The 72,089-nt window shown below is 38.0% G+C and overlaps 2 protein-coding genes and 1 pseudogene across 6 annotated transcripts; all 3 read right to left on the reverse strand.

Annotated features, from left to right (window-relative positions):
- Positions 1–30,058: 30,058 nt before the first annotated feature.
- On the reverse strand, positions 30,059–40,968 carry LOC113758082 (annotated as a pseudogene).
- LOC113758081 (putative pentatricopeptide repeat-containing protein At5g37570) lies at positions 37,049–44,373 on the reverse strand. 5 transcript variants are annotated; one of them, XM_027301111.1, is made up of 4 exons: positions 44,301–44,373; positions 40,547–42,963; positions 40,323–40,459; positions 37,049–37,134 (listed from the first exon to the last, which is right to left on the reverse strand). In XM_027301111.1, exon 2 carries the CDS (start codon positions 42,912–42,914, stop codon positions 41,196–41,198), a length of 1,719 nt encoding a protein of 572 aa, XP_027156912.1. In that variant the 5' UTR covers positions 42,915–42,963; positions 44,301–44,373; the 3' UTR covers positions 37,049–37,134; positions 40,323–40,459; positions 40,547–41,195. The 5 variants fall into 5 exon arrangements, with proteins under 5 accessions (XP_027156912.1, XP_027156910.1, XP_027156911.1 ...); XM_027301109.1 differs by having other exon boundaries at positions 40,323–42,963; XM_027301110.1 differs by having other exon boundaries at positions 40,323–43,061; positions 44,301–44,367.
- Positions 44,374–45,332: 959 nt separating this feature from the next.
- Positions 45,333–47,777, reverse strand: LOC113758078 (zinc finger MYM-type protein 1-like). The gene has a single exon (XM_027301107.1). It carries the CDS (start codon positions 47,775–47,777, stop codon positions 45,333–45,335), a length of 2,445 nt encoding a protein of 814 aa, XP_027156908.1.
- Positions 47,778–72,089: the final 24,312 nt, after the last annotated feature.

Consider the following 72,089-nt stretch of genomic DNA (forward strand, 5'->3'; position numbering starts at 1 on the left):
CTTGGTAAGTGAAGCTTGAAACACCCTACTACCTTTAATGATGGTTATATGATGCTTAGAAGTGGCATGAGTGTGTGAAAATGTGATTTATTTCTTGATTTGAAGAGTTATGGTGAAGTTTTTATTTTATTGGGATTTTTTCTGGTTTAATATGATCTTGATGTTGGGGGCTTGTATGATGAATTGTAATGGTTGGAAATGACTCTAGTGAGTGTGAATTATGGTTAAATGCAATCAATTTTGGATTTGGTGTGAAATTTGAAAAGTTAGGGTTCTTGAAGCCCCAATTCTGTCCGGTTTTAGATCACTGTATTAGAGGCCGAATTTGACTTTGCTCAAAACATGAAAGTTGTAGGTATTGATGAGGTTGATGTGCCTGTAAAATTTCAGGTCATTTGGATTAATGTAGAATGAGTTATGACGAAATTACTGTAGCTGTTCTGCTTTGAGCAGAATGCGAAAACGGCGATAGTAATTGGCCATTTTGACTGGAATTGGTTTGGATTTTGGAGTTGGTGTCTTCTGATAAAATGTATCTGAGTGTCTTAGCTAACATATGCCTTTGGAATTTCGGCATTTGGACTTGTAAGGACTGAGATACACTGATTACAGTTTTTTGTGTTTTGCGAACCTGTTTTAGGAATTCTGGGTTAGTATTTGGCATTTTCGACCTAGTTAAGCTAGGAACTGGATTGAGTGGTCTTCTACATTATTGTAGCCCTGTTCCATAGCTTCGAAACGGTGGGTCTTACACCCCCAACCGATATTTGTAGTGAGAGTTGTACCATTACCGCATAATGAGTGTAAAACAGTTTTCTATTTGGGGCCAAGACTAAGGCCATTGTCTAATTTCTGGTTTGCTATTATGCTCATTTATGCATATGAAACCCTATTGGGGTTGTGTTTAGCATTGCTATATGACTCGATATCGAGTCTCATTGTATGTGTTATATGTTCTAGGGCTTGAAGGTAGTGCACGACGGCTTGGTGATCATGGTACATGAAATACAACTTACTTGCTTTGTGAGTATACCACTCACTTACTTGTTATAATGTGGCTTTGTGCTATGTGTATTTGATGCCTTGAAGGCTTATTTGGTTATTGGAAATGATTGAGGTGAGGGTGTCCTTGATCGCCCTCACCCCTCATGACTTTATTCGTGGCTATTGATTGTTTTACTGAAATACTGCACTGGATATATGAAATACTGCATTCCATTCATGGAAACTGATTTGGTGTCGTTGGACGAGTATCCAATGGCTTTACTGCATTTATGAGCTCAACCCCGTATGGTAGTTAATTGGATCGAGCCGGCGAGGGCTTGGTCGTGAAAATTATCATGCCACGGGGACTGTACTGGGGAACCTTGTGGTAATGAGACCCTTGGTTCCGGTAAACTCGAGTATTACCAAAAATATTACTGAATGGAGTGCGGGCCCGGTTGGGGTATGATAGGTGGAAGGAATGGAAGTAAAGAGTTGTCTACGGTTTGGTATTTTAACATTGACGGAGAGTCAATGAGGTTGGTTCAAGATTGCAAGCGTGGAAATGGGCTCTTGAGAGCCGACCGTATCCTTTTACCGTTTTGCTTCATTGCTTATTTGTGCACTTTAAATGAATGTTCATTCTTATATGACTTTGATTGCTTATTGGGTGGTATACCACTGGGCTTTGGCTCATTCCGTGTTATTTGTTTTCCTTACAGGGATATAATTGCTTTTGAAAATGGACTGGATAGTCAATTGCCATACTGAGCTTGTAAATGTCTTTTGTATAGCTCTTGAAGTGAAACCCTAATGTATAACGGGTTCATTTCCTTTTGATAGGCAAATCGAATGTGTACTCCTTAATGGATAGTTTTGGCATGCCATTATGGTTGTAAATGTTATTTTCCGTTGTACATATATGCTTGGCTATGGTTTAGATAAATTTCGGCTTCGGTTTTCGTTTTATTTTATTTTATTTTATTTTGTGTTTTGACTTGTTTGCGCGCGATGTTATGTTCCGGAACGTTTTAGATTGACGTAAACCGTACCGTTAGTCCTGGCGAGAGCTGGGCAGGCAGTCCGCTAACCCCTTTGGTTCGCCTTAGGGGAAGGTGGGGCTGTCACAGGTGGTATCAGAGCCTAGGTTTGAATTAGCCTGGGTGTAATAGAAGTGCTCGACTTGGGGATGCTATTGTTATGCCTATTAAGTTTATTCATGTGATTTTCCTTTGTTATAGGATGGATGCGAGTGGTGATCCGAGTGACCGCCCGGCAGGAGATCGTCCTCGTAGCTCGCTGCCGCCAATTAAGTATCAACTTAGGCAAAAGGGGGCCGTGGTGCGTTGGAGCCCGGCCAGCCGCGTTCGACAGTGTGGGTGTCGTAGCAACTTTGCCTACCCAAATACACTAGTTTTGTCGGTGGCAAAGGAACGCGAGGAGTTTGCTAAGGAAAATACTAAGCTTGAAGCTGTGGTTGCTGCGTTGGAAGCTGAGGTGACTCAGGCTAAGGCGACCAATGAGAAGCAAGCCTCGCGTATTAAAGAGCTAGAATATGACGTGCAAGAGGTCGAGGAAAGAGTTGATGATCTATGTGATCAGTTGAGAGATGCACGCGAGCGCGAGACTAAGCGAGCTCGTAAGGTCAGGGGTCGTGCTGAGGCGATCCTTAACCTATGCGACGACGGACTCGAGGAGTCTAGTGACGAGGCCTCGTATGCTGGGGCCGAGGCTGGGGAGGAGTCTACCCCATCGCCTGGGTCTCAGACCCCGGCGACTGATTAGGCCTTGATCTTAGAGGCTTCTTTTGGCTAGTGGTGGCTCTTGTATGTATATAGGGATAGGGATAGTGCCTTAGCTAATCGTTTTGGATGTAGGGTTAGCTACGTGTAAATCTCTTTTGATAGGCCTATCCTCAGGTGGATCTTTTGTGTACGTACGTGCTTTGGCCGTACCTGACTGACTGCTTGTATATATGTGTTTGGCATGTATATATGTGTGATTGTGTTTATGCTTGGACTGTATAAATGTGTTTTTGTGCAAAACTTAAGTGTTACTTATATGCTTTGTTATTGCTTTGGTTTAGTACTTTTGCCTAGACCAAGTATACCCTATGGAAGGAACACGAAGTGGTCGGGGACGTGGGCGTGGTAGGCAACCCACACCGGTTAGGGAAACTGGGGAAGCTTCTACTGGCCCAATTCCTGAACCCCAAATAGACCCCAATGCTCAAATAGCTGCTGCTATGCAGCAAATGACCAACCTACTTGCACAAGTAGTGCAACAACAGGGCCAGAACCCAAACCCTAACCCTGGAAACCCCGGAAACCCTGGCCATCATAATGAGAGCGAAGATAGAGCTCTAGAACGTTTCCAAAAGTTTTCCCCGCCAAAGTTTATTGGGGGACCCGACCCTGACGTCGCCGAGAAGTGGCTTGAGAAAATGGTTGATATCTTCGCGGCCCTACACTACCCAGAGGAACGGCAGGTGATATTTGCCGTGTTTCAACTTGAGGGAGCTGCCCGTTCCTGGTGGAACGTCATTAGGCAGAAATGGGAGCGGGAGCAGACACCGAGGACTTGGGTGAACTTCATCCGAGAATTTAATGCCAAGTTCTTCCCTCCTCTTGTCCAGGAGAGGAAGGAGGACGAGTTTATCCGGCTCCGGCAAGGGGCTCAGACTGTGGCGGAGTACGAGAGTCAATTTACCCGCTTGTCCAAATTCGCGCCTGAGCTAATCATAACTGAGCAACGACGGGTTAGGCGCTTCATTCAGGGTTTGAATGTCGAGATCCAGAAAGACCTCGCGGCGGCTCAAATCACTACTTTTAGTGAGGCAATGGAAAAAGCCCAACGGGTTGAGAGTGCACGGCTGCAGGTCCGAAACTTCCAGGCTAAGAAGCGTGGTTTTCCTGGGAGTACGTCCGGACAAGGTGAGAAGAGCACTCCCTCGAAGTTTGGACGAGGATCGGGTGGTGGTCGACAATCTGGATCAGGCAGAGGGACTCCGTTCAGGGGTGGCCAAGCTGGGCGAGGACAGAGGGCAAATGCTCAGAGTAGCGCGGCTTTGGCACCTCGTGGTCCCTGTGGGCACTGTGGAAAGACAAACCACACCGAGGACAATTGCTGGAGGAAATTGGGGAAATGTCTGCGGTGTGGAAGTGCGGACCATCAGCTGGCTACATGTCCGGTCCTGAAACAAGACGGAAAGGGAAGTCAACTACCGCCGAGGACTAATACTGGACCAGCCAAGGGAGACGGATCCAAGCCTAAAGTTCCAGCTAGGGTTTATTCCTTAGAGCCCCATCAGGTCCCAGAGTCTTCCGAGGTGGTGGAAGGTACGATCCCTATTTTCCACCGCTTTGCTAAAGTGTTAATTGATCCTGGTGCCACTCATTCGTTTGTTAACCCTGATTTCATGTGTGGCATCGATATAAAACCTGCTAGCTTACCATATGACTTAGAGGTGAGTACACCTACGGGGAATCAACGTTTGGTGACTAGTATGGTCTATAGGGATTGCGACGTATGGGTAGGTGAAAGGAGGTTTTTAGGGGACTTGATTAGCTTATCCATTACGGGGTACGATGTGATTTTAGGTATGGACTGGCTAGCCAAATATAACGCCCAACTGGATTGTAAAACGAAGATAGTGGAATTTCGCATTCCTGGTGAGGCAACCTTAAGGTTGGATATAAGGGGTAGGTTAGCCTCATCTGCTCTCATTTCGGGCATTCGAGCTAGGAAACTGATAAGTAGAGGGGCGCAAGGATTTTTGGCCTTCTTAATTAACACCCCTACGGATAAGTTAAAAGTGGAAGACGTGGCCATAGTGAGGGAATTTCCGGATGTATTTCCTGATGAATTAGTGGCCTTGCCTCCGGAAAGAGAGATAGAATTCCGAATAGATCTTTTACCTGGAACCGCACCTATCTCGAAAACCCCTTACCGAATGGCGCCTGCAGAACTTAAAGAGCTTAAGTTGCAACTGCAAGATCTGTTGGAGCGGGGATTCATTCACGAGAGTGAGTCTCCTTGGGGAGCTCCGGTCTTATTTGTGAAGAATAAGGACGGCACGTTGAGGATGTGTATTGACTATAGGGGGCTGAATAACGTTACGATCAAGAATAAGTATCCACTGCCCCACATCGACGAGTTGTTTGACCATCTGCAAGGAGCAGTGGTCTTCTCAAAGTTAGACCTTCGACAGGGATACTATCAGTTGTTGATTAGGAAGGAGGACATTCCGAAAACTGCTTTCAACTCGAGATACGGGCATTACGAGTTTGCCGTTATGCCCTTTGGACTGACTAATGCTCCCGCCGCCTTCATGGACCTAATGCATAGGGTTTTCAAACCCTATCTAGACCGATTTGTTGTTGTGTTTATCGATGACATTTTGGTCTACTCTAAGACACGTGAGGAGCATGAGAAGCATTTGAGAATGGTATTGCAGACATTGCGGGAACATCAGCTGTATGCCAAGTTTAGTAAATGCGAGTTCTGGTTGGAGAGAGTAGCGTTTCTAGGGCACGTGATCTCCCACGAAGGTATTTCGGTGGACCCGGCGAAGGTCGAGGCCGTGATGAATTGGAAGAGGCCAGAAACTCCCACAGAAATTCGTAGCTTTCTAGGGCTAGCTGGGTACTACCGACGGTTTATTAAAGATTTTTCCAAACTGGCAGGACCTTTAACTGACTTGACAAAGAAGCATGGTCAGTTTATCTGGAACGGCTGATGCGAAACAAGTTTTCAGGAATTAAAGAAAAGACTGACCATGGCTCCAGTACTGGTCTTGCCAAATGGAGTGGACGGGTTTGTAGTATATTCGGATGCGTCGCGAGAAGGACTGGGGTGTGTTTTGATGCAGAACCGGAATGTGATTGCTTTCGCCTCTAGAAAATTGAAGCTTCACGAGCAGAACTACCCGACTCATGATCTAGAATTAGCCGCAGTGGTGTTTGCTCTGAAAAAGTGGAGGCATTACCTATACGGGGTAACTTTCGAAGTGTTTTCGGATCACAAAAGTCTTAGATACCTCTTTTCCCAGAAGGAACTCAACATGAGGCAACGAAGGTGGATGGAATTTCTGGAAGATTACGACTGTACAATCAATTACCATCCGGGAAAGGCAAATGTGGTAGCAGATGCCTTAAGTCGTAAGGTGCAAATAGCAGGGCTAATGATTAAGGAGTGGGGTTTGCTAGAATCCGTGTGCGAGTGGAAACCCTGTCTAGGGAGCCATAAGGTGATATTTGGCAATGTTAGGGTTACCTCCACTCTACTGGAACGTATTAAAGAGGCACAAAAAGAAGATTTGATGGTACAGAAATGGAAAGAGAAAGTGGATAAGGGAGAAACTACGGACTTTAATTTGAGTCCTGAGGGTATTTTGAAGTATCGGAACCGAATAGTGGTACCGAAAGTGGAGTCGATGAAAATGGAGATTCTGGAGGAAGCTCATCGGTCCAAGTATACAATCCATCCGGGCAGCAGCAAGATGTATCAAGACCTAAAAGGAACCTATTGGTGGGACAATATGAAGAAGGAAATTGCTCAATACGTACAGAAATGTCTCATTTGCCAGCAAGTGAAGGCAGAGCATCAAAAACCATCGGGTCTGTTACAACCCTTGGAGATACCCGAGTGGAAGTGGGAAAACATCACCATGGACTTCGTTTCCGGTTTACCGAGGACACAAAGAGGACACGATGCCGTTTGGGTGATCGTTGATCGATTAACCAAGTCGGCCCATTTCTTGCCGGTGAACATGAAGTACTCAATGGACAAATTGACCCGATTGTACATGGATGAAGTAGTAAGATTACACGGCGTGCCTGTGAGCATTGTCTCTGATCGGGATCCACGGTTTGTATCACGATTTTGGCAGAAGTTCCAAGAAACCCTGGGGACGAAACTTAATTTAAGCACTACTTATCACCCTCAGACGGATGGCCAGTCGGAACGGACGATTCAAACTCTTGAGGACATGCTACGAACGTGCATTCTGGACTTTGGAGGCAGTTGGGGTCAGCACATGACCCTGGTAGAGTTCGCGTACAACAATAGCTTTCATTCGTCAATTCAAATGGCTCCGTACGAAGCTCTCTACGGACGCAAGTGCCGCTCACCGATTTACTGGGATGAGGTTGGTGAAAAGAAGGCACTGGACCCGACAACTATTCCATGGATGGAAGAGGCTCACGAGAAGGTCAAGTTGATAAAGCAACGGCTTCAAACCGCCCAGAGTCGCCAAAAGAGCTACGCGGATAACCGAAGGAAGGATTTGGAATTTGAAGTTGGAGATCAAGTATTTCTGAAGATCACACCCTTACGAAGTCTTACAACGGGGAAAGGAAAGAAGCTTCAACCGCGGTACGTCGGACCCTACAAGATCCTTCAAAGGGTTGGAGCGGTCGCGTATCGATTGGAACTGCCATCCAGTCTATCTCGAATCCACGATGTCTTTCACGTCTCGATGCTAAAGAAGTATCATCCAGACCCATCTCATGTGTTGCAACCGGAGGATATCGAAGTGGATGAATCACTGGCTTATGAAGAGAAACCAGTCCAAGTACTCGATCGAAAAGTCAAAGAGCTCAGAAACAAGAAGATTCCGCTAGTGAAAGTGTTATGGAGAAACCACGGAGTGGAGGAAGCTACTTGGGAAATGGAAGAGGAAATGCGAAAGAAATACCCAAACCTTTTCGGGAATTAAGGTGAGAAATTTCGAGGACGAAATTCTTTTAAGGGGGGGAGAGTGTGAGAACCCGTAAAAATCCTAATATTTTCCTAGGGTTTATTTCCCCTTTAATTGCGTAATTTTTTTTTTTTTTTGCATTTTCTGGCTTAAAAATATTTTCTTAGTGAATTTTATGAGCAATTATAGTTTTAAGATGATTTGTCTAGCATTGGAGAAATTTTAGAAAATTAAGAGTAAATAGTGGACGTGGGACCCACTAGTGCGAAAAGTTCGGAAAAATTCGGCCAATAAGGTTAAGTTTCGGATACTGTGTAAAATTTATCGGGTGTTAAGTGATAAGTAGTGTGTGTGAAGTGATTGATGTGAGAGAGAAAAGAATGATAAGATTGCATTTAATAGAGTGACACATGTCACTTTCTTATTGGATACCTTTTATGAATCACTATTCACCTTTTGACATTTTTTTTGACTTTTGACCCAACTAAGTAAATATCCAAAAATTCACCAAAAATCATCATTTTTCTTCTCTTGTTGGCCGGCTCTCCTTAGCTCAAGAAGGAAGGGAACTTCTCCATTTTTCAAGCTTCCACTTGGTCCAATCTACCACAAACCAAAGCCTAGAGTTGATTTCACTCCATAAAAACTTTCCTTCTAGTGTTAGTAAGTAGTTTGGTGAGATTTGTTTGAAGGCCTAAGGTGCTCCACATCATCCTCTCTCTTGTTTCTTGGTAAGTGAAGCTTGAAACACCCTACTACCTTTAATGATGGTTATATGATGCTTAGAAGTGGCATGAGTGTGTGAAAATGTGATTTATTTCTTGATTTGAAGAGTTATGGTGAAGTTTTTATTTTATTGGGATTTTTTCTGGTTTAATATGATCTTGATGTTGGGGGCTTGTATGATGAATTGTAATGGTTGGAAATGACTCTAGTGAGTGTGAATTATGGTTAAATGCAACTAATTTTGGATTTTGGGCGTGAAATTTGCAAAGTTAGGGTTCTTGAGCAGCCCCAATTCTGTCCGGTTTTAGATGCAACTGTATTAGAGGCCGAATTTGACGTGTTGCTCACAAACATGAAAGTTGTAGGTATTGATGAGGTTTGATGTCGCCTGTAAAATTTTCAGTTCATTGGATTAATGTAGAATGAAGTTATGACGAAATTACTGTAGCTGTTCTGCTTTGAGCAGAATGCGAAAACGGCGATAGTATTGCGCCATTTTGAACTGAGGAATTGGTTTGGATTTTGGAGTTGGTGTCTTCTTGATAAAATGTATCTGAGTGTCTTAGCTAAAATTATGCCTTTGGGAATTTCGGCATTTGGACTGTAGAGGACTGAGATACACTTGATTACAGTTTTTTGGTTTTGCGAACCTGTTTTAGGAATTTCTGGGTTAGTATTTGGCATTTTCGAACCTAGTTAAGCTAGGAAAACTGATTGAGTGGTTTCTACATTATTGTAGCCCCTGTTCCATAGCGCTTCGAAACGGTGGGGTCTACACCCCAATCGATATTCGTAGTGAGAGTTGTGCCATTACCGCATAATAAGTGTAAAACAGTTTTTCCTAATCGGGGCCAAGACTATTGCTAATTTTAATTTCTGGTTTGCTATCGTGTTCATTTATGCATATGAAACCCTATTGGGGTTGTGTTTAGCATTGTTTGGTGACTCGTTCTCGAGTCTCATTGTATGTGTTACATGTTCTAGGGCTTGAAGGTAGTGCTCGACGGCTTGGTGATCGTGGTACATGAAAAACCACTTACTTGCTTGGTGAGTATACCACTCACTAAATTGTTACTATGTGGCTTTGTTAAATGTTATGTGATGCCTTGATGACTTACTTGCATATTGGAATTGATTAAGGTGAGGGTGTACTTGACCGCCCTCACCTCTTTTGATATTGTCATTGATTGGCTACTGTTTTACTGCAACTGGATATATTTGGTTGGTGGAATTCCATTTCATGGAAACTGAATTGATGTCGTTTGGACGATGTCCAACGGCCTTACTGCATTACTGAGCTCAACCCCGTTTGGTAGTCAATTGGATCGAGCCGGCGAGGGCTTGGTCGTGAACATTGAATTGCCACGGGGACTGTATTGGGGAACCTTGTGGTAATGAGACCCTTGGTTCCGGTAAACTCGAGTATTACCAAAAGCTACTGAAATGGAGTGCGGGCCCGGTTGGGGTATGTTGGGTGGAAGGAATGGAAGTAAAGAGTTGTCTACGGTTTGGTATTTTAACATTGACGGAGAGTCAATGAGGTTGGTTCAAGATTGCAAGCGTGGAAATGGGCTCTTGAGAGCCGACCGTATCCTTTTACCGGTTTGCTTCATTGCTTATTTGTGCACTTTAAATGAAGGTTCATTCTTATATGACTTTGATTGCTTATTGGGTAGTATACCACTGGGCTTTGGCTCATTCCATGTTATTTGTTTTCCTTACAGGGATATAATTGCTTTTGAAAATGGACTGGATAGTCAATTGCCATACTGAGCTTGTAAATGTCTTTTGTATAGCTCTTGAAGTGAAACCCTAATGTATAACGGGTTCATTTCCTTTTGATAGGCAAATCGAATGTGTACTCCTTAATGGATAGTTTTGGCATGCCATTATGGTTGTAAATGTTATTTTCCGTTGTACATATATGCTTGGCTATGGTTTAGATAAATTTCGGCTTCGGTTTTCGTTTTATTTTATTTTATTTTATTTTGTGTTTTGACTTGTTTGCGCGCGATGTTATGTTCCGGAACGTTTTAGATTGACGTAAACCGTACCGTTAGTCCTGGCGAGAGCTGGGCAGGCAGTCCGCTAACCCCTTTGGTTCGCCTTAGGGGAAGGTGGGGCTGTCACAGGTGGTATCAGAGCCTAGGTTTGAATTAGCCTGGGTGTAATAGAAGTGCTCGATTTGAGGATTTTATTGTTTATGCCTCTTAAGTGTAATCATGTTATTTCTTCTTTTGCTATAGGATGGATGCGAGTGGTGATCCGAGTGACCGTCCGGCAGGAGATCGTCCTCGTAGTCCGCTGCCGCTAATTAAGTATCAACTTAGGCAGAAGGGGGCCGTGGTGCGTTGGAGCCCGGCCAGCCGTGTTCGACAGTGCAAGTGTCGTAGCAACTACGCCTATCCAAACACTCTAGTGTTGGCGGTGGCAAAGGAACGTGAGGAGTTTGCTAAGGATAATACTAAGCTTGAAGCTGTGGTTGCTGCGTTGGAAGCTGAGGTGACTCAGGCTAGGGCAACCAATGAGAAGCAAGCCGCACGTATCATGGAGTTAGAGTACGACGTGAATGAGGCGGAGGACCGAGTTAATGACCTATGTGATCAACTGAGGGATGGTCGCGAGCGTGAGGTTAAGCGCGCTCGCAAGGTCAGGGGTCGTGCGGAGGCGATCCTTAACTTGTGCGACGACGGACTCGAGGAGTCTAGTGATGAGGCCTCGTGCGCTGGGGCCGAGGCTGGGGAGGAGTCTACCCCGTCGCCTGGGTCCCAGACCCCAGCGACTGATTAGGCCTTGATCTTAGAGGCTTCTTTTGGCTAGTGGTGGCTCTTGTATGTATATAGGGATAGGGATAGTGCCTTAGCTAACCGTTTTGGATGTAGAGTTAGCTATGTGTAAATCTCTTTTGATAGGCCTATCCTCAGGTGGATCTTTTGTGTACGTACGTGCTTTGGCCGTACCTGACTGACTGCTTGTATATATGTGTTTGGCATGTATATATGTGTTTGGCATGTATGCTTGGACTGTATAAATGTGTTTTTGTGAAAAACTTAAGTGTTACTTATATGCTTTGTTATTGCTTTGGTTTAGTACTTTTGCCTAGACCAAGTATACCTAATGGAAGGAACACGGAGAGGACGGGGACGTGGGCGTGGTAGGCAACCCACACCGGTTAGGGAAACTGGGGAAGCTTCTACTGGCCCAATTCCTGAACCCCAAATAGACCCCAATGCTCAAATAGCTGCTGCTATGCAGCAAATGACAAACCTACTCGCACAAGTAGTGCAACAACAGGGCCAAAACCCAAACCCTAACCCTGGAAACCCCGGAAACCCTGGCCATCATAATGAGAGCGAAGATAGAGCTCTAGAACGGTTCCAAAAGTTTTCCCCGCCAAAGTTTATTGGGGGACCCGACCCTGATGTTGCTGAGAAATGGCTGGAGAAGATGGTAGACATATTCGCGGCCTTACACTATCCGGACGAACGGCAGGTGACTTTTGCCGTGTTCCAACTCGAGGGGGCTGCCCGTTCCTGGTGGAACGTAATTAGGCAGAAATGGGAGCGGGAGCAGACACAGAGGACTTGGGTGAACTTCATCCGAGAATTTAATGCTAAGTTTTTCCCTCCTTTAGTCCAGGAAAGGAAGGAGGACGAGTTTATCCGGCTCCGGCAAGGGGCTCAGACTGTGGCGGAGTACGAGAGCCAGTTTACCCGCCTGTCCAAATTCGCGCCTGAACTAATTATGACCGAACAACGACGCGTGAGGCGCTTTATTCAGGGCTTGAACGTGGAGATCCAGAAAGATCTCGCAGCGGCTCAAATCACTACTTTTAGCGAGGCAATGGAAAAAGCTCAACGGGTCGAGAGTGCACGGCTTCAGGTCCGAAACTTCCAGGCTAAGAAGCGTGGTTTTCCTGGGAGTACATCTGGGCAAGGTGAGAAGAGCACTCCCTCCAAGTTTGGACGAGGAACTGGGGGTGGACGACAATCTGGAACAGGCAGAGGGACTCCGTTCAGGGGCGGCCAAGTTGGGCGAGGACAGAGGGGGAACACCCAGAGTGGCTCGGCATCGGCACCTCGTGGTCCCTGTGGGCACTGTGGAAAGACAAACCACACCGAGGACAATTGCTGGAGGAAACTGGGGAAATGTCTGCGGTGTGGAAGTGCGGACCATCAGCTGGCTACATGTCCGGTCCTGAAACAAGATGGAAAGGGGAGTCAGCTACCGCCGAGGACTAACACTGGACCAGCCAAGGGAGACGGATCCAAACCTAAGGTGCCATCTAGGGTTTATTCCTTAGAGCCCCATCAGGTCCCAGATTCTTCCGAGGTGGTGGAAGGTACGATCCCTATTTTCCACCGCTTTGCCAAAGTTTTAATTGATCCCGGTGCCACTCATTCGTTTGTTAACCCTGATTTCATGTGTGGCATCGATATAAAACCTGCTAGCTTACCATATGACTTAGAGGTTAGTACACCTACGGGGAATCAACGTTTGGTGACTAGTATGGTCTATAGGGATTGCGACGTATGGGTAGGTGAAAGGAGGTTTTTAGGGGACTTGATTAGCTTATCCATTAAGGGGTACGATGTGATTTTGGGTATGGACTGGTTAGCCAAATATAACGCCCAACTGGATTGTAAAACGAAAATAGTTGAATTTCGCATTCCTGGCGAGGCAACCTTAAGGTTAGATATAAGGGGTAGGTTAGCCTCATCTGCTCTCATTTCGGGCATTCGAGCTAGGAAATTGATAAGTAGAGGGGCACAAGGATTTTTGGCCTTCTTAATTAACACCCCTACGGATAAGTTAAAGGTAGAAGATGTAGCCATAGTGAGGGACTTTCCGGATGTTTTCCCTGATGAGTTAGTGGCTTTACCTCCGGAAAGAGAGATAGAATTCCGAATAGATCTTTTACCTGGAACCGCACCTATCTCGAAAACCCCTTACCGAATGGCGCCTGCAGAACTTAAAGAGCTTAAGTTGCAACTGCAAGACCTTTTGGAGCGGGGATTCATTCACGAGAGTGAGTCTCCTTGGGGAGCTCCGGTCCTATTTGTGAAGAAAAAGGACGGAACGTTGAGGATGTGTATTGATTATAGGGGGTTGAACAACGTGACCATCAAGAATAAGTATCCACTGCCTCACATAGACGAGTTGTTTGACCAGCTGCAAGGAGCAGTGGTCTTCTCGAAGTTGGACCTCCGACAGGGGTACTACCAGTTGTTGATTAGGAAGGAGGACATTCCGAAGACTGCTTTCAACTCGAGATACGGGCATTACGAGTTTGCCGTTATGCCCTTTGGATTGACTAATGCTCCCGCCGCCTTCATGGACTTAATGCATAGGGTTTTTAAACCCTACCTGGACCGATTTGTCGTGGTGTTTATTGACGACATTTTGGTCTACTCTAAGTCACGCGAGGAGCATGAGAAGCATTTGAGAATGGTATTGCAGACATTGAGAGAACATCAGCTGTATGCCAAGTTTAGTAAATGCGAGTTCTGGTTGGAGAGAGTAGCGTTTCTAGGGCACGTGATCTCCCACGAAGGTATTTCGGTGGATCCGGCGAAGGTTGAGGCCGTGACAAATTGGAAAAGGCCAGAAACTCCCACGGAGATTCGCAGCTTTCTAGGGCTAGCTGGGTACTACCGACGGTTTATTAAAGATTTTTCCAAACTGGCAGGACCTTTAACTGACTTGACAAAGAAGCATGGCCAGTTTATCTGGAACGGCCGATGCGAAACAAGTTTTCAAGAATTAAAGAAAAGATTGACCATGGCTCCAGTACTGGTCTTGCCCAATGGAATGGACGGGTTTGTAGTATATGCGGATGCGTCGCGAGAAGGACTGGGATGCGTTTTGATGCAGAACCGGAATGTGATTGCTTTCGCCTCTAGAAAATTGAAGCTTCACGAGCAGAACTACCCGACTCATGATCTAGAATTAGCCGCAGTGGTGTTTGCTCTGAAAAAGTGGAGGCATTACCTATACGGGGTGACCTTCGAAGTGTTTTCGGATCACAAAAGTCTTAGATACCTTTTCTCCCAGAAGGAATTAAACATGAGGCAACGAAGGTGGATGGAATTTCTGGAAGATTACGACTGTACGATCAATTACCATCCGGGAAAGGCAAATGTGGTAGCAGATGCCTTGAGTCATAAGGTGCAAGTAGCAGGGCTAATGATTAAGGAGTGGGGTTTGCTAGAATCCGTGTGCGAGTGGAAACCCTGTCTAGGGAGCCATAAGGTGATATTTGGCAATGTTAGGGTTACCTCCACTCTACTGGAACGTATTAAAGAGGCACAAAAAGAAGATTTGATGGTACAGAAATGGAAAGAGAAAGTGGATAAGGGAGAAACTACGGACTTCAATTTGAGTCCTGAGGGTATTTTAAAGTACCGAAACCGAGTGGTGGTACCAAAGGATGAGGCATTGAAAGCAGAAATTCTGGAGGAAGCTCATAGGTCTAAGTATACAATCCATCCGGGTAGCAGTAAGATGTATCAGGACCTGAAAGGGACCTATTGGTGGGATAATATGAAGAGGGAAATAGCTCAATACGTGCAGAAATGTCTTATTTGCCAGCAAGTGAAGGCAGAGCATCAAAAACCATCGGGTCTGTTACAACCCTTGGAGATACCCGAGTGGAAGTGGGAAAACATCACCATGGACTTCGTTTCCGGTTTACCGAGGACACAAAGAGGACACGATGCCGTTTGGGTGATCGTTGATCGATTAACCAAGTCGGCCCATTTCTTGCCGGTGAACATGAAGTACTCAATGGACAAATTGGCTCGACTGTACGTGGATGAGGTTGTAAGACTACACGGTGTTCCTGTGAGCATCGTCTCTGATCGGGATCCACGATTTGTGTCTCGGTTTTGGCAGAAGTTTCAAGAAACCCTGGGGACGAAACTCAATTTGAGCACTACCTACCACCCGCAGACGGATGGCCAGTCAGAACGGACAATTCAGACGCTCGAGGACATGTTACGAACGTGCATTCTGGACTTTGGAGGCAATTGGGGTCAGCACATGACCTTAGTCGAATTTGCATATAACAATAGCTTCCATTCGTCGATACAAATGGCTCCGTATGAAGCCTTATACGGACGCAAATGCCGCTCGCCGATTTACTGGGATGAAGTTGGTGAGAAGAAGGCACTAGACCCGGCAACCATTCCATGGATGGAAGAGGCTCAAGAGAAGGTCAAATTGATAAGGCAACGAATCCAAACCGCTCAAAGTCGCCAAAAGAGCTACGCGGATAATCGAAGAAAAGACTTGGAGTTTGAAGTTGGAGACCACGTATTTCTTAAGATCACACCTTTACGAAGTCTCACAGCAGGTAAAGGAAAGAAACTTCAACCGCGGTACGTCGGACCCTACAAGATCCTGCAGAGGGTTGGAGCGGTCGCGTATCGATTGGAACTACCGTCTAGTCTATCTCGAATCCACGATGTCTTTCACGTCTCGATGCTAAAGAAGTATCATCCAGACCCATCTCATGTGTTGCAACCGGAGGATATCGAAGTAGATGAATCACTGGCCTATGAAGAGAAACCGGTTCAAGTACTTGATCGAAAAGTCAAAGAGCTCAGAAACAAGAAGATTCCACTAGTGAAAGTACTATGGAGAAACCACGGAGTGGAGGAAGCTACTTGGGAAATGGAAGAGGAAATGCGAAAGAAATACCCAAACCTTTTCGGGAATTAAGGTGAGAAATTTCGAGGACGAAATTCTTTTAAGGGGGGAAGAGTGTGAGAGCCCGTAAAAACCCTAATATTTTTCCTAGGGTTATTTCCCCTTTAATTGCATAATTTTGCATTTTCTGGCTTAGAAATATTTTCTGAGAGGATTTTATGAGCAATTATAGTTTTAAGATGATTTGTCTAGCATTGGAGAAATTTTAGAAAATTAAGAGTAAATAGTGGACGTGGGACCCACTAGTGCGAAAAGTTCGGAAAAATTCGGCCAATAAGGTTAAGTTTCGGATACTGTGTAAAATTTATCGGGTGTTAAGAGATAAGTGGAGTGTGTGGAGTGATTGATGTGAGAGAGAAAAGAATGATAAGATTGCATTTAATAGAGTGACACATGTCACTTTCTTATTGGATACCTTTTATGAATCACTATTCACCTTTTGACATTTTTTTTGACTTTTGACCCAACTAAGTAAATATCCAAAAATTCACCAAAAATCATCATTTTTCTTCTCTTGTTGGCCGGCTCTCCTTAGCTCAAGAAGGAAGGGAACTTCTCCATTTTCAAGCTTCCACTTGGTCCAATCTACCACAAACCAAAGCCTAGAGTTGATTTCACTCCATAAAAACTTTCCTTCTAGTGTTAGTAAGTAGTTTGGTGAGATTTGTTTGAAGGCCTAAGGTGCTCCACATCATCCTCTCTCTTGTTTCTTGGTAAGTGAAGCTTGAAACACCCTACTACCTTTAATGATGGTTATATGATGCTTAGAAGTGGCATGAGTGTGTGAAAATGTGATTTATTTCTTGATTTGAAGAGTTATGGTGAAGTTTTTATTTTATTGGGATTTTTTCTGGTTTAATATGATCTTGATGTTGGGGGCTTGTATGATGAATTGTAATGGTTGGAAATGACTCTAGTGAGTGTGAATTATGGTTAAATGCAACTAATTTTGGATTTGGTGTGAAATTGAAAAGTTAGGGTTCTTAATTCCCCAATTCTGTCCGGTTTTTGATCACTGGGTTAGAGGCCGAATTTGACTTTGCTCAAAACATGAAAGTTGTAGGTATTGATGAGGTTGATGTGCCTGTAAAATTTCAGGTCATTTGGATTAATGTAGAATGAGTTATGACGAAATTACTGTAGCTGTTCTGCTTTGAGCAGAATGCGAAAACTGCGATAGTAATTGGCCATTTTGACTGGAATTGGTTTGGATTTTGGAGTTGGTGTCTTCTGATGAAATGTAGCTGAGTGTCTTAGCTAACATATTCCTTTGGAATTTCGGCATTTGGACTTGTAAGGACTGAGATACATTGATTACAGTTTTTTGTGTTTTGCGAACCTGTTTTAGGAATTCTGGGTTAGTATTTGGCATTTTCGACCTAGTTAAGCTAGGAACTGGATTGAGTGGTCTTCTACATTGTTGTAGCCCTGTTTCATAGCTTCGAAACGGTGGGTCTTACACCCCCAATCGATATTCGTAGTGAGAATTGTGCCATTACCGCATAATAAGTGTAAAACAGTTTTTCCTAATCGGGGCCAAGACTATTGCTAATTTTAATTTCTGGTTTGCTATCGTGTTCATTTATGCATATGAAACCCTATTGGGGTTGTGTTTAGCATTGTTTGGTGACTCGTTCTCGAGTCTCATTGTATGTGTTACATGTTCTAGGGCTTGAAGGTAGTGCTCGACGGCTTGGTGATCGTGGTACATGAAAAACCACTTACTTGCTTGGTGAGTATACCACTCACTAAATTGTTACTATGTGGCTTTGTTAAATGTTATGTGATGCCTTGATGGCTTACTTGCATATTGGAATTGATTAAGGTGAGGGTGTACTTGACCGCCCTCACCTCTTTTGATATTGTCATTGATTGGCTACCGTTTTATTGCATTACTGAACTTGATATATTGGTTGGTGAATTCCATTTCATGGAAACTGAATTGATGTCGTTTGGACGATGTCCAACGGCCTTACTGCATTACTGAGCTCAACCCCGTTTGGTAGTCAATTGGATCGAGCCGGCGAGGGCTTGGTCGTGAACATTGAATTGCCACGGGGACTGTATTGGGGAACCTTGTGGTAATGAGACCCTTGGTTCCGGTAAACTCGAGTATTACCAAAAGCTACTGAAATGGAGTGCGGGCCCGGTTGGGGTATGTTGGGTGGAAGGAATGGAAGTAAAGAGTTGTCTACGGTTTGGTATTTTAACATTGACGGAGAGTCAATGAGGTTGGTTCAAGATTGCAAGCGTGGAAAGGGGCTCTTGAGAGCCGACCGTATCCTTTTACCGGTTTGCTTCATTGCTTATTTGTGCACTTTAAATGAAGGTTCATTCTTATATGACTTTGATTGCTTATTGGGTAGTATACCACTGGGCTTTGGCTCATTCCATGTTATTTGTTTTCCTTACAGGGATATAATTGCTTTTGAAAATGGACTGGATAGTCAATTGCCATACTGAGCTTGTAAATGTCTTTTGTATAGCTCTTGAAGTGAAACCCTAATGTATAACGGGTTCATTTCCTTTTGATAGGCAAATCGAAGGTGTACTCCTTAATGGATAGTTTTGGCATGCCATTATGGTTGTAAATGTTGATTTCCGTTGTACATATATGCTTGGCTATGGTTTAGATAAATTTCGGCTTCGGTTTTCGTTTTATTTTATTTTATTTTATTTTGTGTTTTGACTTGTTTGCGCGCGATGTTATGTTCCGGAACGTTTTAGATTGACGTAAACCGTACCGTTAGTCCTGGCGAGAGCTGGGCAGGCAGTCCGCTAACCCCTTTGGTTCGCCTTAGGGGAAGGTGGGGCTGTCACAAAGTGTATGGAAGGTGGCGGACAGATTTGGAAAGCGCCGCTAGTGTGAAAAGGGAAATGTACAAAAACCCTAGTTTCCTAATTTGGAACGACTTATGCAAGTGGGATTAGGAGAGTTATCCAAGCTGTCCACTTAGTTTCCTAATGAATTTGGAAACAAGTTAATTTTTGAAAACCTTTAGAAAACCCTTTTCTTCTTGAAACAACTTTTAGGAACTTCCAAATTCTATTCCAATAAGGAGTTCATAAATCAGATTTTGTTTCTTTTCCCAAAACACTTCACTCAAGTCGGTTGGAATGTTGGCTATTAAAGCCCCTCCTACGCGAGCCTTCACTTGCAAACGCACAAGACCAAGCTCGGATTTTCTGGTCAAGTACCCAAGGCAGTTTCTGTTTTCGCTCAAGACAATGGAATCTCAACAAGGTGGTGCACACAACCCTCCTTAGGCTCCCCCTCAATGGGTTACCCAAGATGTTCCCAAGAAGGAAGCAAGAACGCCAAGACAACCCTTCACCAATGCTCGGGAATACAAGAAGATGTTCACTAGGCGGAAGAGACAAGTTTCCAAGAATCAAGATGTTCAAGAGCTCCAAGAAGTAGTAGATCAAAACTTTTGGATCTCTTTTCTTTGTTTTTATTCTCTTTTGGCTTGGAAACAAGATGTAACCGCGACTGATTTGGGCAATAAACTTCAAGTTTTCTTTTCTTTCTTTTCTTTTCATTTCTATTTTTTTTTTTTTGACTTATACGAACAACACAACACAAACTTGACCGAATGCATTAATTTCTAGGTTTGGTTCGGCCAATCATGCACACAAGAACCTACCAAGAACTTCAAAATCTTTCAAAAACTTTCAAGGAAGTTATCAAGAACTTCAAAAATTTCAAGATTGTGATCAAGAAATTCAAGAACCTCAAGATTCTCGTAAGTTCTCTCAAGATTCACAAATACCAACAAGGTTCACCAAAATTCAGTTTTGAAAACCAAGTATACAAGTCAGATAACTCAAGAACAAGGGTGGACAGATTTGAGACGCGACAATAAGCAACTTCGGACAGAAATTGAATGCCAAAAAGGATGGAACACTACATGATGCACTTGGACAGACTTGTAACAACGAGGAAGTGATTAACGACGCAATGCACAACAACACACAACGAACAAAATTTCTGGATAGATTGCGACTCAAGAACAAAGCAGCGTTAGACGAGACAAAGAGAATAAGAACCCTAGTTGCCACCACCAATTTTTTTGTTTTTCTTGCTGGACACGACACGGCCAGCCAACACACAAAGCGGTGAATTCTAAAACAGAATTTCAGACACAAACACCATGACAAATCTGGGCAGAAACTTCGAACGACGAGGCACCACACCCGACCAGAATTTACTACTATGAAGAAACAAGGCTTCGGACAGAATTTTTTTTTTTTTGAACAATGCAGCGGAAAATAGAAACCCTGTATGACAAAACAAAGACAAAAGCAATGGATATAACGGATTGATACCTCAACCTAGACTCTGAAGCCAACTGATACGCTCCTCGGTCAACTCGTTCCGAGACACGTAGCACCTCAACCTAGGCTCTGAAGCCAACTAATACGCTCCTCGGTCAACTCGTTCTGAGACACGTAGCATGTTTGCCCGAGGATCTAGATGGTTGTTCAATTCACTTTGTTTGCGGAACCTAGCACCAAGAGGGACAACACGACTTGATTCCAGGCAATAGAACGGCTACTCCAATTGAGGTGGTTACTCAAATAGATAGACCGGATGAACAATCAAGGAAAATACGTGAGATTGTTCAAAGAACCCTTGCCAAGCAAGTAAGGAAGTAACTCTTGAAATTGCAAGAGAAACAATGTAAAGTTTATTGTCAAAATTTGTAACCCTTCATTTGTACAAAGCGAGCCTTTTTATAGGCTAGTGATCCTAGGGTAAATCCGTTTGGACTAAGGCCTCAAAGGCCGCTACTCTTCCTAATCTAGGACAAGCATTCGGCCACACTTATACAAGAGGGCCGTCTTATTTAGCAAACCAAGACTACTAAACGGAAAAAAAATAAACTAAGTAACTCCTAATCAACTAGGACCAACTATCAAGTCAACGTGAGGGTCCTACGGCCTTGCGGATCCATCACTTGAGTCTTCATGGGCTCGGATCATTGTGTAGACCACTTGGTTAGCAACTTCCAAGCCTTTAATGTTCTTATGGACCCTTTGTTGGTCTTGCACATTTCGAACAAGGGCTTGAAGAGACCCCTTGAAGCGCTTGGCCCGTGCACGTGTAACTGGGTCCAATGGAACTTGCACTTGTTCATCTCCATCTCTATTCGTGCACACATCACCCAAACTCTCTCCACCTAGTTTTCTGTCAACTGCTACCTTCAGCAGGACGCCTACTCTCTTCCCTCAGTTTTGTTTTGTGCTGCTAATTCAAAATTTTAACTTGATTTTCAAAATTTCAACTCTTCCGTTTGGCCATCTGATCCCGTTTAGGCTAAACATTTTTTTTAATAGCGTCATTTTTTACCCCTGCTTAAGGCTTCCTAACAGGGATCATTTCTCGCCTCACATTTGTGCTTGTGAGTAGACCGTTTAGGAGCGGTCGGTCTGATGACCGCTTCTACCCTGTATCCCTTTAGTAGATATCACTGACATTTCAAAGATAGTTCAAAAATTATTTGAATTGTTAGATGGTATTATGGAAATAATTGGAGAGGATAATGTTGTGTAGGTCATCACTAATAATCCTTCCAATTATAAGGTAGTTGAAAAAATGTTGTTGAAAAAGAGAAAAAGAATGTTTTGGACCCCTTGTGCTGCTCATTGCATTAACCTCATGTTAGAAGATTTTCAAAAATTTGATTCTCTCAATAAAGCTGTGGCGAGCCCACTTCCCCCTAAGGCGAACCAAAGGGTTGGCGGGCCGTCTGCCCAACTCTTGCCAGGACTCACGCAAGCATACTAACCCAAATCCTTTCGAATAATAACCTAATCTATTACAAAACAAATTTTCCCGAATAATATCATCCCTAAAACCACATTAACTTCAGAGATAGCAGTGATATAAATAGCCAATTGAGGCTCTTAACGTTCCACGTGCTACGTACCAAGGTATAAAGTCGTACCAATCCGGATAGATAATTACATACATCATTAATACAAACTTACAAGCCAAACAATCAAATTAGGGTTTACACATTTTCCAGCTTCAAGTGGCAATCCATAAGGAAAGTACATTATCCCAATTAACGCCTTACAGCCCACAAATAAGTCATAGTATTCGAATACACTCCAAAAGGAAAACATAAGTAAGTATCCAAGCTTTCAATTTCCAGAACCTGTTAAGGAAAACAATAAACGTGGGGTGAGCTAAAGCTCAGTGGTGCCCCAAAACATGCAATCACATAATATCAAACAGCGGTTAATAACTTAGCAAAATTTAAACAGTTAGGAAAGAGTATAACAACACAAGGTAGGATACAGGGCTCTCAGGAGCCATTTTCCTCGCTTGATCACCATTTATCGTAGTTGACCCTCCGTCAACTCTCACTACTTATAATCCATGTAGAGCGTCTCATTTTGATACCTAACCCGTCACCATTCATACCCCTGTCCCGGGCCCGCTCACCGACTAAGGACGCAGTATATTCGAGATATACCCGTAGATGATTGGTCGAGGGATTCACCCAACGACATTATTGTAGTTAGATTCATGCGTCGAGGGATTCACCCAACGACGTAACTACGTTTAGATTCATGGTAGTTGGATTCAGAAGTCAAGGGATTCACCCAACGACGCAACTACATTTAGATTCAAGGATTCAGGAGAAAAATGATTCACGCAAGTCACCACTCGAACGGCTAGTGTGATAAAGTACACACCGCTCACTTCGATGGATCAAAAACTAGTTTTGCAAATTATCACTTATCGAGTCTAGAAAGCACTTAATTCAGGTAGGAAAAGGACAAGCAGGGACACTCACCAAGAGTGGAGTTCAGATATCAAGTTGGGAATCGAATTCCGCGTCCTCGCAATATCCTAAAAACCAAATTTTGAAACTATAAGTTTCTATTCAGTTTTTAAGCTTATACACATCGAGATATACCTAATATACTACTAGTTTACTTCTCTTAGAAAAATTAAGAATCCACTTAGGATGAAACTTGACAAAAGTAGTAAAAATGTTTCTTATAGTTTTCCTTGAGATACTTTTCCTTATAAAAGGGTAACTAGAATTATTTTCTTGAAATAAGTCGACAAACCTCTTAATATCAAAGCTAGAAAGATATATTTGAAAATTTCTTTAAAGCTATGGTTCTTGCAAAAATTATCACTAAAAACTATTTTACCTAAAATAAGGTTTCTTGCCGAGCAAGTTTCTATGCTTTTTAACTAAAATTATTAAAATTCTTATTTCGGAACTTTTCCTACCGACAACTATCCAAGTGCAAAAACTTAATGAAAGAAAAGGAATTAAAATAAGACTTAGGGTTTTCAGAAGCTAGAGAATTTCTTTACTATAGCTACCAAGCCTAGTTTGAGCTAAAGGAAATATCGGGTTGGAAAAATTTAGGCAAAACACTAGATACTAAGTTTTATAATCTAATACTAGCTGGAAAATATTTTTGATTAATTTGATCACAGTTACTCGAGTTCGCAAGGTAGAAACGACTTCCACAGCTCCGATTCCGTTTCGAAATCATATTATGGATCAAATATGGCAAAATCACATAGCAAATCACTAGGGTTTCGTCAATCATTAGCCCTAGATTTCAACAATTGCATTTCTGATAAAAATAAAATGAATGACCAAGGCTTCATCAATCATTAGCACTTGGTTTCAGCAAGCTCAGCTTAAACAAATAAAAATAAAAGCAAGGCCTCCAAGAAATTCTAGCAATTAAATTTCATCACCCAGTAATACTTATAAAATCATTCAAATGGCCAAGGGCTTCATCAATCATTAGCCCTTGACAACACCAATTACTTCCAACCACAATTCAATCAAGAATTTAAACCACAAGTAAGCTAAAATCTCAATCCAAATCCAAATTCAGTTTCACGAAGAAACAGGACATTCATACAAAACAGTCTACTTTGAGGATTCACAGACAGCAGTACCCATGGAGGAAAAATACGAAATTTCTACAGAACAAAGGCCTATGATTCTAGTTTCAAATGCCACTAACGGCACCTTAAACGGATTTTTCTACACCAAGATATAAGCATTTTACTGAAACTGGTCAGGGACATCCAAAAATCTGAAATTTCATTTTTCACTTGTGAAAAACTCCTTTTTCTCTTTTAACACCAAAATGTTTTTATTCAACCATCCATACATTTCTTATAGAACTCCAAAACAACACATTCCAGGCATTTCCATCCATCATGATTCAACGAAAAATTACAAACCAAGCTAAGATTCCAACTCAACCTTTGACTATCACATAAGAAATTCCAGCAACTAATATACTTTAGATCAAATTTTCCTTTGATTTAAACATGGTGTTAGGTATTCAAATTCAGCATTTAACACTTAGCTAGCTAGTAAAAATTTCCACTTCAAAACCAGATTCATACAGCAACTAAAATTATCCAGAAAAAAAAATTCTAGAAATTTGTCCATCAGCCACGGATGAACATGCATGAAGAGACGTTCTGTTTTTTTTTTGTTTTCTGGGTTTAAACATGCTTTTAAACTCTCAACTCCCTCATGCAATTACTTAGCTAGAAAATAAACATTTCCAGTTCAGAAATCGAGTTCAAACAACAACCATTAACATCAAAATTTTCTAAAAATTTTCCTGCTTGGCTCGGATGAACATGCATAAGCAGATTGCATTTTTATTTTATTGTTCTGGTTTAACTAACTTATTAACTACATGCAGAGCCTAAATAACTTGTTATTAGCTATCTAATTATGGTTATAAGCTCAAACAACAAAATTAAACCAACACAGGCTGCAAAAATCAAGCTAATCTCTCGGCAGCTCCAAAGCTTGCACATAACCGAAATTTCTTTTCCTAAAACTCTCATCCGGCTGCCTATCATCCACATGCATGTTATTAGATGACTTAAACTTCTTGTTTTTGATTAGTTAAACACTTAATCAAAATTCAGATTGTCGCCGGAAGTCAGAAATAAAACTACAATTCCAAGCCAGCTCCTCGGCAGAAACTTTTAACCAAAACAGAAATTTTTCTCTGCTTTAACCACATCATCCGACTGCACAAATCAACATGCATGGTCTTAATCTTCAAGTTTTCACTCAGCTAATGACACTTAGGTGTTCAGATTGCCACGGAAAAACAAAAATGGAGCTGCATTCTCTCATCAGTTTCTCGGCAGCAACATTCATCAAAACAGAAATTTTTCTAAAGGCTTGATTTCAACAACCGACTGAGCAATCCATACATGCAAGCTCAGATATAGCTTCCTCTACTAGTAATCAACCTAATAAGTCCAGAAATTACCTCAGATAACAGCTAATCTCACACACGAAAATTTCAGAATTTTCTTCCCTTGCTCACGGCTTCAAGTGCAGTCGGTTGGTCCTGGTTCCTAAGTTGCGGCTGGAATTGGTTGCAGCTGGTGGGGATGAAGGTGCAGAATGGTGAAGCTTCACTGAAAATGTCTCCCTGGTTTCACTCCAGCTCACGGCAGAACCAGAAAATTTTTGGCAGCTCACGTTCCCTCCTCCCTTGCTCTCGGATGCAGCTCACCAGGTAACCCTCTCTCTCGGATACTCTCGGTCTAAGGCAGAGGAAGAGGTGAGGTGTGGTTATGGAGAGGAAGAGTAGAGGCTGCTGTGAAATTTTGCAGAGAAAATGGAATTGGTGAAGAGGCGGTATCCTGGTATTAAGAATGAAAGGAAATGGTTTTTACGGTAAGTGATATGAGAAAGGATTGAGTGGTATTAAGAAGTATTGTGTTGCCGTGGTTTAAGATGTGAAATAGAGAGAATGGTATTGTGGTGCCGTGGTTTAAGAGAAAGGATTGCGTGTGTACGAATAGGTTGCGTATCGAATTGGATAAAATGTGATTGGCCGATGGTTGCAGTGATTAAATTTGTTGTCAGAGGTTTCGTTTGGTTTGCATGGAAATGTAAGGGCATTTTAGTCTTTTCACTTTACTCCCTAACCTCAACTTAATTTCTCAATTCTAACTTAATTCTAAAAAATTATCCCCAAGTGTGATTTGAACGCCTAATCATACCCTAATATACCTAAACCATTATTATCGAATATTTATCGATTAAACATTAATATTAAGGTTCCTAGTAATTCCTACCTTATATAGCGATTAAATTAGTTATTAGAATTTCCAATTATTATTTCTCAAGAAATAGAGTTAGTCTAATTCGAAGTTTATTGATTTAGTAATATAAAATCAAGTGAAATAATAATTTAATCCAAGGGTGCCAATTTGCATATAAAAATTATTTTTACACACTTATTGTGAAAACAAAGAGAGATAAGGATATATTTATCGAAATTTTCACGCCTTAAGTATGTTTAGTATATTAGTATCATATTTATCTAAAATTCATTGGTTTTTATCTTAACGCGGAAATTCTTATTAACATTTAACATTAGCAACTAATTGGAATTAATCATAGGGATTTAAACAATTTATTTTAAGATAGTAAGTCTATCGACTCAAGTACCATTAATTTAGCATAAAGGAATTAAGTATTCTAACATTTTATATTAAGGCGAAAAAATTAATCTAACCCTAAAGATATTAATTTAGTCTAATAAGACCAAGAAATTTCATAATGTAAGAAATATATATTATTTTCCACATAAACCTATTTTTACGTACTCAAATGCGAACAAGTAAAAGTAATGCTAGAATTTATTAAGGAATAAAAGAAATGCAAATGAAATATGCACTAGCTTATATTTCCATTTTCAGGGTTCTCACAAAAGCCACTATAGAAAAAGCGAAATCAGTGGTTACATATATTTACTTATGGAGTACATTTATTGACTGGATGAAACAATTCACAAATGGTTAGAAGTTGATTAGACTTGGAGTTACTTGCTTTGCTATTTCATACTTGACCATGAGACATCCAAGTTAGTTGAAAGGTAGCTCATTTATATTTTTTCTCTTCGGATTAGTGGAAGGCAAGTGTGTATATGCTAGGAGAAAAAATGGGGAAAATTGAAAGCATCACTATTTATAATCAACAATTCTAGCCAAATGTTGAGCTATGTTTAAAGATAGTTTCACCTCTCATCAAAGTATTGAGGATGGTGGATTCTAATGGAAAACCTACCATGTGCTTTCCCTATAAAGCAATTGATCAGGTAAAAGAAGAATTCAAAGAAAATGTGAACAATGTTCGAAAGAGGTAAATTTTAAATAAGCTGCCGTATTAATTATGCATTCATTTATATTTTCTACGCTGGATATTAGAATGATTTTCTTTTAGTTTTTCTCATACTAAACTCATGTTTATATGGTAGATATAAACTAGCTGTAGACACTAAATTTTTGTCATTTTTTTATATTTTCTTAAAATTTTATCTATTTATGGGTCATTAATTTTCATGTATTCTATCATGCATTTTTCTTATTTTTGCAGGTTTATCTAAAAAAAGTGAAAAAGAAAGAAAAAATAAAAAAAGACGAGAAAATCAAGAAAAAAAAAATTCACTCTTCAATCCTTTTTTTCCCACCTAATATACTATTACCCCACTACTACACTCCACCCCCATTACCCTCTTTTTCTTTTGGTACCAAAAAAAAAATTTCAATGGTCACAATCACTCCAACAACTCCACCAATTCCCCTCTCCCTCGACTCTATCTCAATTTCATCATCACACACTCACACACACAAGCCCTCTCTCTTGGATAAAAAAAAAATTCTCACACAATACACCCACACACAAGAACAAGCACAACTTTCTTTCCTCCTCTTAGACTCTACACTTGCACACAAACACAAACACACACATCACTCCATTCTTTCCTTCTCTCTAGGTTCACACATTGAACAAAAAAAAAAAGGACCCAAGGGAGTAGAGGAAGAAAGTTGTTGCTACAGGAGCCATTGCCACCATTGAGCTCATCCAACTCACCAAGAAAGGATTGTAAAATTTTCAACTCTCTCTTTTCAATTTCTAATATAAATGGCATGCATCATGTAGTTTTCTTTTCACTTGATACTTATGCATATTTGGATGAAGCTTGAAGCCTGATAAATGAGTGTCTGGGTTGTTTTCTTTGATTCATGTCTCATGATGTTAAGGGTGAGGTTTGGTGGGATCATCAGCCATACAAGAGTGATTTGGGGAAGAATCAGAGAAAAAAAAGAGAGAGAGAAAATTCTCTGGAAAAATAAGAGAAAACAGGGCTGATGAACCAGCCCTATTCAAGCCTGAATATCTCTTTCATGACTCATCATTTTAGGGAGATTCTTTTGCTACACTTTCACAAGTCATCGAAGAGTAACTTTTCTGTTGAAGGTTTCTAAGGAAAACCACTCTAAAGCTTTTCAAATTCTTGTTCAAATCACCCATTTCTCAGCTCTTGAAATTCGAAGTTCTTCATCCCAACAGAGAGGAATTCCACGAATCTTGAAATTCGGCAATCCACCACTATCTAGTTCAACTTAAAACTCTTAGAGGAGTTGTAGATAACCTTGACTGATCAACTCTTTTCATTTTATATCATAGTTGACTAATTTCTTAGAATTTTCTCCCATTCTTGGTTGACAATAGTGATTTTTTTGGGGGGATGTTTTACCCTGAAATTTTACATGAGTCTTGTCATTTTAAGCTTGTAAAGATGTAGAACAAGAGTTTTCTGCAATTTGTTTGTTGAGTTATGTGAAGTAGTAGGAGGTTGAAATATGGGTTGTTCTTAAACTATTTCTTGTTTTGTGCAAGATATGATGATTTCGGGTTACTTTTGATGTTATAAGCATTTATAGAATGATGACATGAGTTGATTTATGTAAAGAGTTGGGCTGTGAGGCCACAAGAAAAATTAACAAAGGATAGCAAAGAATTTGGAATCAACAAAAAAATTGGGGTAGAAAAAAAGAAACTGCAAAGTTCAGGGACTAAGAGTGCGTTTGATAAAACTGAAGTCTAAAAATTGAAGTTTGAAACCTGAAATCTGAAATATGAATCCATTAAATTATTGAATTGTTAATTATTAAATCTAATATATTTGAATGTATATCACATTCAGTGATAAAGAGAATAGTTTATTACTTAATTTTAAGAGCAAGTTTTGTCTAGAAAATTTAATACCACTTAATTAATTCAGATATTTAATTTTAGATTGTCAAATAGTCGAATATATTAAAATTTGAATCCATTAAGTTTAAATGGTAGATTGAATTATTAAACAGGACCTAAGTATTAACAAATTTGTTATCTTTGCTTTCTTCTCAATCTTTACACTTCGGGTTTGCGTGTATTAATCTTTTTTTTTTTGATATGATAGATTATCCTACATTAGGAGGAGGGAGAGAACCTTAAAAGGTCCAAAAATAACTTGGAAGGAACTAAACCACCACCAAACCAGATGATCGCTGCTTCAATTTTCGCTCTTTTTTCTTTGATGATGGCACCAACTGTGGTGGCTAACATCAATTTTCTGCGATTAACACGAACTAGAGGATCCTTAATTCACACTACCACAAAATAAAATGAACTTTTATCCATAGCTAGTATTCTACATGAGTTCTATTCTGGGCAAAGCTAATATACTAAATTTCCCATCGTAGAGAACACTAGTGCCAGATTAACTAGCGGATTGTGATACATTTAACAGTACAATATTATCAATTATTTCCTGACTTTCATTGTTTAAGATTCATGAGAAATTTACCTCCAGTTTAATCCTTTTCCAATTTACCCAACTATCCAGAGTTAACAGATTCAGAAGTAGAACTCAGCCACCAAAAATAAAAAATAAATTAAAGAAAGCCATTCATGTCCAATTAACAAATGGCATCAAGGGTGGAATCGCATTGATTTTAGGTGGACTGCCTAAAAGCAATTCGTACCAAAAAATTCTGTTCATAACAATTCCATACATAATTTATAAAGTCGTTACCCTGATATCACAAGGAATGCTGCTCCTTGATTTTATAAATTCTCGTCCAACATATAATTACGCACTAAAATCTACTCATCATTCCTTGAATTTGCAGCAGGAAACACAAAAGGATATTTCCTGTTCAAATTTTCAGTATAGCAAAAAAGACGAGTACTTTATTGTTTCATATGTAGATTCTAAATCTCTGTGGATGCATGTAACGCCAGTCAGAGAGGCTTGGTACATATAGGGGTTTGGAAAACATATTTTCAATAGGCACTGCTACCAACTCTCGATGTTCCTCATCATGTTTCGGGCGATATTCAAAGTGCAGCAGAAGAGTCCAAAAAGTTCTTCTCCTTCAAGCTTTCAACTGTTTCCTTGATGCTTTGCTCAAGGGGAATGAATTCAAGACCTAAGCTTTTTGCCTTCTCCTTGGAAACATGGTACGTCGGCACAAATGGCTTGTCATCAGCGCACCTACAAAGGTTATTCACCAAAAAACATCAAAGGCTTGATAAAAATAATAAATAGTGTTGAATTGGGGCAATAGTCAAGTAAAAGTTCGCTCATAGAAGTGATGTTTTTTACTTCCTCATCAGTCTTTGATGAGCCAAATTAAATGAACAGCAGGTGATGGACAGGAAAATTCATTGCCATTAGTACAGAATATGTACTGCTGTAAGCATAATGCTTGAATAAAGGTTAACGATACTCACACACCCTTTTTAGCTTGCACACCCCTTCTACATTCTCTAGGCTATATTGAAAGGCATAGTAGCCAAAATACATAGTAGGGGATGCACAAGATGTTAAAAAAGGTGCGTGAATCTCATTAACCTTAAAGGAATTACTACAAGGCATGACATCTTCATGTACAAATCATATGAAGAATGTTTATCCACTCAATGCAACATCAAATAAAGCACTAAAGGAATAAAATGCAGTAAAATTTTGCTCAACTTCACATATTATGTATATATCTCACCATTTAGACATGATTCCAAGTAAGGTACGGTCACAAGGGTAAAAAATCTGATTGCAATGAAGAAAGGTCAAAACTTGCACATCAACAATTTAAACTGACCATCCATCATGTCTTTTGCCACCTCAAAAATTTCCCTGATGTTCAATAACACATCTATCTGCTATCCTACCAAATCAGGTCGCCAGGCATAGACGCTTTTCTTGGTTCAACAATTAGTAGAAAACCAGTATACTAGCTTAGTGCATATGCAGATTGGTGTTCAAGGAATTCTGAATATTTGTGAATAACTAATGCATGCTCTTACCACGAGTGGGCAAAAACTATAATGATGTCATGGTAGTCATGTACACATTATCAATTCACAGGACTTCTAGTAAGAATCTATCTAGACTAGAAGTCTTCATGAAAGGCAAAGTATTGAGCTGATTTCATCGTATTGATTTGGGAATGAATATGCACATTTAAGACAGAAAAGCCACAAGTTTGGGGAGAAGATCGCGCCAATAAAGAACAGGTCTCAGGAGTTAAGCAAGAGGAAATTTTAGAATGCAACCTACATCAGAGTAGGTTATCAAACAGCCAATTGCAAGCTAAATGAAAATTCCAACATGATCATGTGACCTGATATGCTCAATCCAAAAGATTTTCTAATATCTGAAAGACATATCCGTAGAGCGAAGGTTCCAAGAACTAAACCAGAAATACGAGGATTAGATTTCTCAGTTGAAGTACTTAATAAATTGACTATCTAGTTACTGTTAACTTTCCTGAACGTTCTGAAACTGAATTCGATTTCAAATAGCAAAAGCTTCAAAAACTTGTCAATTCAACATACAGAACCCTTGACAAGAACTTCCAAAACACAATTGGCGGTAAGTTCAGGTATTTAAGCTTTTACGAAACACTGAACTTATCCAGATAATGCAAACAATGTTAATTGAAATACTTATCCACGGAAAAAGTTTCCTAAAATATATTCTGCCATTAGTTGCAGACACCTGATGTATCACAGTTAGGAGTCCCAAACATGATTTATGCAAGGGGCCAAATCATGAAAGGCATAATAGATCCTGACAGAAAAATCTGAGACGCACATGGACATGCACGAAATTTCCAAATATAATCCTATGTCACAAATGTAAATCTCTAAATGCACAGTCAAATCTAAATTACAGAGCTTGAACTTACTTTTCTGGAAGTTTTGAGGAAGGATAAATTTCACGCAAGATCTTCACAACTTCAGAGTAGTGTACCACTCTTTCGACCAGGCAGTATCTTCCACTAGCAGATGGATTTTCAAAAGCTATAGTATATGTGCATTAGCAACATCTTTGACATCAACCCAGCCCATAGAAGAATTTGGAAATGTTTCTGCACCTGCATTCAGCATAGAAGAAAACAATCAACAAAACAGACTGATAAATTAAAAAAACTAAAGGAAGAAAGAAAATTACATGAAGTATTCAATGACAGTCAATACATGAATCAGTCTAAGATTAGAATGCACAGAATATCAATCACACAAAAGAAATGTTTCATACCACCATCTCTTCTCTCTCTACAAATGAACATAATCAAGCAAAGAGAAAAATAGAAGGAAAAACATTTGCTCAAAGCATACCCATGTCTATACTGATTACTTAATATTTCATGTATTTCAATACTTGATTAAGAAAGCATCAGGAATTCTAAACAATGTAAAACATCATTACAAGGCAATTGTAAAACATCCCTTCAAGAAAACTAGCCAATTGAAACAAACTTTTTCAAGAAACAAAAAAGAACCAAAATTTTTCAACCAGAAAAGCAACAACAAATAAAGATCAACAAAATGAGCATATACACAGACATATATCATTTTAGAAACACCTTCTGCTGCGCACAAAAACATATTAGATTCTAGTTAACCTCCAAATGACCATGACATCTACCTTGGGAAACTCGACTTCATGAGAGAAGCAGAAAGCTCATGAAAGGCTTTGCAATATAGCAAAACTCCATATCACATTAATCTTAAGTACATAAGTAGGCCACCTCAAGGGTGCTTTGGCCCTTTACATAAATTCTCAAGTTCATTTCAATTGAATCAGAGATTTAGAAGTTCTATCTTGATTAAAATTGTCCCCACACTCTCATATATATCTAAGGCACTCCTTGTAGTTAGCTAACTAGTTGCTGGTATGGTAAACTTTCACAGCATGGGATACATAAAACTCTACTAGGCCATAGAATGCTCAACCAATATTATCAAAAGTACTCCGCTACTATTAATTAATTATTATCCAGAATGTTACCATCACCTCTTTATTTTTTATGTGTTTTAATTTTTTTTATTCAACTTAGACTCAAATGTAAGAAAATATGTTTTCTAGGCTGTAGATATGAGTAAGTATAGGCAGAGAAAGTAAAGATAAGTTATACGGCTAAGTTAAAAACTCAGAAAAAAAAAAGGAAAAGAGAAAGAAGAAGAAGAAGAAGAACAAAAAAGTCAGTTTCTATGTTCTGAGAACATCTGTATCTGCATTATTTTCACCACCATCTGCAAAGTGGCATCATTAGCACCATAAAGGTCAGCTTTAAAGCCTTTTTCCAATCCACTCACTTGCCCTTAAAAGCATAATCAAGGAATAAAAGATCAAAAGATGACCAACAGAATATCATACACATCTGTAACACCAAAAAATAAATAAGCACTGATCCAACAAAAAGAACATATACCAAGAAATTAATTGAGTTCATAATTTTATGATGTCCATACCGTTTATTAAATTCAAAATTGCAGCAGCACTGGTGTTAAGTGTTGGCTGTAACAGAGGCCCAATCACCATAGCTGGGTTTATCGTTACCATGTCTAAACCTTTCTCTTTTACAAACTTCCAGGCAGCATCCTCAGCCAATGTCTTTGAGAGAACATACCATAACTGGAAGAAAATAATAAGAAAAAATACCGGCATCAAATATAATGTTTAGTATGAATATTAAATCACACCAAAAGCCATGTTAACTACTTGGACTGTCTAGCTAACAGTTACTCGATTATATGTCTCTATCAATTTAGGAGGCATCATGAGCAAATTGTCTTCAAATCTCATGAAAATTTTAACTTGGGTTTCTCTGATGAGTTTGTGCAGCACAGAGAACTGGTACTTGTCTAAAATGCTTTAACAGGCCAGTGGTAAAAGATGCAATTCTGGTATAGTATTTGGACATGAAAACAAAATTACAACAGTTACTAAATGGTAATGGAAGATAACCAAGTAATTATCTAAGACTAATTCATTAATCAATAAAAGCATATCATTAGACATACAAAAAATTTCTTCCTTTACATCTTGCCTGAATATTACAATACCATGCAGACACAAATGGGACAAAATGAGTGCACCAATTAAAGCTCCATTCAAGCAAACATAGACTTGTCTGACAAGACAATATAACATGACTATAGCCAAAGCCAAGGTGAGGCATTCAGCTGTAATCTAGTTTCCAAGTTCCATTCTATGAAACCCAGAATCCAGAAGATGAGCGCTTTCTCTCCTTTCTTACATAAATTTTGTGGAACGCTTATCGGAGTACTTCAATTGAAAATTTGTAATATTGAGCTTCTGGCATCACATAGTATTAGTCTGGCAACCATACAAGGACAGAAATTTCAGGTAGTTAATAATCTGGGACACAAGTAACTAAAAGTTCTAAAATTTATGTAGACACTTTAGCCATGGGTTCAATGTCAACATGCATCAAGAAGCTATTTTGATACAAAGTGCATGTTGTTAGAAGTAATAAGGGTATTTAGGCCAATAAGTAAATCTGTCTCTTCCTAGGGATCTGAATGATAAGTTATCACAGCTCTTCTATTTTTGCTGTTCCCCCCTTTTCTCCCTTCTACTTCTTTCACAATTCTCTATTACTTTCCTGGTATCAGAGCTAAAGATGACAAAACAGTAGATTTACCTTGTTGGGCAAAGTAAACAATAGGAACTTCTTGTTCTGATACAGAGAAATATAGGAGAATGATTCGAAGGGTTGAACTAGACAATTATTTCATGGAAACAGGTACCTTTTTTAATGCTTTATACCAGTATTGACTAAAGCAGAGGCAAAATTAAGATGCTTTATACCAGCATTCATTGGTTTTTCTTCCTCTTTTTTATGACAGGTACCCTTTCCTATTGGAATTATCAAACCACCAGTAGAGATGATTGCTTTTTTATTTAAGGATGACAACTCCGGAGGAGATCCAGAAAAAATATGGGAAACATCGTCCATTTCAATCCTATTCCTGTTAGCCATCAGACAGAAAAAGCATCTGATCTGGCAAACTAAATTTGGAACACTTTTTGGGAAATGACATTTATAGTACAATCCAATAACTATAACAACAGCAAAAACTAGGCCACTAGGAAAGATAATAATAAGAATTCCACACACAAAACGAGTTCTGAACTCTCTTCCTATACAAACGTGAACCTTAAGCTCCCAAGCAGTGGGACGAACACAGGGCTCTGACTGTGTGCCTGTTTCTCAATTGCATTTACATCAAAGAAGGTTCCCCCAAAAGAGGTTCCTTAAGTTAGTCAGTGTTCATACGCAGAGAGATAGAGAGAGAGAGAGGCCACCTCAAATATCTAAAACTTCTCGTTGATGATATTCAAGACATAGTGGAAGCAGCTAGAAGAGAGCAGTAAAAGTAATTTTCAATTACTTATCCATAACTAGGACACTAAAGTAGGGCAAATGACCCTACCATAATGAGCTCAAAATCACAATGATGGAAAATCTAAACAGAATTGAATAAGGAACATGTATACAACTGGATGCTAAGGGTTATATAGATTTACTTATTTCAGGGTCTGGTTGTAAAATTTACAGCTTTAGATACTTAAAAATTTGCTATAACCTAGGGAATCTGAAAATCCTTTTTGGGTTTCCTCCAGAAATTTCACCTTTTGGCTTTTCACTAGCTCAGCCTAAGTTACGTGTCTGGGAGTTTTGATATCTTTTAGTTCATTTGTAGCTTACACGGTTCAGTTCTTCCTGTCAACAGATTTTTCTGGTTCTAGACTGCCATCATACTCTGCTCAGTTTTCAGTAAAATCTTTAATTAATAGTAGTTTATAGTGTGCCCAAGCTTAATATCATCCAATCGCCTATCCTTTGGAGGGCAGAAAGAACACCCGACATAGAACTGAAGAAATTTTCCTCCATCATTTTTTATTGGCCATGTACCTTTTACACGGTTCAAGAAAACAGCCTGCCATAACAGGTGAAATATCACCAATTACCAAATTCCTTGAAATATCCATTTTTTGCTTTCACGTGTGTGCTTTGTCTCGAGACTTTTAATTCCGAGGTTTATACAAAAGTCACAGATATTAATGCATTAACTAGATGTCCAGTTAACTACACCTCCAGTTAAAATGGACAATTGCAAACAGGATGGAGTAATTATCCTGAAACTTGACAAATGAATATTGTGGCACCAGCCTTAAATGTCTTAAGGTAAGAATCCATCAGATGTCATGAAAACACGGCCTTTTATCAATGGTTGTTAAAAGGTTTAAAAAGTATCTGATTTAAAGCAAATAGACTCTCCAATGCTGAAAGCGCCCTACATCTCAACTTCTCATATAACAGAAATAAAGAAACCACACAAGCAGAATTGTTTCAGTTGATGCATATTTGAATATTTTTCAGTGGCATTATGATGTGATACATGTAAGCCTATTTTAGTGACATGCACTTTATCTACAGAGAGTTTATGAGCATTTGCTACTCAAGTATCTTATATTCTGAGCCACATCTATAGTTTAGGCCAACAGGAAAGTAAAACAAAAGCTTATGGAACACAGTGCAATGGTGTTTGCTATACATGACAGCAGACATGCCAGTATATCAAGAGTAATTGTTTAAGTTCATGCAAGAGAAAGTGACATTTACAGACCTTCGTTTGCTTGCAAAATTCAGGAAGAGACCACCAAGTCTCATCAACCACCACGTCTGGAGTACGAGGCTTGCCGTTGAAGGCAACTGCAGCTATAGAGGATGTTAAAACCACTCTTTTAACAGATGGAGATTTTGCACATGATCCCAGAACATTAAGAGTCCCTTTTAGAGCAGGATCAATCAATTCAGCCTGTCAACAAAGAATTCCTTATGGTGACTCACAGCCATAACAAATCACTCACCTTGCTAAGATTAAGTAATAGAAAACCCATTAGCAGAGATATTTAAATTAAAAAAAAAAACTAACTTCAATTTCAAGGAATAGTGCTAATTTGATACTTAATTCATTAACCATGCAATAAGTCAAGAGGACAAAAGGCTCATTAACCATGCAATAAGTCAAGAGGACAAAAGGCTCAACAGTAAGTGAGGCTCCTTTAGCAAATATACCCTGCTTCTATCAGGGTTTAAGAAAGATTTGCACCAGTTAAAACAATTATTCGTCTACTTTTAGGAATTTAGCATCCTGGAATGCGATGATTAGTGGTTTTGTTAGATTCGGTGATTTGAGGAATGCTACGGAATTATTTAATGAGATGCCCGAGAAGAATGCTATTTCCTATACCACTAAAATTAATGGGTATGTCAAGGCCGGTTACATGGTGTCTGCAAGGATGTTATTCGAGCAATCAGATGAAAAAGATATTGTATCCGGGTCTGCCTTGATATCCGGGTATGCCCAGAATGGACAGCCCAGCGAGGCGATACAGATGTTTTACAGGATGCAGTGTAGGAGCGTCAAACCGGATGAGTTCACTATGGTGAGCTTGATGTCTGCTTGTTCCCAATTGGATTGTTTGGAATTGGCAAAAATAATTGATTCTTATATGCATCAAAGCTTATTTGATCTCAAGTGTGTTCAAGTTGCTGCAGCTCTCATAGATATGAATACCAAGTGCGGGAACATGGACAGAGCATCGACCTTGTTTGAGCAAATGCCTACGCATGATGTGATCTCATACTGCTCAATGATACAGGGCCTATCCATTCATGGGAGTGGTCCACAGGCTGTAGCACTATTTGATAGTTCCAAATACCGGTCTTAGTAAACTGGACATGCTACACACAGCCCCCTACTAATTTGATAGTCCTATTGGGTAGTTTACTTTTCCTATCCTTCAACCTTGGCTCTTGATAAGGCAACGACGTCATCAACTAGCATTACGTATAATTTTGTTTTAATGCACTAAAGGGATTTACAAATAATTTGATTACCTATGCACAGAAAGAAAAGATTGCTTCAAACTAAGACTCCGGGTATTAAAGGTTCTGAATTTCAATGTCCCTCTATCCCTCTTAAATCACACCCTGCCCTGTTTTTTTAAAAAAAAAAATTCTATTTTTACAATCTTTTTATTATCACTCTAATTATGAAAAACTGATTTTTATTGACATTCAAATTATAGAATTACAGGTTTTGAGACGTCCATCATTTCCCAAAAGTATTTGTAAGTCAGTTCACATGTCATGTCCTACCAAAGAAAAGCCTAATATTTCTTTTAAGCTAAATCCAAACAATACCAGTTGTTTTACTATGCCCACTCCGTCCTCAGAATTCCATCCCTGCTCGTGCCCTGTCTTAAATTCTAGGGTCCACAATAACATGACACCCACTCCCGCCCCTCTTGCTCTCCTGATTATTGTTGCCCATTTCCTTCCATCAAGTCCCGAAGTAGTAGGAATGACCCTTTGGCTTTAAAGGTTCCAGCCAAGCAAGAAGCAACTACACGCCTATATTTCTTCCTACAGAAAAAGAAAAACTACAGCATTATTTCTTGATGCAGCAAATTAAATCGGAGAGCGGCAGCATTACTAAAGAAATGGAGATTCAAAATGCAGTAAACAAGAGGAACAAGAAATCTATGCGGAACGGAACACGAGAATTAGCTTTTCAGCCAGATTGCCAGATGATGTTAGTGGGATCTTTGCAGAAAGCATCTGTGCAGTGAAGTACTCTAACAAGCCATTCACAGACATTAGAGAGTCAATATTGGAGATGCTCCAGAAGGTAAAAATTCAAACTTGGACAGAAATGGAGGAGCTAATTTACTGTTACATTTTTCTCAACTCATCAGAGGTTCATACTGTCATTGAAGATGCTTTTCTCAATTTGCTTTTTCTCTAGTCAAAGAACGAATAAGTCTTGTGCTTAGCTTCTTTCAACTCACTGCTTATCTTGATCTGCACCATCGTGTTACTGTAATTTCATTTTGCGTTTCCTTATCAATTCCTTTCACTGCTAAAAATTACATTATCAAACATGTAAAGTGAGATAATCAGCATTGAGAAGCCCAGTAAGTGATATCTCTCCACCAAAGGTATAAGCTAACAAAGCCTCGCCTGATATTGACATTTCCCTACTTTATTGATGTCTTTAAATATCCTTATAAATTACTGAAGATCTCTAGCAGAGATATTGAACAGGAGATTTGGCAGGAAGTAAGTGGAAACACTTCCTGAATAGGAAAATGGTCTAGGTATGCCTTTTTTGGGTTTTAACTCTTAATGAAGATGGTAGACTTCAAATTCTTCTAGTGTAAGAAAAAACAAGCATTATATTACATTCATAAACTGAATATGCAGACTAACATAAGCAAACCGACAGAGTCATGCAGATTATCCAGGTTAAGCATGTATTCACTTATGATATGCTTCCGAGTTCGATAATGATCAGCATAAATTCTCCTGTTTACACCAAATAAAATCACTTTTAAATGATGTAGGACATGGTTAAGATCATTCCAAGATTCTTCACCAACACTAGGAATTGGAGATTCACAGAATGGTAATCTAAAATGGTTTTTTTTTTGCACATAAATATTTTGGTTAGGAAAGATGGTCCGAGAGCTGGAAGTACTAAATTCCTGATACTTTAACACAGGTTTACCACAGGTAGTGCCCCTTTTGGCTTTATATTGGTGCCAAAATTCCACCTGCACTCGCCAAGTCACCTTACACCCGAAAGGCATAAAGGATAGACATAACTAGCAGCAAAGATGCATGCTACACACATAAACACAAATAACTACAGCATACACCAACCCTTTGACACCACACTTACTAAATACCCTATAGTAAATTTTGTTTTATAACAGCCTGCAGACCAAGCGTCTACAACCACCAACAAAGCAGACATCCCATTATCAAGCTTAATACCTACCATTTTCATCCATAAGAGGAAACAAAAAAATTTTCCACAAAAACAACAAAGCTAGCTACAAGCAGAAGATAGTAATAATTTCTTTAGGTGACAAGTATAATTTGCTATCATTGATCCGTCCTTCATGCTTTGTGAAAGAAAAGAACAGATGGATGTACCAGTTTGGAGTTCTCATTTCTTGTTTCTGCAGATGGAGCACATCTCTCATGTTTTCAGCCAATGCATTTTGAGCAATCTCAAAAGCTTGTCTACAGAATTTTGATTGATTCAGCTTGAGGCAAACCTCCAGCCGATTCTGAAATGCAGCCAATTCTTGAAAATGGAAATCCAAGATTAACAAAATCAAAACCTTGATGAATGCATTTCTGAGGAAGTGGTCTACCTTCCAGAAACCTGTTGGCCATGCATTCCATGCTTTCTTGGGTTTTACATCCATCAGCTCATAATTTCATATTAACATCAGAGTATCAAGGCTTCCCACCATGAATTAAAGCAAAAATGATTAAGAAACAATAGTAAAGAATGTTAACTCCAGGTCACTAAATGCAATGGCAGCCATAACGGTAGTCAGCTGCATTTACTTTGCATATTTGACATTATCTAAAACTTCATAAAGCTAAATGAGCAACCCTCACAGATTGACAAGATTGCCTGCTCGGATTAATCATGTCAGAAAACATAACCTACTCAATATTCACAAATTGTATGTCCCTTCCTGATCAGAGTGTTAATATTCAAACTCCCAGCAGAACAAACCTCAGATGTCCTCAAAATTGATATTTTGAATCCTAGCAGCCAGCAATTTTAAATTCAGTATTGAGCTTCTGAGGGCATCTAATGAATGAAGAACTCAGTCCCAAGCTTCTTTCTAGAAAAGCTAATGTCTTTATACCAAGATTTTATACTTCATACTCAACTACAACTGGCTATCTTCCTCGATATTGAGCTTCTGCTGGTGTCTGATGATTAAAGACCTTAGTCCCAGTCTTTTTTGTGGAAAAAGTAACTTCAATAAACCAAGATTTTCTACTTCATATCCAACTACAACCGGGAATTTTCTTGAGTCCTTTCTCCCTAATTTTGAGCCTCAAAAGTGAAACATCCAACCATTTATTTGCAGCAGCATAGATGTCTGATAACAACACATAATTCCCAGCATTTAAGGGCTCAAGCTCAATTAGTCTACATGCTACCTCCTCCCCCAATTCAAGGTCACAATGAAGCTTGCAAGCGCCAAGAAGTGCACCCCAAGCACCAGCATGAGGCTTTACGGGCATTGACTTAAGAATGTCGTAAGCATCTTTAAGCTTTCCTGATCGACCAAGAAGGTCAATGAGGCATGCATACTGATCCGGAGAAGGCTCAAGAGAGAATTCATTAACCATAGAGTCAAAATAATGGCAACCTTCCTTAATGAGACCAGCATGACTGCAAGCTGTTAGAATTACCGTAAAGGCTGTAGTATCAGGCACAAGTCCTTCCTTTAGCATCCTTTCAAACAGTGCCACAGCCTGTGGACCACTCCCATGAATGGATAGACCCTGTATCATTGAGCAGTATGAGATCACATCATGCATGGGCATTTGCTCAAACAAGGTTGATGCTCTATCCATGTTCCCACATTTGGCATTCATATCTATGAGAGCTGCAGCAACTTGAACACGCTTGAGATCAAATGAGCTTTGATGCATATAAGAATCAATTATTTTTGCTAATTCCAAACAACCCAATTGGGAACAAGCAGACATCAAGCTCACCATAGTGAACTCATCCGATTTGACGCTCCTACACTGCATCCTGTAAAACATCTGTATCGCCTCGCTGGGCTGTCCATTCTGGGCATACCCGGATATCAAGGCAGACCAGGATACAATATCTTTTTCATCTGATTGCTCGAATAACATTCTTGCAGACACCATGTCACCGGCCTTGGCATACCCATTAATCATAGTGGTATAGGAAATTGCATTCTTCACGGGCATCTCATTGAATAATTCCCTAGCACTCCTCAAATCACTGAATTTAACAAAGCCACTAATCATCGCATTCCAGGATGCTAAATTCCTATTAGTCATTTCATCAAACAAGTTCTTCGCCTCCAATGCCTCTCCGACATTCAGATAGCCAACAAGCATAGCCGTCCAAGAGACTTCGTTTCTAACGGGCATAATATCAAACATCTTCCGGGAGCACTCGATCTCCTTGCACTTGCCATAGAAGTCAACTAAGCTGGAACCCACGTACACATCAGTTTCAATACCACACCTTACTATTGACCCGTGGAGAATCCGCCCTTCCCTCAATGCCAAAACATTAGCACACTTGTTGATCAACGGCGGGAAAGTATACTTATCCGGGCTTGCATTCGTAGACTTTTTCATCCGATTGAAAAGCGAAAATGAATTGACCAAAGAGGAATGTCTACAGTAGCCCTTGAGCAGGGTGTTCCAAAGATAAATATTGGGCTGAATGGCGTGTTCGAAAACAGCGGTAGGGTAGGAGAGGTCAGAAGAGAGAGCGATGCAGAGGGACAGAAATTGGGTAATCAAAAAGGGATCCTGCTCGCAGCCCTTGTGGATGATGTGAGGGTGGACTTGCTCTAAGCTTCGGATGGTCTTGCACCGTTTTAAAAGTGATAAGATTGATGCCGTATAAGCAGATGATAATGTTGATGGTAAGGGGTCGAGACAAGCGGATGAGTATCGGCGGATCAAATTCATATGAGCATCGGTTGTGACTTTGTGAATCATAGTGGCGGAACAGCCGAGCAGACAGTGCTGGAGCTGCAGTGTCAGGATCCTGATGGACCAGTTTTGGAATTGGGAGGGAAATTAGAAAAGTAGAAGAAGAAGATTCAGAGAATTGCAATGTTTTAAAACCCGGACCGTCAATTGAACCTGTGAAGTGAAAGGGTCGAGATTCAACCGGTCGGACCGGTTCAACCCCAGTTCAATAAATAAATAAACAAATAAATATATATATATATATATATAGACACACACCTATGCACAGAACAAGATATAAATGCTAAACCACAATTAACATAAGAGCAATATCAAACAATTAACACACACAATTAACATAGTTATCAAACTTAAGACTATTCGTTTGTGGTTTTTACTCCTGCTATGCAACCGAAGTAAATATCTTCTGTTTGTGGTTTTGTTCTTGATAATCTACACACGTATTGAAAATACTCCTATTTACTTGTTTGTCCTTGAAAGAATTTTTGACAATTTTCTCAAAGATAAGCTAAAAAAGAAAGCAAATAGCCATATGTCCCATGTTTCTTTGGTTTAAGACTTGCATCCGTTTTTGGGTGTGTTGGCTTCAAATGACATCAGAAAAAGGATACCCCTTTTTGAAAAAACTAGCAGAAGAACACCGTGCGCAATTTAAGTGATGCCCACAATGAGTTGATATTCATGTAATTTATGGATTTTTTTGTTTGTATAATTAGGGGTGCAAACGAGCCGAACCGAGTCAAACATTGAACTTATCGAGTCAGGCTCGATTACTGTACACTCGAGCTCGAGAAAATTGAGCTCGAGCTCGACTCGAATAAGTAAGAAGCTGGCTCAAGTTCGACTCAATAAGGCTTGATTTACTCAACTCGACAAGAGCTCAAATTGGCTCGAAAATTTCTGTCACTAAGCACATAATTTTTAAACGCAATCCATCCAGCTTGCATTTTCTAACAGGACAGGCTAAAAATTACCCCAGAATGAGAAAATAAAAAGTGAACAATCAAAAACTACAAACCAAAAATATTTCAATCAAACAGAAGGTATATTCCATGAAAATGTATGTAAGAAGTTAAGAAAAGAAACCCAATATTCTTACCAATCTTCAAAAAACAGTCCCTAATAATAATAACAGATCCAAATTCAAAAAAAAAAGGAGAAAAAAGTACATTGACAGAAAGCCTTCTTCCAATCAATAATCAGTACAATCTCAATTCACCGATCATGATATAGAAAACAATTCAATACATGCGAAAGTCCAAATAAATTCTAAATAAATTGAGAGAAATTGGGGACCGAAATGGGAAAGAAGAGGCGATCTAATTCTAACGAAAGCTCTGTCGCCATTAACAGGAAAGAGGAAATTAATAAGGGAAGAAGAGAAAGGGCAACCTGTTCGCTTTGCCTGTTCGCGAGGCCCTCCACCAATAGAGCTGATGAAATGGGCGTTGGAGAGGGCGGCCGTGGTGGGAGTCGGAGATTGTTCGCTTTGCCTACCGTAGCTTCTAACTGGGAGTCGGAGAGAAATGGTGGCAGTGGTGGTGGCAGAAGTGGCCAACAAACTGGGAGTCGGAAAGAAAGGGCTCTTCAATTGAAGGCCGGCAGTGGTGGTGGCAGAAGTGGCTTGAGCCTTGAAGACAGTGGTAGCGGCGGCTACGGCTTGCTTTTGATTTGGGGAAAGAAGAATGCCGACAACAGAACAGCCGAGTGGGAAGAAGGAGATGTGTTTGTGACTTTGGGTCCACCGTCCTCCACTGTCTTGGTCCTTGGAGAAATTTTGTTATCTAGTTTCTAATTAGTAATTAGTTATATAAGTAGAGATATTTATGTAATTTCCTACTGCTCGTGAGCCGCTCGGACTTTCATACACATGACTCGAACTCGACCCGTGTTATAAACGAGTTGCTTGAGCTCGACTCGAACGTTGACCGAGCTGGTCGCGAGCGGCTCACGAGCAGATCGATTCGTTTGTACCCCTATGTATTTACATAATGAATGCAACTAAGGTGATATAATTATTAAATATATAATAAATAGGGTTTCAAATCTTTAGGGCTAATACATGGAACTACGGCGGTATAGTACTATAGTGTCATAATAAAAAAGAGTGAATGGCATAGTAATAGATAAGAAGGAGTTTCATTAAAAAGGATGCAAATTTCATCTGTGCGGATATTATTTTTTGGATGGAGATTCTTATTAAATCATTTGTTGAAATGAGGTATAAAAATTGGATTAGTTATTTTCAGTGGCGGAGCTAGGAATTAACTTTGGGGGGGGCGAGTCTATAACAATGAAAGTAAAATATATTTACAAAAAAAAAATAATGTGAACATATATACCACAAGATTAGAAACAACCTTATATAGAATGAAAATTACTTATACGCTTCACATATACAAAAATATCATCATATTTACAAATCTATTTGACTGTGTGGGACATATGAAATTGTGCACGACGACTTTTAATTTTATCAAAGTCATCAATGATTGAATTTACATCAAAAGTTCTAGCAATTTCTTTCTCAATATACATTATCATAGAGTTGGCAAGAAAATCTTCCTCCATCCTAGAACGCAAACAAGTCTTGATGATTTTCATAGCAGAAAATGCACGCTCTGTTGTAGCTGTTGAAACAGGAAGAGTCAAAATAAGACGAATCAATCTATCAATAAGAGTATAGCACATTGACTTTCTTGTCTTCGCTAACACTTGGCACAACTCCTGAAGTGATGACAAATTTTGAAGCTGAGAATTACAGGAAAACTCAATCTGGAAAAGCTCTAATTGAGTTCTTAAGTGTAACTTCTCTTGATCTGTGAAGTCAGCTGAATAAAACTTGTTTGCAAGTTGACAAATTTGTTCAATATTGAAAGCCTGAAAATTATCTTTGGGGTGCAATGCTGAACTAAGAATAAGCAACTCTATTACATCTTCCTTAAACCTATTCTTCATTTCAAGTATTTGAGAATCAACCGTTGCCAAAAACACATCAATCCTGTAGTGATGCTCCATGGTAATTGGATCATTTTGTTTTCGAATTCTTCCTCGACCTGCTTTATAAATGACATTCATATCGGGCATCTCTATATTTCGTGCATCACAAAATGTCTTTACATCGGTGAACAATTCATTCCATCCATTATCTCTATAACTTTGAAGTCGATCCTTTGTTACTGAAACCAATTTAAGGGCATTCAAAATATCTTGAGATTTGCATTGTAAAGCTTGAGAAAGTACTTGTGCAAATCCTAAAATGTCCCTCATCATATGCATAACAAGAACAAAATCAAAGGATGTCATGAAATCATAAACTCTGTCAGCTTCACTTCTTTGAGTTGATGTATTTCCATAATTGATAACATCAATTAGGACAGAGCAAATGTCTTCATATTCTGTGAATAAGCTACAGATAGAACTAAAATGAGACCCCCATCTTGTAGTCCCTGGCCATTTTAAGGTACCCATCTGATTCTGACCCCTACCAGTCTCAAGTTCATCAATAGCAATCAATTCAGCAATTCTAGCAGCTCTAGCAACTCTAAGTTGGTCCACCCGTTTGCAAGAAGATGAAACTAAATTTATGAGAAGAGATAAGTTTGTAAAGAATTGTTCCACAGGAATTACCTCTTGAGATGTTGCAACCAATGTTAATTGCAGTCGATGAGCAAAACAGTGAATATAATATGCATAAGGGCACTCCTGAATAAATAATGCTTGCAGTCCATTCCATTCTCCACGCATGTTACTAGCTCCATCATATCCTTGGCCACGAATGTTTTGCACACTAAGATTATGGCGAGAAAGGACATCACATATCTCCTTCTTCAAAGTCAAGGAATTGGTTTCGTGCACATGAACAATGTCAAAAAATCTCTCTCGAATATAGCCTTGCTTGTCCACAAATCTAAGAACAATAGCCATTTGCTCTCTTTTTGATCTATCTTGAGCCTCATCAACAAGTATAGAAAATTTTGAATCACTAATCTCCTCTCGAATATGCTTTTGTATCTTGATCGACCAAATGGACAATATCTCCTTTTGGATCGTAGGAGAAGTATAAGATGCATTTCGAGGAGCATTATCAAGAACCACAGCAGCCACTTTTTCATTATAAGAAGACACATGCTTGATCAACTCAATAAAATTACCTCGATTGTTAGAATCTAAACTTTCATCATGACCCCTAAAAGCCACCGCTTGAAATGCACACCATTTTGCAGCATCTATGGAAACTTGAAGTTGCAACCGATTTTTTGCAACCTGCTCAGAATTTTGCTTCTCAATAATTTTGTCAAGATGTTGCAATGAGTTTCCCAAATCATGATAGCATTGCATTGCCACTTTGTGTGATGAGTTAGGATCTTTTCCAATGTGATTTAAAAAAGCACAATTTTTTCCATCATTTACCTTCTTCCAAGATCTAAATCCACTAGTTGTGAAGGCCATTGATCCAAAACGGTCCGTTGGCTTGGAAAAAAGTGAGCAAGGAAGACAAAAGGCAGCATTCTTTGTTGGAGAAAATTCCAACCAATCTGGAAACAATTTATACCAAGAGAAAAGGAAACGTCGGCCCTTCTTGTCAACAACCATTGATTCAATCGGAAGCTCAGGTTGGTATGGCCCAAACTTAATATATGCTCTCCGTACCTCATCCCTTTGATGCTCTAGATATTTCCAAATGGATTTTCTCTTTCCAGGATCACGTTCTATGGATGAAATATCAAACTCTAATGATTCAGCTCTACAAAATTTCTTTGTTTGATGCTTAGGAGAAGAATCACGAAGAGGACAAGGAATTTCACCACTTCCATTTGGTTCTAGGCGTCTTTTCTTGAAAAAAGAATCAATTGTCCTGTTGGCCATTACCACTACATTTGCAACAAACAACAACATGTAATCGAAATAAAATTGATTGAGAAATGCTGATTATGGCCTATAGAGATGGAATAAAAGCAGCAAGAACATTTGCAACCTAAGTAGACATAAGTGACATGCACAAAGTATTATTCAATAATAAAATGCAAACAAATGATAAAAGATCTCCATTAGAGCAGAACAAGTTCTCATTTCAAACATATCTCAAGGAAGTTTTCATAGCTTGTTATTAAATCGGCTGAACTTGAACAACTAACACCTACTTGAACTCATCAACTACTGTAATCCGAAAAATAATCAATAACTATCCATGCCAGTAAAAGTTTCTATAGTCTCAACAAGCATTACTATAAAGTATACTCAACAAGCATTACTATAAAGTATAAACGGAAACCGACCATAATAAATATGTACAATTTAAACTCCTTAAATTGCATAGCAAATTCTCAGCACAATGTCGAGAAACAAAGATAGACAATTCTAGAGGAACAAATATTCAGGAGGTCTTACTGCTTGTTGTCTAGAAAATCATGATAAATAAAGCAATGATAAAATAAAATCAGTAAAATGACAAGCAGAAAACTAAAACTCAATGCGACAAGTTATTTGCCCAATAAAACTCAATGCTACAAGTACGAAAAATAATACAAGTCCTTCTCGATCAATTCATCAAACAACTAGCGGGCGAACTTTTTTACACCCACATTTCACTAAATAAATTTCTATGTAAAAAAAAAAAAATTTTTACACCCCTCCAATTGTTAAAAAAAAAATTACCTGGACAGCTAGGCCATGCAAAATGCAATGGTACAAATGTACAATCCTTAGCCAGTGGGGGAAGGTCTTCACAGGAGAAAGTTTCTTCAAGCCTTCACAGGAAAAAGTTCTTCGGGGCCCAAGCCTTTGACGTTTCTATTTTCTACTTTGACGTTTCTACATAGGAAGAAGAATTGTGGCAGTCAATTGCCAAGTTAACTAACTGGCTATCTTTTTTTTGCACTTCATACGTTAAGAAAATAATTCTCTGTTATTTGGACTTTCAAATATTATTATTTGGGCCCTTGGGGGGGCAAAGTGAATTTTTTGATTAATTTTTGGGGGGGCAAAACATAATAATAAAATTTTTTTTACTTAGAATTTTTTTTTAACAATTGGAGGGGGGGCGGTTGCCCCCCTGGCCCCCCCTTCCCTCCGCCCCTGGTTATTTTGTAATATATATTTGGATTTACTAATATGCGTATTTGGTTATGCCTATATGTATATTGTGTGGGTCAGAATAATTGGATATTTGATTTATATTTAATTTCTAAATTTTGTTTGAAAGAACTATAAGGGAAGAACTAAATTTACACACTTATATACTAAATCCACATTCTATCGGCTTATTATATAAAGACTTTTTAAAGTATTTAATTAGTTGTTCACATAACAGAAAGAAGAATAGTATTATGTTTTCTTGTATCGGGATACTCAGTTCATGCGCGCATCAATAGCTACTAATTAGTAACTACTTAAAAAAAAAAAAAGAAAACTTTGGGTAAAAAAAGAGAATAAAAGAAAGGAAAAAAAGGGAAAGTATACTCTATTATAATAATAACATTATTATAAAAAAGCAACAACCTTGTAAAAAAAGAAAATACTGTAGTTTAAAAAAAAAAGAAATCGGCAAGTGTTTTTCTTTCCATAGAAATACTTAATTTCTACAGCGTTATTTTTCATTAATTAGCTACTAATAAAGAAAAAGCGAAGAAACAACATAACAACACAATTTTATATTCTACTATAATAATAGTATTATTATTGTTGAAAAAAACGGCAACTTTGGGAAAATTACTGTAAGTGAAAAAATATCGTTAGTATAAAAAAATTTAAGCCTGGGATTTGAATTTAGGAAACTTAATTCCTGCAGCCTTATCAATAACTACTAATTAATAACAATTTATTAAACACAACAGCACTATTCCATAATCTACTATAGTAATATTATTATTAGTATAAAGAAACTGAAACCCTAGGAAAATAACAAATATTTTAAGTAAAAAAAAAAGAAAAAAATTGGCATTGGATTCGACGTCAAGTTAGCTAATTTATGCGACATTATCAGCAAGTATTAAAAAATAATAATAACCACTTAAAAAAAAAGAAGAAGGAAACAATGTGATGGAAAGAAAACACCAAATATTGTTAGTACCAAAAAAACATAAAAAGTAAGCATGGCATTTGAATTCTGGAGAGTTAATTCCAGCAGCCTTATCAATAACTACTAATTAATAACTATTTATAAAAAATTGTTAGCTAAAAAAAAAAAGAGTAGACATGGGATTTGAATTTCAGAATGCTTAATTCCTAAGATTGAGTAAAAGAAAGGGAAAAAAAAAGGAAAGGAAATATAAAAATAGCAATCTTGGGATAAAAATTAAGGATGATGTTAGAACCAAACCTTATATTATATTATAAAAATTAAGGATGATGTTATCTAATAGTGTGATATATTGTTGAAACCAAAAACTTGATAATCCAAGAAACACATAATTCAGATGAAAATGATAGAACTCTCATAGAAAACAAATACAACAAAGGAATGATCAAATAAGTAAAGAGACCAATCAATCTTTAGGCCATTGTTGCTGCTCTCTATACATTTGCGTGAGCATTGTTTATTTTACTTCTACCATGAATGACAAAGCCTTGACCGCAGATGTGCAGATACTTGGAGCCTGTTTCAAAAGATATATTTTGGATTTGTTATTAGGCAGATTGTTTACCATTAAGATTCTAGCTCTTTTTCCATTCGGTTTTACAACGTATTTTTTACCATTATTAAGTTCAAAAAGATTATAATTCCTTTTTCATTAGATTTTTTGACAATTTTATTTTTATTATTTTTTTTGGATTGTTATTGGATCACATATTTCTCATGTATTCATATATACATATAGTGCATCAAGAGATAAGTGATGTAGCGGTATATCATACTACTTGCTTTCATATCATAGTTACTATTTTTGAATTAACATCAATTTGAGTAACAATTGTTCTTTAACTGAGCGAATTTAAAAAATGGAAGCAGCTCGGGTTTTGTTAACCGCCTGTACCAGTGTGGATTTATCACCATCTTTGGTGCTTCTCTTTGTGCACCCTTCCATTGTCATGCTTGAAGGCTGGAAACAAAGGAAAAATGGAGACTTTAGGCAGGGATTCTCTTTAAGAATTGAGAAAATAAAAGACCCACAAAAGAAAGACAACTATAAATCACACTTAGCAACTATAATCTTCTCCACGTCACAATACAAGAGATTGAAAATTCCTGGAAAGTTCTAATATTTTGCCAACTTCATAAAAATCATAAAAGGCTTGCTGCCTAGAGAAAGGTCCTGTTTATCAAGTGATGCTAAAGCCAGCCAAAATCCTTTCAATTCAAAGAACTATGAAACAACATTAAAAAAAAATAAAATTAAAAAAATTTTCAGGTTTAGAAACATTATTATCAGCTGACCAGCTCAGTTAGATTATAACAAACGGTTTGAATAGATTCATTAGGCATCTCAAAAAACTGATGGAATTTCAAAAAAAGGTTCAACGGTCAAAAGGGTAAGAAGCATCCATTAATCAACCTAAACAGTACAATAATACAATCCCATAATTTACTGCAAAAATAAATGTTAGAGCTCTCTTGGAGCACCTGAGAGTGACAAATATCAGCAAAAAGTAGTATTATGTTATCTTCAGAAAATTCCATTAATCAACCTAAAAGGTACAATAATACAATCCCATAATTTACTGCAAAAATAAATGTTAGAACTCTCTTGGAGCACCTGAGTGACAAATATCAGCAAAAGGCAATATTATGTTATCTTCAGAAAATGACATCAAAAGTAATCTCCAAGTATCATAAATGTTCCCCAGCATAGAATAGACTATTCTTGGATGAGTTATACTATAATATACAGGTAAGACACAAGATGCAAGTATCTTAGGGAAGGAATTCCATTGACTTCTCAAGCATGCTACTCTTACTTATAGCAATCTGGTAATGCAAATATAGCTATTTTATTAGTTCCATTTTTCTATATGGTTAGACAGAATCAATAATCAGAGACTCATGGCACTTAAAAACAGGAGTTGCAAACATATTTTTTTAAGCTTGCACAGATTTTGTTTAATCAATCGCAAATTGCCAATGGCTTAAATGGATGTTCAAACATCTAGGCATTAACGCAAGGCAAATATTAAAACACTAAATAAGTAGATCATTTACCATGAATTAATTCCCGTTACCTGCCTAAAACAACTCTAACAATTTTAGTCCATCCATTGCTAAGTATATTCCATGCCTGCATACGATTTCTAAATTTCAGATTATCCCATCCAATAAGAAAAAATTTGACCATCCAAATTGAAACAATCAGATCAGTAAAATTATGCTAGTCCTTGTAATTTAGCGAAAATTGACATAGGGTTGAAAGCAATTTGTTAGCTTGTACAGTTCAGATTCATGAAATATATAACTAAGAAGTTTTACCAAGAGATTTATTGCATTTTGTACTACTAAACTGTACCATGAAAGCCAGCCAAAAGGTACGAAGAAGGGAAGAAAAAAGCTCCATTGACAATAAAAAAAACCTCTTGAATGGCAGGAAAGAAGAGAAGAAAAGCCATTTTGGTGGTGAACTAACTTTAATATAATTTATATTATATCCTCAAAATGTCATCCTATCAGATGCACAAGCCAATCCCCTCAGAACAAAATTAGCAAAATTTTAATGAAAAACTTGTAAACTAGCAAAAGAAAAATGAAAAGGCAAAATTTATGCAAAGACATGAGGAAAAGGCACTTAGAAACAATAATCTAAAATAATGGAAATCCTTGATGACTTACAATGCTTTGGTCATTTGTGGCTGGAAACCCAGCAACTAAATACACACAAAACTATCAAAAACAGATCCAACATTTAATGGCATAGAGATGCAAAGCAAATAAAGACATCAGGCATTCTCCTTAATGAATGGAAAAGGAAGCTCATGAAAGAGCATCCAAGTAATGAATAACCAGGAAAATCACAATCAAAACTTGATTAAAAAATATAAAAAATCACAGTGCATTAAAGTAAACTTTTTATTAGTGAATGAAATAAAATATACCATATCTTAGAGGATTGCAGCAATGTTGAAGAGGAAAAAGCCCAACTTTCTCCACCTGCAATCACAAAAAAAAAGTAAATTTTAGATGAGTAAAAGGGGAAGAAAACAATGAAGAGAAAATCAAATATACAAAAAAAAAAGTTCACAATGCATAAGCAGCGACTTTTGAACTATCGATAGATGATAACGATCATGATGTCTGCAAAACACGACACAGAAACTATTAGACACCCAATTTCCAAATTGAAAGTATCTAGGTTCTTAACCTTCCCTATTGGAGAAATTTATCAAATAACACAATCATCCACAATGTTAAAACAGTTAGGCAGATAAAATATTGAGAAATTTATCCGAATAATAAAAAATAATTACACAGCAAAAACATAGTGAGGCAAACAAAAGATTAAACAGATTACACCAATTACTCCAACATCGTAACTCGTTAGATTCAGTTCCACTGCCAGCTTAACATAAACTTTCACATTATCAACTGAATTTCAGAAACATTCAATTGAACTTGCTCCAATCAATAAAGTGAAAAATTCATGCTTTTAAAATTTCAATTGTCCTGTTTCCCGTAACTACTACATCCAACCATCCAACCTAAGCAAAAATTTTCAGCTTTCAACACCCAATTTGATGACATCAACAATTAGTAATATAGGAAACATCTCTTTATAGTTATTGTAGAAATAGCTATGGAATTTGATTAAAACTTAAATCATAAAGAGGGAAAATGGGATAAGTAGGAGGCGTAGTAGTAAAAGTAAAGATTTAAAAACCCCAAGTTTTGGAGTTTCAAAAAAAAAGGGGACAAATCAAGGGCAAAAAAAAATAGCACTGATATAAAAGACAAAGTATTACCTCTTCATGTGCTAATTCCACTGTCAAAGTTTATGAGCAGGAAGGCGGAAACACCCAAATGGATTTTGTGGTTCACTGGCATATCATTAGTATAACACATCATCAAAAATGAAAGATAAAGTAATAATACGGATTTCTTTTTACTTCTAGCCAAAACAAACGGAAAACATTAGACACAAAAAAAATAAAAGAAACAAAATAAGGGTTTTCTAACAAAAAATAAAAGAGAAATATTCAATAACAATAAAATGGAACAAAATAAGAAAATTTCAACAAAAACAACCATGCAACAGTCAGAAACTTGTGAATGGGAAACAGGAGATGAATCTGAGGAAGAAGAGTACAATGGGGAACAGAGGTCTTCTAGAAGTGCAAAAAAATTTTAAAAAAAATTTAATGCAAATCTGCAAAGAAAAAAAGATTACCTTATTAGTCTTGCTGCTTGAGGAAGAGGAAGATGACAGAGGAAAAGAAAAAGAGAGAGAATGACAGAAAAAGGAAGAAATGAAAAGAGAACCAGAAGAGACTGAGGGGGAAGAGAGAGATAAAAGCACATGGTTTCTAGCACATGTTTTCCAGCACAGGGTTTCAGGTGGTTTGGAAAATAAAAGGGAACGAAACCGGTACAAGAATTCCAGGACCAACAAGTCAACAACCACGGTGCACGTGATTTCCACATGAAGAAGGACGAAAGACCAACAACAAATTCCACCACCCATTCCCACTTTATATATAAGTTCTTTATAGTACAATACTACAAAGTTAAAAAATTGCAGGCCATACTCAATGCTGTATGTTGTTGATGTGCAAGGAGGCACCATGAACTTAACCAACCTTAATGCTAAAGTTTATTTTCACGACCAACCTTAATGCTGAAGTTTATTTTCATCTGTCATGTTAATGAAGGCAGGACAACTATTGATCTAATATTAGAAGGAGAAAAGGGAACTCTACACTTGTTTGCACCACCAAAAAACAAATAGAAGTTGAAGTTCAGATGGCTCATAGTAGTTCAGTAGCAAAATGGTACTTGAATTCATTTATAATCCTAAATTTCAAGGCGAGTCATAATTCCAATCAGGTCAAGCGGAGTTAAACATATGACAGGCAAAATAACTACTTCATACTTTATTCATCAAGAATCAGCACAACACATCATAATGTATCATTTTAGGAATTCCAAAATAGGGCGTTGCGTGGATATATGAGCTTGGGAAAACCAACAATATGTTTATTCAGTAAGAATTGTCAGCCTAATACGGTCCTATTCTCTGCACAATAAAGGAAAACTAAGTGAGCAGAGTTGCAGAGAGTAACGGAATTTTCCAACAAGTATCCCTCTATAAGGTTTAGCAACTTCATTCTAGCTCCCTCTGCGGAATATTCTAGCTCGCTCTTAGGCAACAAATTCTCATTTCGAAAGAAATTCTGCATCCAGGGTATAAAAGTTAAAATCCCCAAATTTAACTTCTACACATTTGGAAATTAGCAATTTAGTGGAAAATAAAAGAACTTTGTAAATCTGTTATGCAAGAATTGCTCTTCTTATCGTCAAAGCAACCAAAGCGTAATTCCAGAGATTAATGAACAATGAAAGGGAAAAAAAAGGGAAAAAAGATTAATGAACCTGGTATAAGCTTGAATTCCAGAGAGTTCGGAATAAGCGTGTGACGGCAAAAAACTTCAGGCTTCGGTGCTTCCTTTTTGCTGATTGCAGAGATGGCAAATAGAGACGGCACTCAGCGCTCGGCAGGCAAGGCAAGGCAATTGCAGAGAGAGGAAGCGGACTGAAGTGAAGAGGCAATTTCGGCAATTGACTACAGCAGGCAAGGCAATTTAGGCAATTGCAGAGAGAGGAAGCGGACTGAAGTGAAGAGGAAGACTGAAGTGAAGATTAGGGTTCAGAGTCTTTAGACACTTTCGGTCAAAAATGGAAATTTTGTCAAATTTTACTCAAAAATTGGAAAACCACGGTTCACGGTTTGAGTCGGTTTAATGGTTTGAACGGTTTTTTAACGAGTTTGACCGGTTCTTGATCCAAGTCAACTTAAGTTATGAACCGGACCGGACACATGACCGGTTCGCGATCGAACAGATCGAACCGGCTGATCTGATCCGGGTTTAAAAACATTGGGTACAATCGGTTAGTTCAGATACATTGTTGCTCATTGGTGCGCATCGATTTCCTTTGTCAATCATAAAAAGCAATTGGATTCTGACAACTGAAGTTGGTGGTGGGCCGCTAGAATCTCCAATGAACCAACAAGTTCCGTAGACAAAAGCTCATGTGTCATTTGAATATGACTTGAATTATTATATTTGATTATTATTATTAGTTTGCTTGTTAGTTGATTACATTTGATTTAAAAGATTACTATTACATCAATAGTTTATTACATTTAATTAGTGTTAATTTATTACATTTGATTAGTATTTGAATTAGTTTAATTAGCAATAATTTATTAATTAATAGTGTTATTAGTATTAATTGTATTATATCTGCCTGTTCAGTACAAGTACTATTTAGTACACGTTATTGCATCTTCTTGTTTAGGATTTACAAGTATTTAAGGTTTCTGTTGCTATTTAGTGCAAGTAGTTACTATTAATTATATTTAATATCTTCTTGTTTAGGATCGATTGATTGAATGTCATACGAGAAATAGTACCACCACAAAGCAATAATACAAGTACTATTTAGCAAATAGTAATAGTAACAGTAAAAGTAAACAGTACTAACAAAAATAACAGTAGTAAATATTAACCATAAAGAAAAGTCACGGTAATAATAATAATAAAGTAAATAGTAATATTACAAAAAAATGGTTAATAATAGAAAGGCAAATGGTGAATAGTAAAAGTAAATAGTAAAAGTAATTACTCAGTAATAGTAATAGTAAACAAAAAATTGTGATAAATGTTTCGTTAATAAAAAAGTAGTAAGTAGTAGTAATTACTTAGTAATAGTAATACTAGGAATAGTGAATAAAAAATAGTAATAAGTATTTCATTAATGCTAATTAGGAATCATTAAATTATAACATAGTAATAGCATAAGTTACCATTAATTTTATGTTTAAGGACAAATTTGTGCTTGTCTAATTATTATGTTACTTATTACTAGTGAATAATAATTTGTGATTGTTTTATTATGGTTGTGATTAATTTAGTATAGTTAATGTAAATTCATGTTTGGAATCACGTAAGCGCTTGATTCTAAAATAAATAATATTCACAACATTAGGTAAAAAATGTCAACATACCTTGCATTGGTGATTCAGTTTTATTGGAGAGACAAAATAGTGGAGACCTGAGGATCACTTTCATATGATCCACTGAGGTGCAAAACAATATTAGTGAAAGATCAAATAGATTACTATGGGTTGGTTGATAGTATACACCTACATAAGACTAGATCAAACTGTGTTCAATTTGAATCTATGGTTTAGGAATTTAGTAGGCCAAGTACTATTGCGGAACTATGCTTGGATATGAAGAAGACATGGATATGATGTACCATATGAAAATGACATCACCTCACATAGCATGTGAGATATACATAGAGGTGAAGTCACAGTTCCAACATGACCACGATAATGTCAATGTTGGAAAACCTCGTTTGTCCAAGGCGATCCCCAAGTGGAGTTAGACCATATGCTCCCAGCCATCTCTTATCGTGGTTGTATGCTAGTAAAATCGGAGTCCACATCCATGATAGATGATGATTGAAATCGTGGAAGGGTCATATAAGTCGAAAGCATGAGCGGGGCAGAAGTAACTGGGACAGTAGTTCTGGGGCAAAATTATCTTTAGTGCAAATCCACCTAACTTCCTCTCTATCGAATATACAGGAAAGCAAGGGTGTTGATGTAGATCCTGACACCGAACCGGAACCTGATGGCGATAACTCCGGCGATACTGATGACAAACATGATGGAGTCGGCCAACAAGAGTTCAAGCTGGGATGCGGCTAATGCTTTAATCTTAGCATGCATGTGGTATTTCAATAGATTTAAACAAGAAAATTTGGTGATTTTGGAAGAAAGTTAAAGAGTGTAAATTCTGAAAATTTTCACAGCCGTAGACCTGAAACTTGAAGCTGAGTTTTCATAGCTTATAGTTTTGAATTTTGGTATATCTTTGATACATTATTGCTTTAAATATGCTTTGCTTCATATATCTTAGGTTGTATGTTGAATTTCTTAGATTAAAAATGAGAAACGTGTGAGATTCATAAGAAAAGTGGGCTGATTCGTTTCATTGAAACTTGAATATAGTTTAGCTTTCTTTTCGCTATAATTGATGATTGGAAATTAGCATGCAAGTAGGAATTTTCTCCTAGGTTTTATACCAAATAAATAGATAAATAATTGTGGTATTTGTAACTTGTCTCAGGAGTGAGCAAGAGGGTGACCCCAAAGCCGAAGTGTGATTTTTCACTTAGCGTTAGTGTTCCTTATGTGCATTTATGATTAAATGTCTCTACTGGATTAGTACTTGTTGTTTACTTGTTTGCTTGGTGATTGTTGAAAAGTATTGATGGGAATTGTTAGATATATCTTATTGATTTGTTAAGACTTGAGTTATCTACGACATTACTGTTGATAGATGAGTGCGTACTTTATAACACTCGAACTAATTGAACTTGAGATTTCTATGGTCTTAACTACTGGAATAAATGTTCATGATTGTAAGCATATGTGTACTTAATCGCATCAGCTGGATTGGACCCCAAAACCCATCATCAGTTGCCATATTTAAGTCAGCAATGGGTTTGGTCGGGTAGGTTAGGAACCTTGAGTAAATGCGAATATTACCTTGTAGTATGGTGATTATTGAAATGAATATTGATTGAAGGAAATTGTTTATTGTTTTAGAGGATAGAAGGGGTGATTGCTGTAGTGATATCGTGTTGATATTGGTCCCTAACTTTTGATGTTTACAAAACAATTGGATGATACTAATATCTCTTCAAGAAATACTTTCAGTTATGTAGCAAATCAGATTCAAAGATTAAGCACACTTGAAAGGGACAAAGTATGCTGAAACTATCAGACGCTTAAAAAGACAGGATCAGACGTCTGATAGAATCCTTCAAAGTCGACAAAACCATCGGACGCTGAATATGTCTCCACCAGATGTCCGATAGAAACAAGATGATTTCTCAAATCTCTTTGCTTGCTATCGGACGCACAAAGAGCTTGCACGACGTCCGATAGAAATAAAATGATTCTTCCAACTCTCTGTCTGCTATCGAACGCAAACATCGAACGTTCGATACTCCAACGGCTAGTTGACTCTTCAACTACTTTCTATCTGTTTGAAGCATTAATGAGGCACTTTTTTGTCCTATATAAATAGTGGTTGGTCAGATATTTCAAATAACTTTTACACATAGAACATACAAAAGATTTAGAGTAGGTTTAGTGAGAAAACACTCTCCAAAGAAGATTTGTAGTCTTAATGGTGTGAGGTTCATTGTAAGCTTTTCATTTGTGAGTGAATACTTCATGAGTATAGCTTTGTGAGGGTTGTCCTGAGGGATAGTAAAACTTCCTAACTTGACCGAGTGGAGATCAGGGCAAGGAGAAAGTGAACCTTCCTTTGTACATAAGAGTGATTGTAATTCATCAATTTGAAGAAGTTTGGTCTATAAATTGATCTACAAGCTCAAGAGGAGTTGGGTAGTCTGTGATACCCCGAATATTAGGAGGTTGTTTGTAAAGAAAATACTAAAGTGTACTTCTTTGGGTTTGATTTAAAACCTTACTTCGTTTTAAAAGATTAGAAACCCTAATATTTTAATCAAAAACCCTAATTTACTTGTGACTAACCGGTTTTCTTAAATCTCTCATATTTTAATTGAAACCCTAATTTTAATCACTGGAATTGTAAAATCCCTCACGTTTCTCTTAAAAACTTCCTTTTATTTGGAACTTATGATTTTATAATAGCCCTACCACCCAATCATCCCACAATAAGTGTAAATGAATATGAAAATAAAGGTTTTTCCCTTTTTGTTTTAAGTTAGCGCGAATTAGGGTTTTCACGTTTTCCGTAGTGTAATTATCCGGTACGGAGCAAGGATCAAATTGGGTGATTAAAAGTGACTTTTAGGTGAGAAATAATATGTGATTAGGATCAATGACCTAAGATTAGTGAATAGGAAGTAAAAACCCTAGTACGTGTGTTTTAAAGAAAAACGGCGTGAACCGACGAGTACCGCGCACTACCGATTGAACACACCACTTGACCACCACTTCCTTACCACGTGAGCTCATTAATATTTGAGCAAAATATCTCCCTCATTTCCAGCTAGTCTTGACCGAAAATGTGGACCAAATGCAAGGAAAGGAAAAAGAAAAAAAAGAGTGGTTGTGGTGGCGCCACTTGTCGCCACCTAAAGGTTTCTTGACCAACCAAGAATCCAACCTTCTTATCCCCAGTTTTGCTCTTTCTTCTTCATTATTTCTGCTGGTTGCTGAACAAGAGAGGGGAAAAGAGAGAGCAAAAACCCACCTTCCTTCATCTTGAATTTAAGCTACAAAGTGAGGAAACAAAGAAAGTAAACCGATTAAAGTTATCTTTGAGTGTTGGTTTAGTGAGAGGTTGGTGAATTTTTGAAGGGGAAAGCTAGGGTTGCTCTTGGTAGACACTAAGCAAGGTAAGAATGATGATTTCCCTAATTCTTACTCTTAATCTTGTTTAAATTAGCTTAGCATTTCAAATTTGTGGTGAATAATGGTTGCTATCATGTCTTGGGTGTTATTTTTCCTTGTGGATATATGAATTAGGGTTTGATGGATTGCTGCCTATACTTGATGTATGGTTCATATATGTTGTATCTAAGATTAAATAGGGGGTTTTGGTAGCAAGTGAAGCAAGAAATGAAGAAAGTTATCATTGAAACCAAAAATTCCAGATTTCTGAAAAAATTTCACCCTGTTCTATCCGGTTCCAGTTCATGTGGTTAGAGGCCGAATTAGGCTTGGAATAAAATATGAAAGTTGTAGAGAATGGTATTTTATAGTTTTTTACAAAATTTCAGCTCAATTGGAGCAACGTAACCTGTGAAAAGACCAAAATATCCTCACCGCCCTAGGTTAAATTCCAGTGTTCCGCGTAGACAGTTCAGTCTATTTGGCTGTGTTTATTCACTATAATCCGTGCGGTTTTAGCCATTTACCAAAATATGAAAGTTTTAGTACTCTGTCTTATCTATTCAACGCCTCCAAGAACGTCTTAAACGGACCTTGGTAGCCTGAGATATGGCCATTTGAAGGCAGTACGATTAAATAGCCGAATAGTTGGAATTAGGTTATGTGAATTGGGAATTTGATTAGGTTACACTGGAAATTAGACTAAGTTCTTTCCATGAAAATTATAGGCCTTCGTCTTAGTTTCGAAATGGTATAAGTTTCACCTCGATCCGATAAGCGTAACCTCGGATGTGCCCATTCCGCAAAAATTCGTCAAAACTGTCTTTTGTAAACGTCGTTTCCACACTCGTTATTAGCTTGATTTCTTGTTCTTGTATTGTTCTGAGCCTATTGAATGGATATTGAAATGAAATTGTGTTATGGGTAACCTTGGGTTTGGTTGAGTAAAAGAATGAAGCCATAAATGACTGGAAAATTAGGTAAACACAAAGGGCGTGCTGCCCAAATTTACGCTCGAGAACTATAGAAATACACTTGCGACTTGGGTAGAGTTGATATGAATATCACTTGAACCATCTAGGGTACTTGAGTCTTTTTGTTCCGAGGTATATAAGTAAGGATTTGGCCGAACTTGTACCCTTGAGAAATAAAATAATGATTGTTCGGAATATGTTTTCCTTGTACTTTCAACTCGTATGGCATTTTCAATTATAGATGCTACAAAGTTTTATCATTTAAAAAGCGAGCAAGTGAATTTCAATTTCTTGATTTTTATTGAACGAAACGTCTAAGTTTCGAATCTTAGTCGATTTTCAAAGTTCTTAAGCCAAGTTTTATTGCAGATTTGGACTCCAAACCCGGAGTACCACCCAGACGTGATTACTAGAGGCACTATATCTATGATTACATGTTATATACGTGAATTGTTAGGGTAAGAGTGTACTTTATCGCACTTGCCTTTATGTGATATATACTTGTTTATGGTTGCAATTGACTTGATATACTTGTTTATGATGTGCGCACTTCCTGGAATTCCAGAAACCCTGTGGCGAGTTACTCTAGTCGAGCCGGCAAGGGCTTGGTCGATTGGGTAACGAACCCTGGGTCTCTTGTTTTGTCGAGTGGAGTGATATCTCCTCGACTAATCGGTACTCGAGTATTACCACCCGTGTTTCTTGAGGATTTTGGGCCCAGTTGGGGGTTTGAATGGTGGACGGAGAGTCGTTTAAGTGGTGCTCTACTGGATTGGTTACTTACTTGAAAGTTGACGGAGTGTCAACTGTTACTTGATCAAGCTTGGGAGATGCACTGGGAATTTGGCTCCTGAGAGTCTTCCGTATCCTTATACTTGAAAATGATTATTGCTTATCGGATTGTTGTTTCTTTTGAAAACCAAAAGCACTTTACACTCGTTCATTTGGAAATTTGCTACTTGAAGTGTTGGTGTTCACCTTTATGAATTTGTTAAACTCGCTATCTTTTGCTATGTTGATACGTGTACTTTTAATATGGTCAATTTGTTATTTGGAACCTCACTGGGCTTTTAGCTCATTCAACGCTATTTGTTTTCCTTACATGGGGTACGAGCGAGACGTGAGATGTGTAAAGACTAGCGTAGTCTAGTTGTTTGACTTTTGACTTTTGTCTTGTACTCGCGCTATTCCTCGAATAGAATGTTTTGTATTTGGATTGTATCCACTTTGAACCAGTTTGGGTATATTGAGACTTTGTATCTTGATTTTCATCAATGGAAATTATTAGTTTGAATTGTGGATGTTATTTATGGTTCATGGATGTATGCACGTGATTCGAGTGAGTGAGTGAGTCCTAGCGAGAGTTGGGCAGGCGGTCCGCCGAACCCTTTGGTACGCCTCAGGGGGAGGTAGGGTCGTCTCATAGTCAATTGGTTTGCTATTTTTTCCTTCTTATTTACTTATTGTTACATTTGTGATCTTTAAATTGCTTATCTCTTCTATTTCTCTCAAGTGATTTTGTTCATTCATTGATTGACTCATTGTGTGATCACTTAGAAAAGAGAATAAATTTTATATTAAGCAAAAAGGTGTCTCATCACTTGATTAGGTTTTTAATCAACCTAATTCACCCCCTCTTAGGTTGTCTTCGGGTCTTACAATCGGTATCAGAGTTTGGTCTCCTTGAGATTAAACTCAATCGACTTAGGAGTAAAGATGACAACCAATAATGCTATGTTTTTTGAAGGACAATCTGTAATTAGACCACCTATGTTTAATGGATCAAATTATGTAAGTTGGAAAGAGAAAATGATTATTTTTTTGCAATCAATTGATATTGAATTGTGATTTATTATTAGTGAAGGTCCATATGATGCCTCTCTTATAGATGAAAATACTCATAGATCTAGACCAAAAATAAGAAGTGAACTGACTGCTGTGGATAGAGCTCATCTCACCTTAAATGCAAAAGCCATGAATGTGTTATATTATACTTTAGAGTCAAATGAATCTATTAGAGTCAAGGGTTGTAAGTCCACTAAAGAAATCTGGGACAAACTTAGAGAAATTCATGAAGGAAGTGAGAATGTGAGAGAACAAAAGAAATATATTCTGGTTACCAAGTATGAATCATTCAAGATGGACCCTCATGAAAACATTGATAAGATGTATTGTAGATTCAAAAATCTCATTAAGGACTTAGAGGTGCTGGAAAAGGAATACTCTCTAAGTGAGAAAAATAGAAAAGTTTTGAATGCCTTATCCAATGATTGGGAGAGTAAAGTAACTGCCATTGAAGAAGTTAGAGATCTAAATTCCTTACCTATTGAATCTCTTATTAATTCTCTAATCTCTTATGAGCTGCAACTTAAGTCCAAAGTGTAAGAGGAAGAGGATGCAAAGGTAAGAAGGGGCATTGCTCTAAAAGCATCTCAAGATGAAGATGATTCGGTTTCCTTAGATAAGAAAGATGTTGAAGTTGATGACAGTGATCTTGCTCTCATCACAAGAAGTTTCAAGAGAATTCTTAACAAAAGAAAATTTAGAAGAGGAGGATCTTGTAATTCAGATTCTAATCAATTCAACAATGGAAGAAACAAAGGAAAGTATGAGATCAACAAAAAATAAGGTGACAAATGCTATGAATGCGACCAATTTGGACACAACATGAGTGAGTGTCCAATGAAGAAGAGGAAATATGAAAGAAAACCAAGATTCAATAACTTTCAATTCACATGGAATGAGTGCAACTCCGATGGTGAAATTGAAGAGGAAGAAGAATCTGCTAAATTGGCTTTTATGGCCATTAGAGATTATGAGATAACATCTTCTAACTCTCAATTTGAAAATGATGATGAAATTGATGATGATCTTGAATCTTTCATTATAAAATTGTATGATAGTTTGAAAGAATCTTATGTTAGAAATAAGTAATTAAAACATAAAATTAGCTTTTTTCTTTAGGACAATGCACGTCTTTTTCAAGAAAATAAAAAATTGATAACTGAAAGTGATTTCTTAAAAAGGAGCAAGACTGTTTTACACTCTGAACTTGATAGAAAAACAAAACTTTATGAAATTATCAAAAATGTCATATGAAAAGTGATTGTTATGTGAGAAAGAACATGAGAAGAGGCATGAAATGCATGTGGATATTTAGACATGATACTAACTCTAACAAGTAGGAGATATTGGTAAGATTGGTGAGATTCTTGTTCACAATGCTTTTTTGTAATTCTTTTTTGAATGCTTTGAATTGAGTTTTTCTTGATATTTTTGAATATTACTGAATTTATGTGATGTCAAAAAGGGAGAGAAAATAACAATTCTGATCTAATAATGATTTTCTTTGTGATATGTTGGTACTTCTTTTGGTATCAAGTCTCTGTGATATGTTGGTATGTTGGTGATTGCTGAATTTTGGTATCATTTCTCTGTTTTTGTTTGAAATATTGGATTCTCTGTTATTATTGCTAGATTACGGTATGAGATTTTTACTCTCTTCTTATGATGACAAAAAGGGGGAGAAAAATGGATGCTATGTGTTAGGGGGAGTTATTCTGATTTCTGAGATTATAAGTTTGGTACTTAAATATTTTTGGATGCAATGAGTAAGGGGGAGCTTATGCTCAATCTTTTTTCTTTCTTTCATCCATTGTTTTGTCATCATAAAAACGGGAGAGAATGTTGATCTTGGTCCCTAACTTTTGATATTTACAAAATAATTGGATGATGCTAATATCTCTTCAAGAAATACTTTCAGTTATGTAGCAAATCAAATTCAAAGATTAAGCACACTTGAAAGGGACAAAGTATGCTGAAACTGTCGGATGCTCAAAAAGACAGGATCAGACGTCCGATAGAATCCTTTAAAGTCGACGAAACCGTCGGACGCTGAATATGTCTCTACCGGACGTCCGATAGAAACAAGATGATTTCTCAAATCTCTTTGTTTGCTGTCGGATGCACAAAAACCTTGCACTGGACGTCCGATAGAAATAAGATGATTCCTCCAACTCTCTGTCTACTGTCGAACGCAAGTATCGAACGTCCGATAGTATCGGACGCCCGATATTCCAACGGCTAGTTGACTCTTCAGTTACTTTCTATCCATTGAAAGCATTAATAAGGCACTTTTTTATCCTATATAAATAGTGGTTGGTCAAATATTTCAAATAACTTTTACACATAGAGCATACAAAAGATCTAGAGTAGTTTTAGTGAGAAAACACTCTCCAAAGAAGATTTGTAGTCTTAGTGGTGTGAGATTCATTGTAAACTTTTCATTTGTGAGTGAATACTTCATGAGTGTAGTTCTGTGAGGGTTGTCCTAAGGGATAGTAAAACTTCCTAACTTGACCGAGTGGAGATCGGAGCAAGGAGGAAGTGAACCTTCCTTTGTACACAAAAGTGATTGTAATTCATCAATTTGAAGAAGTTTGTTCTATAAATTAATCTACAAGCTCAAGAGGAGTTGGGTAATCAATTGGTTTGCTATTCTTTCCTTCTTATTTACTTATTGTTACGTTTGTGATCTTTAAATTGCTTATCTGTTCTACTTCTCTCAAGTGATTTTGTTCATTCATTGATTGACTCAATGTGTGATCACTTAGAAAGGAGGGTAAATTTTATATTGAGCAAAAAGGTGTCTCATCACTTGATTAGGTTTTTAATCAACCTAATTCACCCCCTCTTAGGTTGTCTTCGGGCCTTTCATATCGATTTGGCTCCCAAGTGACGTTATATCATTTCATATTGAATAAGTTATTATATTGTAAATTATACAATGATTTGTCCTGATTTTAAATGTTTGTTAATATGTTATTATGTTGAAACTATGGATTTATGTCGTTTATTGATTGTTTCTTTTCTGAGAACCTCACTGGGCGTAATGTCAACCTTTAGTTTGTTTTCCTTACGGGATATGAGAGCGAAAGAAGTTGAGATTAATGATAGATCAAATCCAAAGTCTCTATTTGGTATTTATTGTAGACAAACTTGTACTATGAGAATTAGTGGATAAATTCTTACTTTAATCCTATTGGTTTGTATATAAGTGTGAATGTGAGAACTCGTAAATTTCTTGATTTCTAGGCCTTATTTTAATTATTTGCACGCCTTTTATGCATTTTCTTTATTAGGAAAAATTTTCTAAATAATTTTTATGAGTAAATATAGTTTTTAGATAATTTTTCTAGTACCGGTTAGTTTTTGAGAAATTAAGAGCATATACCGGACGTGAGACCCGCTAGTGCGGAAAGTTCGGTAAAATTCGGCCAATTAGGTTAAGTTTGGGATATTGGGATTAATTTACTAGGTGCTAAGAGATAATTAGAGATTGTTATATGGATGAGAGTGGAGAGACAAAAGGATAACCATGTATTAATTATAGTGACAACTGTCACTTGGAGAACTAGTCTTACTTTTGACCACTATTCATTACTTTACCAAATAAATCAAAAATTGACCCAAAAATCACTCAAAATTTCAAGCTCATGGCCGGCCCTCTCTAAGGGAAAAAGAAAAGAAAACTCTCCACTTTCTTAGCCCCAATCTTGTTCAATCTTCAATTCCAACCGTTTAATCTTGAATTTACTCCATAAAACCTCTTAGTTTAGTGGTATTAAGGTTGGTTGTGAAGTGGTTTGGAGGAGCAAGGTGCTAAATTGGGTCTTTTTTTGGGTTTGCAAGGTATGTGACCAAGGAACCTTCCCTTTGATCCTATTAATGCTCAATTGGTACCTTATGTGAGTTAAAGAGATAATTTTAGGTGTTATTTTGTGACTTTTGGTTGAAATTGGTGAAGTTTTATATTTATTTGGGATTTTTCTGTTTTCATATGATTAATATTGTGTGGCCATGGATGATGGTTGGGAATGGTTTAGAATGAAGCCTTGGTGTGTAAATTGTAGCTATTTGCGGAAAATTTCCGCTTTGAATCGAAATTTCCAGGTTAGGGTTCCAATTTTTCACTATTCTGCCCGGCACTGTTGGATCTAGTTATAGGCCGAATTAGCCTTAGGTTAAAACATGAAAGTTGTAGGGAATGATATTTTTTAGTTGAATTCAAAATTTCAGCCCAATCGGAGCAATGTAACCTGTAAAAAGACCGAAATACCCCTGTTGCCCTGTTTCTACCCAAACATGCTAATCAGCTTCTGTAATTGGTTGTTTTGACCAGGAATACTACTGATTTGGTTGTCGATGTCTTCTTAATACTTATATCCTTGTGGCTTAGCTTTCAAATGGCTTTGGAATCACTTGAATTGGAGTTGTATATGCTGAGATATGACTGAATGAATCAGGACTGCCACAATAAACTTCGAATTGGAAAATCTGGGATTGTTTTGGTAAATTTGACCTAGAAACATTGTAAACTGGACTGAGTGGCCTTCTTCAACATTGTAGGCCTTCCTATTAGCTTCGAAACGGTGTATCTTGTACATCCATCCGATAATCGTAGTACCGGTTGTGTCCAATACGCTTAATGACGTTAAAACTGTTTTTAGGTCTTAGAGCTTAACTCTCATTTCCGGACTTTCCCTAGCTTACTTTAGTACTTATACGTTCTAATGGAGCCTTATTTTTTGTAGTATATGGAATTGGTTTATGACTTGTAATCGAGTCTTATTGTGCTTGTTTGAATATTTTAGGACGTGACGGTGATTAAAGACGCTCTTTGGGCGGAAGTTTATGAAATTTCACTTGCTTGCTTGGTGAGTGTACTACTCACTTGCTTGTTACTGTGTGGCTTTGTTATATTTGAACTTGATGCCTTGAATGCTTATTTGCACTGCTGAAACTGATTAAAGTGAGGGTGTACTTGATCGCTCTCACCCCTTTTACCCCTTATATATGACTGTTTACCGTGAAATTGAATGATACATGCAAATACTTGAATTGGTGTCGTATGGACGAGTATCCAACGGCCTTACTGTTATCACTGAACTCAACCCTATTGGTGGTCAATTGAATCGAGCCGGCAAGGGTTTGATGTGAAAATTGACGAGCCATGGGGACTGTTGTATGGAATCTTGGAGTATCAGACTCTCGGTTCCAGTATACTTGAGTATTACCAAATTTATACTGTATGGAGTTCGGGCCCGGTAGGGGTATGTTGGGTGGAAGGAATGGAAGTAAAGTGGAGCCTACGGTTGGTTACCTAGTAAACATTGACGGAGGGTCAATGAAGTCCGATCAAGTATACAAGCGAGGAAAGAGGCTCCTGAGAGCCGTCCGTATCCTTTTACCAATTCTATTGACGTGTACTCTTGGCTTATTTTTATTAGATGAATTGGAATGAAATGCTATCTGCTTATGTGAACATCATTGCTTGAGTGGTAGTATATCACTGGGCGTAAGCTCACTCTATTCCTTTTATTTTTCTTACAGGAATTTGAATACTTTTGGAAAGGCTATGAATGTTGGTTGCCGAGTTGAACTTGTGTGAATGTATTTTGAATAGCTCCTTTTGGGCAAAACCCTAAATGTATTTTGATCTAATTATCTTCCTTTTGTTTTGTAAATTACAAACATATGTATATAACACTGTTTAACCCTGTTTATGTGTCCTATTTAGTTTGGGAATGTTTTTCCGAGTTATATGACATGGCACCCATTATTCACCGACGGTTTGGTTTGCGTTTGGCTATTTTACGATTTCGGCTTGTGTGAGCATGTTTTATTTTCCCGAAACGTTTTAGATCGTGTTTACCTGCACCGTTAGTCCTGGCGAGAGCTGAGTAGGCAGTCCGCTAACCTCTTTGGTTCGCCTTAGGGGAAGGTGGGGCTGTCACAGTGAATGCTATGCTTGAATTGATTGAGTAAATATTATTTTGGGAGTTTATTGGAGTGAGTCCTAATGAGAGCTACGCAGATAATCTGCTAAGCACTAAGGTGTGCCTTAGGATGAGGTGGAGCCGTCACAAATGACCATCAATAGTTGACTTTCGAATTAATTTCGAATCACATCATACACCATGTCAAGAGTGGGCCACTTTATCTCATTAAGGAAATTTGGACAATGATTAAACATGCTTTTGATATGAAAATCTCGTACAAAAAAGTATGGTATGCAAGGCAATGTGCGATTGACATCGTGTATGATGATTGACCCACTTCAATAGTACAACTATCTATTTTCATACAATAAATGGTCACAACTAATCCAAAAATAGCTATAGTTTGTCAGCACCATCTGCAAAGCATTGTGGGATGCACAGTCTTTTACTACGTATTTCGAGCATTTGGACCTGTGATTGAGACATTCAGATACCTTAAACCCTAATTTGTATTAATGGCACATTTCTGAAGGAGACAAACAAAGCAAAATTATTAATAGCAGTCGGATTTCATGCCAACAATCACCAATTCCTGCTTGCTTTCACACTTGTGGATGAAAAGACTAATCAGAGTTGGTCATGATTCATGTCGCAATTGTGACATCACTTGTGCTGAGATGTCGAGAATATATACATAATTTCAGATCGGCACAAAGGGACAATGCATGCAATAAAGACCTTATTAGAGTGGAAGGAACCGATGGCCATGTATCGATATTATTTGGTACACGTGCAAAGCAATTTCCCACAGAAGTTTAGAAATCAGATGTAGAAATTAAATTCTTCGCTCTATTGGTTAGATTAATCAATGTTATGAAACCAAGTTTAAATGCTTTTATATTTTCCCTATACTTAAGGATTTTGTATGGACCGCCGGGACTACAAATCAAGCCAAAAAGTAAGAAGCATTCATGGAATAGATTTGGTTGTCAAACGAAGAGGCATATAAATAGATGAATGGCGGATTTGTTAAACCAAAATAAGGGGCATTATGCAAGGATAGCGAGATATCGATGGAGCCACAGGTCTACGAACATAGCGGAATGTTTCAACATCTGTTGCGCAATGCTTGATTATTATCAATCATAGCTTGCGTATAGTTCACTTTCAACCAAACCGTTGAGTTTTTCACAAAAAAAAATGAAAGAAGACTTTCAATACGATAACCTTTTTCCCAAGAAAATATAAGAAAAGATCTTAGCAAATGAGTTTAAGACAAGGACACATTCAGTGCAAGTCTACGATTACAAAAATAGAATTTACTACATAATGGGTCAGTGCGATAATGGGAAGGGGGCAACACACAAATTGACCACTTTTGGAATGACAAATGTACGTATGACAAGTGGACAGAACTTCAATTTTCATGCTCACACGTTATTGCATCTTGTTATCGATCGGGAATAAATTCATATCATCTAGCAGGTCCGGCACACATATTTTTAGCATGATAGGCTTCTCTGCAAAGGCAAATTTTTCCGTTGCAGGACACAACTTACTAGGTCGCTGTGAATTTGCAATTTAATTACGATTATCCCAAAATTAAGCAAAAGTGACTGAACCCTAAGGTCGTAGGCAAAATACATAACCAAGTGAATCATCAATACTTAGATGCTTCTCATTGATGCAACCATTGTCTGCAGACGGGACACAATGCCTCCAATTATCCTTACTCTAACCATTTTTATGTGTAGTAGAGGATTTTAAAATTTTGAAACATAAGTTGCGGCTGTGCATGATCGTTATGCATTATATTTGAATATTTATTGTAATGTTATCCATTCCGTGACACAAGAATAATGTTTTGATTTTATTTCACTTCAATCTATGCATTACGATTACCAAAATTTCATTTTCAAATGTAACTATTTTTAAACTTATCATTTGAATTTTTTTTATTTGCAGATGTTTGTAGATATGGACTATTGGCCTAGGCATATTGCCAATCCTATCCAGAGCCCATACACTGAATATATCTTATACTTGTAGGCCACACATAAATTGGGAGCTGTATTTTTGGGCCACGAGAGAGATCTCAATATTAAACGAGCTAACATATTTTTTTGGGACCTAGTCCACGATGACTTGAACCCATGAATAGCACACCATCTGCGACAAGAAAGTTTCTAGGGTATCTTTTAAGCCCAAAAACAACCAAAGAGGGAGGGTGAATTAGGTTATCCACACAAATCAAATAAATAAAACAAGTTTTCACCCAATAAAAGTACGACAACTATTGGCACAAATTCACAATGGTAAAGCAAGTGTAGAGCAATAGAGATTGTACAATTAAGTAACAAAAATAAAAGCAAGAGATAGAATTCAAACCAAAACTTTCAAGTTAACTCCAATCCAATAGCCTGTTCAATTGATGGTGTTGCAAACCACCTTGTACATAAGAAGGATCACTTTTTGCTCACCCTAAACACTTTTCAGTTGAGTCAAAGAGTTTACAACACTCTTAGTTAGCCCTCACTATGCAGCAATTGATTGCCACTAACCAACCAATTGAGAGCTATTATACAAGTGAGACTCACCTACACAAGGTTTTAGTTCTCCTCTTGACATACCTCACAAACACAACTTTTCCACACCCATACAACAATCAAATGATTTTCTACGCAAGAATTACTCTTAGGAAGTTTGTATTTTGTGTAGGCAAAGTTTTACATTCTTCTCATACTTGGAGGTATTTATAGATGGTGAAACTATACCCCAAAAGCTCCTCCAACTAATGCGACAAGGAAATTAGCAACAACCTTCATGTGTCAATCAAAGTTTAATACTGATTTTGAATCTTTAAGGTGTTGTAATCCGAGT

Source organism: Coffea eugenioides, unplaced genomic scaffold, assembly GCF_003713205.1.
Source record: "Coffea eugenioides isolate CCC68of unplaced genomic scaffold, Ceug_1.0 ScVebR1_3596;HRSCAF=5017, whole genome shotgun sequence".
NCBI classification, from domain to species: domain Eukaryota; kingdom Viridiplantae; phylum Streptophyta; class Magnoliopsida; order Gentianales; family Rubiaceae; genus Coffea; species Coffea eugenioides.

Bases quoted from the DNA above. Each gene is read 5' to 3' on its own strand.
- LOC113758081 (XM_027301111.1), bottom strand. From the start codon at position 42,914: ATGATTCACAAAGTCACAACCGATGCTCATATGAATTTGATCCGCCGA.
- LOC113758078 (XM_027301107.1), bottom strand. From the start codon at position 47,777: ATGGCCAACAGGACAATTGATTCTTTTTTCAAGAAAAGACGCCTAGAA.